The sequence below is a fragment of the Octopus sinensis genome, unplaced genomic scaffold (assembly GCF_006345805.1).
Source record: "Octopus sinensis unplaced genomic scaffold, ASM634580v1 Contig10237_ERROPOS200000, whole genome shotgun sequence".
In the NCBI taxonomy this organism is placed as follows: Eukaryota; Metazoa; Mollusca; class Cephalopoda; order Octopoda; family Octopodidae; genus Octopus; species Octopus sinensis.
This window is the reverse complement of record NW_021832035.1, coordinates 31,393-103,481: the sequence shown is the minus strand read 5'-3', so window position 1 is coordinate 103,481 and position 72,089 is coordinate 31,393. Positions and strand designations below refer to the sequence as shown.

Below are 72,089 nucleotides of genomic sequence, written 5' to 3'. Positions count from 1 at the left end.
TTTCAGGGTCGATAAATAAAGTAGCAGTTACGCACTGAGATCGATGTAATTGACATGGCCCCTTTATCTGTCCTTGTTTGTTCCCTCTATGTGGGCAATAAAGAAATATATATCTATAGGATGATGGACTCTCCTTTCGTTAGATGAGGTATTAGGGTTCAGACAATTTGTTACTGAACAACCACACAGATGATTTATTTGTAGTGATCAAATGTTTGTGTAGACATAAGGTCACTCACCTCCATCAGATCGACATTACCTGTACAGGTGCAATGGGTGCCACACTTCAGGTGTAGAAATGATTGCAGAGCAACGTGAAATGAAGTGCTTTGCTCAAGAACAATATAATGCCCTGTCTGGGAATCGAAACCACGACCTCACAATGGTGAGTGCAACACTAACCACTAAGCCGTGCCCCGTAAAAGCACCCACTACACTCTCGGAGTGGTTGGCGTTAGGAAGGGCATCCAGCTGTAGAAACTCTGCCAGATCAAGACTGGAGCCTTGTGCAGCCCTCAGTCAAACCGTCCAACCCATGCTAGCGGGGAAAGCAGACGTTAAATGATGATGATGATATACATATATATATATATATATATATAAGGCTACAAAATGTAATTTTATATATACTATTTTACTTGTTTCAGTCATTTGACTGCAGCCATGCTGGAGCACTGCCTTTAGTTGAGCAAATCAACCCCAGGACTTATTCTTTGGAAGCCTAGTACTTGTTCTATCAGTCTCTTTTGCTGAACCGCTAAGTTACGGGGACGTAAACACACCACTATCGATTGTCAAGCGATGTTGGGGGGGGGGGGAACAAACAGAAACACAAACATATACACACACATACATACATATATATATATATATATATATACATACATATATACAACGGGCTTCTTTCAGTTTCCAGCTTTGGTCGGCCCGAGGCTATAGTAGAAGGCACGTGCCCAAGGTGCCTCGCAGTGGTAATGAAATCGGAATCTTGTGGTTGGTAAGCAAGCTATGCTACATAATGTAGATTATATATACATACGTATGCATAAACATACATATATATATAGTATAATTCTACATAATGTAGAATATATATATATATACATAGTATAATTCTACATAATGTAGAATATATATATATATACATAGTATAATTCTACATAATGTAGTATGTATATATATATACATAGTATAATTCTACATAATGTAGAATATATATATATATACATAGTATAATTCTACATAATGTAGAATATATATATATATACATAGTATAATTCTACATAATGTAGAATATATATATATAGACATAGTATAATTCTACATAATGTAGAATATATATATATTACATAGTATAATTCTACATAATGTAGAATATATATATATACATGTATAATTCTACATAATGTAGAATATATATATATACATAGTATAATTCTACATAATGTAGTATGTATATATATATATATATATAATATATATATATATATATATATATATATATATAAAACAGACATACATATTATATATTACATATATATAGCATGAAACTGCATAAGTAGATAATATACATACATGTATGTGCATGTATAGTATAGAGCTATATAATGTAGCTGATGATGATGATGATGTGCGCGCAAGAGAGAGGCTATGGCTCCAAAGTGTAGTTAAAAAAAGTTTATTTTATTATGAGCACAGGAAAACGATGCATCACCATAGAAGTAATATTTCTTAGCGTTGTACTAAAAGAAGAAGCATGAGGAGGAGGAGGAAGAAGGGGAGGAGGAGGAGGAGATTGGTAGATTTCTGATACGTGAATTTGGTTTTAGAGTTAGAAGGCTGCAGTAGTTGCTGTTGATGAAGTGGTTGCGGTAGTAGTAGTAGTAGAAGTAGTGTTTTGCAATAAGAACCGTCGCCGTCGTTGTGTGCGTGTTAGTGAAGTTAAAAAAAAAAAATAAGAGAAAATATATATATAAAAATATATAAAATGAATCTTTTATTATTTCAAGGTTTCCGAGTGGGATCCTTTCATTCGACAGGATTTTTTTAATTATTAGCGTGAATTGAAGGATATTGTAATAGAATAGTCTTAATTCATTATCAGCCAAGCAAGCTAAAGACAATGTATGTTTAGTAGTTGGTTATTACACAACTTGTTAGAGTGTTACTGAAGAGGTTAGCAGTCGTAGAAAACCAGCAGTAGTAGAAATAAACGGTAGTGGTAGTTGCAGGTGCTTTTCTTACTGTTAGTAAGAAATATTGGTAAATACTTGTTTTTTTTTTTGGTTTTGTTTTGCACAGAAGGGAAGAAAATGGAAATAAAGGCGAGATAGTAAAAAAAAAAAATAAGAGAAAATATATATATAAAAATATATAAAATGAATCTTTTATTATTTCAAGGTTTCCGAGTGGGATCCTTTCATTCGACAGGATTTTTATTATTATTAGCGTGAATTGAAGGATATTGTAATAGAATAGTCTTAATTTATTATCAGCCAAGCAAGCTAAAGACAATGTATGTTTAGTAGTTGGTTATTACACAACTTGTTAGAGTGTTACTGAAGAGGTTAGCAGTCGTAGAAAACCAGCAGTAGTAGAAATAAACGGTAGTGGTAGTTGCAGGTGCTTTTCTTACTGTTAGTAAGAAATATTGGTAAATACTTGTTTTTTTTTTTGGTTTTGTTTTGCACAGAAGGGAAGAAAATGGAAATAAAGGCGAGATAGTAAAAAAAAAAAATGATATATTTCAAACAAAAAAAAGTGTATGTGTGATAAATTTTCACTCGTGATTTAAAAATAGAAAATTTTGTCGTGACTTATGTAGTAGTTAAAATGTATGTATTTAGATAATAATAATAATAAGTAAAAAAAATAATAATAGTAAAAAGACTAACATAAAATCACGTGTCGGAAAGCTTGTGGGAGTAATTGAGAGAAAATGTGTGGGCGCCCCACACGAGGATTTCGACATGTCTTTAACGTAGGAAATTACACGCGCGCTATTAGGTGTGCGAGAGCGTATGTGTACGTATGTGTGTGTATGTATGTACGTATATATTATATTATATATGTTTATATATATATATATATATATTACACGTGATACCTCAAAATATGCGTGGGCGTGCTTCGAGGTGTGTATTTTTGTTTTTTCAAAAAAATTTCGGTTCTTAATATAAAATGAACGTCGCCAAGCGAAGAACTACACGTATGTGTAGGCTGTACTAACATCGTCGCTAGGTGACAGCCGTCTGTTGTGAGGCAAGGAGGATTGCCATGAAATCATTTAAGAGAAAGCTTGAAGAAAATGTTGAACAGGTGTAGCTAATCAATGAATGTTTTACTGATAATCTCGGCACTTCGATAACACTAGAGGGGTTTCCGTTTTCATTTTTTTCTTTTATTTTCTTCTCCCTCTTTTCCAGACTCAACATCAACTAGGAGCAACGAGGATGTTTTGTTCTGCCTTTATTAAGTTCTCACTCTAAAAATATGTAATAATTTCCGTCCTTCTCTCTCACCTGAGAGCGAACCCTCTCTCTCTCTCTCTCCTTCTGCTCAACTCAATATCGAATGTCGTTTGATTGCTTTAATCTCGTTAATAGCTAGAGCAAGGGAAAATAATTAGCTATTTAGAAATGAAAGATAATTATGGTATCGACTCCGATGAGAAAGGTTTCGATGGAGTTAAAATTGAATAAATAATGGTTCCAGGTTAAGTTTACAATGCCCGAAATTTTAAGGGGAAGCAGGTTACCTGGGGCCACCGACTCGGGTGATTGAGGGGTTCTTAATTTTATAATGGTTCCAGGTTAAGATACAATGCCCGAAATTTGAAAGGGAAGCGGGTTACGTGGGGCCACCGACTCTGGTGATTGAGGGGTTCTTAATTTTATAATGGTTCCAGGTTAAGATACAATGCCCGAAATTTGAAAGGGAAGCGGGTTACGTGGGGCCACCGACTCTGGTGATTGAGGGGTTCTTAATTTTATAATGGTTCCAGGTTAAGATACAATGCCCGAAATTTGAAAGGGAAGCGGGTTACGTGGGGCCACCGACTCTGGTGATTGAGGGGTTCTTAATTTTATAATGGTTCCAGGTTAAGATACAATGCCCGAAATTTGAAAGGGAAGCGGGTTACGTGGGGCCACCGACTCTGGTGATTGAGGGGTTCTTAATTTTATCGACCCAGGAGGAATGAAATGCAAAGTTGACCCCGGTAAGATTTGAACTGTAATGATTTCAAATTTTTACACAATGCCAGCAATTTTGGAGGTAAAGTAAGTCGATAAGTACCAGTGTTCAACTAGTACTTATTTTATCGCCCCTGAAAGGATGAAATGCCAAAGCAACATTTTGTCCGACGCACTAACGATTCTGCCTATCTATCGACCTTACTTATTAACATTTGCATGTGCCCAGAAGTTTTGAAGGGAGGCTAAATCGATTATATTGATCCCAGTACTTTGGTATCTTATTTGGTCGACCGATAGGATTACGTTTTGTCCAACATAAGCAATTATGGAAGGATCAGCGGGTGGGTATATATAGGTGGCAGGATTCCCTATTGTCCGGTTAAGCCTTATTTTATCGACCAGAGATATGGAAGATGAAAGTAACTCGTGTATCCACGAGTATTAATAATGGTAGTGGGTTTTTTAGGCGGACACCACCCGTTTTCAGCGTAACCCTAACCCTAAACATCGGATGTGCATATTCTTTACCTTTCCAGAGATGAAATCTTTTCAAGTGATATGCATATATATATATATGTGTGTGTGTGTGTGTGTGTGTGTGTGTGTGTGTGTGTGTGTGTGTGTATAAAGTTAATCCAAACAAGAAAGCACAAAAAAACACAACGCGAGGACGTGGAACAAATATAGTATTATTGGACGCTCAGGAAAGAAGGAGGGTTTAACGTTTCGAGCGGAGCTCTTCGTCGGAAACATAGGAGAAGGAAAGATCCAGAGAAGGGAAGACAGAGGTAAAAAAAATCGCCAACGGTCCACATGAGGTCACATTTTATATATGTGTGTGTGTGTGTGTTTATGTTTTCCAGTTTCAGCTCTTGAGCTGTGGCCATGCTGGGCACCGATTTATATATATCTTCGTGAGTGATTTGATTTTATTACTAATGAAAACGGCGAGGTGGCGTTTCTTCCGGTTATTTACGTTCTGACAGAGTTCGAATCCAGCCGGAGTCAGAGATCGATATAATCGACTAACCCCGACTCCCCTTAAAATTGTTGGCCTTATGCCAAAATTTGAATTAATTATTAATAAAGTGGATTAAACTTCTTAAATGCCAGAGAATTTATAGATGTCTGTCACTTCTTCATTGCGACCCATACTGAAAAATTAACAATCAGGGACGGACAGAAGCCTGAAGCACTTGAAAGATTTTGGTGTCCCCATATATTTGCCATTCTAAATGGTAACGATAATAAACCATAAAATAAATATTTGGGATCTTTTCGGTTTGAACGGCAGTTTTTTTTTAAAATGATTTCCACATAACTAAACACTTTTAAACTTCGTATACTGGTAGAATGTGTTTATAAAACATCTTTTTGTCTTGGCTTTATTGAGAAAATTCTATAGTTTGTAAGATATTTGTTGTTTTTTTCTTCAATTTCTGCAATTTCAACCAATCAATGACGTCCATTGAGGTAAAAAAAACATTCTGTGCCGTATGAATATGTCCCTCGTTTAAGAAACAGATTGGGCTTATTTACATTTCTGAAGAAAAAAAGATACCCTTCCCCCCACCCCTAACCCTAAAACAGATTGAAATGCAATAGATCGATTCTAGGGTTATAATTATGGGTGACAATTTCATATGACACCGAAAAGATCCATAAATATTTGTTTCAAAATGAAACAAAACAGATGGAAAATAATGTTTCTTTCTGTATATAATTCCACTTGATTTATATTTGAAAAGTTTTCTCCTATTTTCCTTTTTTTTTAATTGCAAAGTCTTTGATAAAGATCCTCATTATGACACCATGAACACTTTAAATATTTCCAATAATAATAAACCACTCCGAATATTAATTTAGCAAGTTTAAAGTGATTTTTTTTTTTGTGCCATAAACCATTCACAATTTCTGTGATGTGTGTGTGTATGTCCTGCCACCCCCACGACCACCACCACTTTTGCTTAACGGTTAATCCAGCGCTGGTAACAATTTCTAATCTAAACATGATTTTAAAAGACTAGCAAAATTATGAAACTTCTGCTGTGTACATACACGTGTGCGTAAATAATAGTACCTTAACCTGAACATTGAGTATTCTAGTCACACAGACACACAATTATATATATATATACTTTTATTCTTTTACTTGTTTCAGGCAATTGATTATGGCCATGCTGGAGCACCGCCTTTTAGTCGAAGAAATCGAACCCCGAACATATTCTTTGTAAGCCTAATGCTTATTCTATCGGTCTCTTCTGGCGAACCGCTAAGTTACTTCAGATGTATTTAGTGCAAGAAATAATTAAGTTTCTTCCTCTCGTATTTTACGTAGTTCGATATGTTTCTAACCGCTGAAACATGTTCTAGAGAGCTGTTGCAAACCTACGCAAGCGAAAGTGTGAAATACATATTCATATTGACAAGTAGAGATATGGTCTGTGAAAACTCCATTATATATAGTTCTCTCTCTCTCTTTGTGTGTGTGTTATATACATGCATACACATATACATACATATACTCTATATACGCGCACATATATACATATACATAGGAAGTCTCTATAAAAAACTTGTTTTTAAACACCGACTGGTTATGGGAGATCTACCAAAATAAAATAATAATCCAAGGGGTTCGTAGATGAAAAAAAAAGGTCTAGAACCACTGCTATAGATAGACGTTGGATGTACAGAATCATCAGAACATGGGGCAAAAATGAATCTATTTGTGGCTCTTTTACGTTGAAATCCCTTCGAGATCAACTCCGTCTATCAAATAAATTACCGGTCAAATACTTGATTCGATTTACAATCCTACAATATATCCTAAATATGAGAGAGATTATAAAATAGGTAAGCTCCAGTTTCTATAGACATTGCATTAAATGCCTTTTTCTCTCCGTCTGTGAACTGAAACATTCACCAATACAACACACATACCACTCCTAACGTCATGGACTATGTTGCATAAAATAAGGCTTGTACTGCTTATTCTATCGGTTCTTCTGGCGAACCGCTAAGTTACGAGGATGTAAACACACCAAAACCGGTTGTAAAGCTATGGGTGGTGGGTAAACACAGACACACACACACACATATATTTATATATACTCTTTACTCTTTTATTTGTTTCAGTCATTTGACTGCGGCCATGACTTATTCTTTGTAAGCCCAGTACTTATTCTATCGGTCTCTTTTGCCGAACCGCTAAGTTACGGGAACGTAAACACACCAGCATCGGTTGTCAAGCAATGCTAGGGAGACAAACACACACACATACATATACATATTTACGACAGGCTTCTTGCAGTTTCCGTCTACCAAATCCACTCACAAGGCATTGGTAGGCCCGGGGTTATAGCAGAAGACACTTGCCCAAGATGCCACGCAGTGGGATTGAACCCGGAACCATGTGGTTGGTTAGCAAGCTACTTACCACACAGCCACTCCTGTGCCTATATATATATATAAAACTTACTGGAAAAGGATGCGTGGCGTTCGATCATATAATATATAAATATATGCATATATACATACACATATGTACATATGTGTCGCCATGATAGATCGTTAGCCACTACACACATTTTTTTTCTCTCTGTCCCTTTCTGTAGAAGAGCGTAGGCTCGAAACGTAAAAGACTTATTTCTATTCCTGAGCGTTAAACTAATACATCTGTTTGTTTTGTACACCACCTGTCTTCGTCTTTTGTTTTTTTTTCGTAAACTCTCCCTATTTACATACCAACATATATATGTATATGTACATGCATATATGGGTACAAGATATCAAAAAAAAAAAAAAAACGTTGAACACAATGAGAAACGAAAATATAAAGACATGGAAACGAACCACAGCTAAAAGTACAACTACAAAGTCAAAGAAACTTGTAAAAACTTTAATATGATGGGGATTTACATATATGTGTCTGTATGTAATATAAGGGAAATATCCGCAATAGATATTGCATGCTTCAATCATGCAACCATGGGTTCATCATATTCAAAGCTAATGTTTACATGAATTTCTCATTTTCATCTCCCTATTTCTTCTCTAAAGGTAGAAATCAGAGATCTTTTCGGTTTGAACGGCAGTTTTTTCTAGCGGTGTCATATGAAATTGTCACCCATAATTATGACCCTAGTATCGATCTATTGCATTTCAATCTGTTTTAGGGTTAGGGTTAGGGGGGAAGGGTATCTTTTTTTCTTCACAAATGTAAATAAACCCAATCTGTTTCTTAAACGAGGGACATATTCATAAGGCACAGAATGTTTTCCACCTCAATAGACGTCATTGCTTGGTTGAAATTGCAGAAATTGAAGAATAAAAACAACAAATATCTTTCAAACAAATAGTATTTTCCCAATAAAGCCAAGAGAAAAAGATGTTTTATAAACACATTCTACCAGTATACGAAGTTTAAAATTTTTTAGTTACCTGGAAATTACGTTAAAAACTGCCGTTCAAACCGAAAAGATCCTACAAAGCTAATGTTTACACGAATTTCTCATTTTCATCTCACTCTTTCTTCTCTAAAAGTAGAAATCAGATATTAAATCGTTCATCACTGTCAACAGTGGATGTGTGTGTGTGTGTGTGTGTGTGTGTTACCGTTTCGCTATGTTTAGAGAGGAGGTAATACAAGCATTAATATCAAATTATTACCTGGCGGGCAACAGGCACATCAAATAATGTTGTATGGCCCAGGTCAGGCCAGATCAAAGTCAAGCAGATCTATTATCGATCGAAGGCACTCTTTTAGCGAAGCCTATCCCATATTCGTGTTTCAGACACAGTAGAAAATTCGGCTGTTGTCTCTAGTGGATCGATAGACCACTTAGTACTACCGGGGCTGAAAATAATTGCATAGTGGCCACATCTGTGCTGAGAAACTTAAATCATTGATGGATATGGAAGAGAATTTGCCCGCAGCCCTACCCTGTACAACATCTATTGTTGATTTTATCTGAAATAAGGTTTCAGCATTAGGAAAAAGAAACTCAAGTACTTTCACCGAGAACGAGAAAGGTCGAGATGACCCTTTTTCCGTAATTACAACTCTAAGTATTCTGTAATATAACCCTAAGTATTGCGCACAAGATATGCACATTCATATTGACAGGTAGAGACGTGGTCCGTGAAAACTCCATTATATATAGATCTATGGATGTGTGTGTGTTATACATGCATACACATATATACATACATATACTCATATACGCGCACATATATACATATACACATACGTATATATATATATATACACAGATACACATACATACATATATACATGCATATATATACACGCACGTACATATATATATACACGTACATACATACATGCATATATATACACACACGTACATATATATATACACGTACATACATACATACATACATGCATATATATACACACACGTACATATATATATACACGTACATACATACATGCATATATATACACACGTACATATATATATACACACGTACATACATACATATATATACACAAACACACACATATATATGTATGTATATATATCTATCTATATATATATATATATATATATATATATATACACACACACACATTTATCACCACCTTAAAAGTGGATGTTGTGTCAACAATACACACACGTATATATATATATATATATACACACACACACACGTACACAACAATACACACACACACACGTGTGTGTGCGTGTGTGAAAAAGATCGATAATGGATATTGAAACGCAACACTGGCACATTGCTTACACAAGGTGAATTGTTCTTTCACGCTACGAACATTCGACACTCAAGTCTCTATAAATTATTTTCAGCATTTGAACAGAGTCAATCGAGTCTCACAATAAATGGGACACGTGTTGCTTAGCTCCCGGTCAGTTCTGATCCAGAAAAATCTATGGTTAAATATCTTCTCTGTAAACCGTGGTTCTCAACCATTTGTTTGTCTATGGACTCATTTAATTCCTATTTCACTCAACTGACCCCCTTGTTAATTATATTTTCACAACCAAATATTATAATTGGGATCTTTTCGGTTTGACCGGCAGTTTTTTAAAATAAATTCCACGTAATTAATCACTTTTAAACTTCGTATACCGGTAGAATGTATTTATAAAACATCTTTTTCTCTTGGCTTTATTGAGAAAATTCTATAGTTTGTAACATATTTGTTGTTTTTTTCTTCATTTTCTGCAATTTCAACCAATCAGTGACGTCTATTGAGGTAAAAAAAAACATTCTGTGCCGTATGAATATGTCCCTCGTTTAAGAAACAGATTGGGTTTATTTACATTTGTGAAGAAAAAAAAAGATACTCTTCCTTCACCCCTAACCCTAAAACAGATTGAAATGCAATAGATTGATACTAGGGTCATAATTATGGGTGACAATTTCATATGATACCGCTAGAAAAAACTGCCGTTCAAACCGAAAAGATCCTATAATTGTATATAAAAATATCAATTAAATATTATAATTGTATTTAAAATATTTTGTGTCTTGTAGACGTATAACCAATTCCTTTAACAAAATGTTATAGGACCTCTAGGGGTCATATGGACTCCAGCTGGAGTTCATTATCTAATGTGGTCGATCTTTTAAAGATAGTGTTTGATTTAGATGTTATTTCTAGCAGGTCGAGTTTCTTTTTGCTTTAGATCTGATCAGCCAAATGTAGACTACGTGGCCGCAAGACATGCTTGAAATAAGAGCCAAGTTTCTCTCAAATTACATTACACATACAATAGGACATATTTGTATCGTCTAATCGAACATTAACTTTTGAAAAACAAACACTGTATGATCTCGCCTGGAACACCTCTGACCAGAGATCTGCTGATTCAGCGCTAAGCCGGAGCGAAGCAACAAAGGCGGAATATAATTTATTCTAATCCGAAATACACTATTTGTATAAAAGGTGGAATGGTTACAAGAATGCCTTAGAATGACGACTGGATTAGTCTTGGAAAGCTACACGAGATAATGTAGACTTTAGATACACCATGTTTGAATAACGGAATAGTCGTACTGGAAATAGCTTTGATCAATAATCTACTGGATCATAGATGACCTGGGGTTAAACAACAACCTCGTTGATTATATAAAGGGTGGCCAGATGCAAGTATTTTATACACACACACACACACGTGTGTGTGAAAATGTGAAGGATATATTATCTGGATGGATACCGTATTAGCTCTCAATTAAGTTCCAGTTAACGGCTAACCACAAAGGTCAATATCTAACGTCTGTGACTACAATTAATTGTTAATCACTCCGTGAATTCTCCCGATGGGTAATTCCGTGTGCTCTTCACTGGACGGTAAAAATTGTCTGAAGTACATATTAATTATATATATATATATAAATATATATAAATATATAAAATGGGACAAGAACGCAAAACATTCAAATAGACGATACAAAAAACGGACGGGTCATTCGAATCCTCTAATCTTCAGTCAAGAACCGGATCATCCTCGCAATTTCGGCTGATTAATCTTGAGATTGCTCCGATCTGGCCAGCCCCAAGGAAAAACTAAGCTACGAGCATTAGATTTCTTGGGAAAAGGATCGAATGTATACGAAACAAAGACAGAAAAACGGACGATGTTACACGAATATAAATACAAAAAACAATAATAATAATAATAATAATAATAACAGGACAAAAACAACAGGCGTCTTTCGACTTTAGACAGTTATATATATATATATATATATATATATATATTATATATATATATATATATATATATATATATACGCGCGCGCGCGCACAAAATTAAGAGGAATGACTACTAAAGTGGACACCCTATATGCTAAATATAGACGTGTTCTCAAGAAAAAAAAAAATTCCCAGCAAAACGCCAAAATGTAAAAATTATGGCGTTTTTTTTCTTGAGAACACATTCTTCGTGGTATTTCGTCTGCCGCTACGTTCTGAGTTCAAATTCCGCCGAGGTCGACTTTGCCTTTCATCCTTTCGGGGTCGATAAATTAAGTACCAGTTACGCACTGGGGTCGATATAATCGACTTAATCTGTTTGTCTGTCCTTGTTTGTCCTCTCTGTGTTTAGCCCCTTGTGGGTAGTAAAGAAATAGGTATTTCGTCTGTCTTTACGTTCTGCGTTCAAATTCCGCCGAGGTCGACTCTGCTTTTCAGCCTTTAATTAAGAACCGGTTGTGTACTGGGGGACGTTCTAATCGACTGCCCCCCCTCACCCAAAATTTCGGCCCTTGTACCCAGAGTAGAAAAGAATATTTATTTTATGAACTGTTTTATATATATATGTGTGCGCATATGTGTATTTACATATACATATATATATATATATATATATATATATATACACACACACACACCCACATGACAGGGAAATTCCACCTCGGAAATTTATCGATCTGTTATCTTCGGAAAGACTTGGAAAAGCTGTAAACAAGCTTTTAAAATAATTTGGGGCACACGACCTGTTAGTGGAATCAATTTGATGAATTAATGTGGCGCCAATTACTCTAAAATGTGATGAGAGGATCAATTTATGTAGCTATATTTTCAATTGCTATCTTTTGAACAGTGAATAAACAAACGGCATTTGTGTTTGGAAACAATTTTTTTTTTCCAGTTAATTTTTCGTAAAGGTTTCACTTTCTAAATTTCTTTGTCAATTTTAGCAGTTTTAGTCTTACTGTCTTCTCTGTAATTCGATTCTCCTCGGCGTGAGTACCCCGTTGCAGCATATTTCCGATTCAGCGCTGACCCAACAAACCTATGATCAGAAGCGTTCCAACCACGACCATCCTGTCTTTGTATATCAGAGACAAGACGCGTTTTTGTTGTTATTGTTATTATTATTATTATTTTTGGGGGGGCGATCCTTCGGTATAAGTACACACGTGACTTTGTTTACATTTCTGAAGATAACAGAAATCCTTTTCTCCCACCCCTGACCCTAACACAAACCCTAACCCCCCATATATAAAAAAAAAAAACACTTTCTTGAAATGTATCCGGTACTTCTGGTACTTATACCGAAGTTATGCCGTTTTTTTTTTTTTTGTTTTTTGGTTGCCACATTTTGACTGAGGGGAAGACCATGTAGAGCAAACGTGGGTAATCTTTCTCAAGAAGCGGACCGCATGAGACATGGTTCGCTGCTTTGGCGGGTAACACTACTCAAAAATTCAAAGTAAATTTTCGCTTGGCGTGCCATTCACAAAGTCCTGAGGGCTACAAGTTGCAGAAGCTCATTTAATGAGTGATCGGTGACAGTAGTATGGGTGACTACAGGTGATTCTATGTCAATCAAGTCCTCAAATCATCTTCAACAGACAATAAATATAATCATACTTGAAGCGATCTGGAAATCTTCGAGATTTGTCTTATATATATATCTATATATATATATATACATATATATATATATGTTTATGTATTCATATACGTAAATTATTAACAAGTGAAACTAATTAGTACATAGGTAATCGTTTTTTATTTTGTACTAGCAGTATCGCCCGGCGTTGCTCAGGTTTGTAAGGGAAATAACTATAAAGCATTTTTAGAGAGTTATAGCAAAAAAATAGCAAAAAAAATGGGAAAAAAAATTTTGAGAGTTAAAAAAGGTCGAGTTGCGTCCCCTAGACAGTCTGTGGTTTGTGTTTCTGATTCTCGACCCCATGTCGAATTTATCGATTTTTTTCAGAACTGGGGGAACTTTTCAAAATTTTCGCTGCGTTAGTTTTGAATTATGACATTGGGCTATGTGTGTGTCAAGTTTCATCAGAATCGGTTGAAAGCCGTGCTCAGGGTGAGGGTACAACCAAACAGACACACAGAAACACACACAGACAAACTGCCGTTTATATAGAGAGAGAAGAGATATTTTCATTTGTCTTGCTTATTTTTACACTTTGGTTTTTTGCTGAGTTTTTTCTTGAGAACACATTCTCCGTGTAAAATGGCGATTTTTACGTCTATTTCTAGTATACAGGCTGTCCACTTTTAGTGGTCAATCTTCTAAATTTTGTATATATATATATATATATATATATATAATATATATATATATATATATAGCAAGCAGATACATTTCCAAAGAAATAGTAGACTATAAATATACCCCGAAAGTATTCAGGAAAATCCACAAAGAAAACACCTAAAAAAATTCCCAATAACAATGATAATGTATTGACTTTCAAATATATGTAACTTTTTATTTTTATATCTGTGTATATATATATGTGTGTGTGTGTGTATATATCGAGAGAAAGAGAGAGGGTGGGAAGAGAGATTTGGTTAGACCTATGACTTCAACCTCAGTAGTTCTTCAATGTTAATTCCGAATATGTTATGATGAACCAAGTTAATGGAATTGGTTTTCCATCTAGTTGGCTATCTCTGAGAGAGATAGAGGGAGTGTGTGAGCGTGTGTGTGTGTGTGTATGTGTGCGCGCATGTTTGCGTGTATGCCTGTATGTGTGAGTTGAAAAAGTGGGGCTGTTTTTTTGTTTTGTTTTTTTTTTTGGCCCCCCAACCATTGATTAACCTTGATATTATTTAATCAAGAAACCTGAAATAAATATTCATCTTGAGATTGCTTTTACACAGCACACGTACATATATACACAGTTTTATGTACATATATGGCCCAGCGGTTAGGACAGCGGACTCGCGGTCGTAGGATCGCGGTTTCGATTCCCAGACCGGGCGTTGTGAGTGTTTATTGAGCGAAAACATCTAAAGCTCCACGAGGTCCCGGCAGGGTGGTGGTGGCGATCCCTGCTGTACTCTTTCGCCACAACTTTCACTCTTTCTTCTGTTGGCCTGCTCGCTTAGCCTGCGAGGTGGCATCATTTGAAGGCTAAAACAAGGCAAAGCGCATTGTGACCAGCGATGTGTAGCAACATCTGATAGCCTGGTCGGTCACGGTGATGTGCATATATGTCGACTTTGCCTTTCATCCTTTCGGGGTCGATAAATTAAGTACCAGTTACGCACTGGGGTCGATATAATCGACTTAATCCGTTTGTCTGTCCTTGTTTGTCCCCTCTTGTGAGTAGTAAAGAAATATATATGTATACATACACACATATAAATGCTTCGATGTTGCATACAAGATAAAGAATACTTCTTTAAAATGTAGCGCAGCTTGTTTTTTGGAAACCGATGTTTAAACTCAATATCCTCTCAAATTAGAATGTTCGTCGTTTGTCGACTTGAACGAATGAACAAATAAAATATTGGGAGTGAACTCGAATGGTGACATAATTAATCACCAGTGTTGAAGGTATATGGATGGAATTCATTTTGATGCCCCAGATTCCTAATAACATCGTTAAAAATGTATATTAATTGTTAGCTTTCAAGGATATGGATGGCGACTATCTTGAATTTCTTTTTTTTTTTAACTTTGGAGGTGTGGTTAAGAAGCTTCCTTCCTGACCACACAATTTCAAGTTCAATCTCACAGATACCTAATATAGCTTCGAGTTGACCACTATCTTGTGTGATTTAGGTAGACGGAAACTGTGAGGAATCTCATGTGTGTATGTGTATATATATATATATTTCTTTATTGCCCACAAGGGGCTAAACATAGAGGGGACAAACAAGGACAAACAAACGGATTAAGTCGATTACATCGACCCCAGTGCGTGACTGGTACTTATTTAATCGACCCCGAAAGGATGAAAGGCAAAGTCGACCTCGGCGGAATTTGAACTCAGAACGGCAGACGAAATACAGCTGAGCATTTCGCCCGACTTGCTAACGTTTCTGCCAGCTCGCCGCCCTAATATAGCTTCGAGTTGACCACTATCTTGTGTGATTTGGGTAGACGGAAACTGTGAGGAAGCTCATGTGTGTGTGTGTGTGTATATATATATATATATATATATATATATATATATATATAGAGAGAGAGAGAGAGAGAGAGAGAGAGAGAGAGATGTGTGTGTGTGTGTGTCCCCACACTACCAGACACCCTCTGTTTATGTCCTCGTAACTTAGCGGTTGGACAAAGAGAGACCAGATAGAAAACGAATCAAACTTAAAAACAAAATTAAGAACTGGGCTAGAGTTATTTGATATAATCCTTCAAAACGGTGCCCCAGCATGGCCGCCGTCCACCGACTGAAACATGTAAAAGATATATATATATATATATTATATATATATATATATATATATATATATATACACACACACAGAAATCCAGGATCTGGAATTATCCAGTAAAATTCTTTTGCTAGTTTATTTTGTCTCTCTGTCTACTTTCCTAGTGTTATATGAACATTTAATGTGGCTTTAGGGTCAGGTTTTGACTGCTATTTCAGCGTGGTGGTATCTCTCAGATACCTTAATTTATGATTTAAAATAATTATTACCTGTGTAAGGTTTTTATTCCCATGCTGGCCACTTGATAAGATCGATATTTAAATATCGATCTTAACCTTATGTGTAGTAAGTAGCTTGCTAACCAACCACTTGGTTCCGGGTTCAGTCCCATTGCGTGGCATCTTCTATAGTCCCGGGCAGACCAATGCCTTGTGAGTGGATTTGGTAGACGGAAACTGAAAGAAGCCTGTCGTGTGTATATGTGTGTGTGTGTGTGTGTGTCTGTCCCCCGACCATCGCTTGACAACCGATGCTGGTGTGTTTACGTCCCCGTCACTTAGCGGTTCGGCAAAAGAGACCGATAGAATAAGTACTGGGCTTACAAAGAATAAGTCCCGGGGTCGATTTGCTCGACTAAAGGCGGTACTCCAGCATGGCCGCAGTCAAATGACTGAAACAAGTAAAAAGAAAAAAAAAATATATATATATATATATATAGGCAATCCGAAACTTCGAAGTCACTGTCAGCACTTTTTGGGAAAGAATAATAAAATATGTACTCTACAAAAAGTATTGGATAACCCTTCAGTTTAATCTAAAATTATTTATATTACAAAATAAAGAACAACATTATGTGTGTGTGTGTGTGTGTGTGTGAACAGAAGTCCATACGTTCTTGCCATTCAATAACTTGCTCATAGCACAAAAATCAAAAAATTATGAGAATATCCTGATTGTTATTATTATCAATAAAAAATTGCAAGGTACGATAACAAAATTTCCCGATTTGTATTGTATAATACGCAAAAAAAACACAAAGAAATCTTAAACCTGGAATTCATTTTTTACCGTGCCTTCCAATTTCATGCTGATAAATATCGATCGGAATAATTTCATTTTTTTTTAATTATTTTTAATGTTGTGCAATGATCATGAGCAAGTTATAGCATCTTTTCTCAGTAGAAAGAATAGTAATAATATTAATAATTCTTCTTAATTTGGGCACAAAGCTAGTAACTTCGCGGGAAGGGGTCAAGTCGATTACATCGACCTCCTGTACTTGACTGGTACTCACACCAATTCTTTAAAAGTACAGTAATGCCTTGATATACGAGTTAATATGCTCCCAGAGATCGATCGTAAAGCGAAAACTAGTAAAACAGAGCAACAATTTCCCATAGCAATATTATATATAAATCGTAATTCGTTCCCAGAAAAATATAGTTTATAATACTCGTAAATATCTGGAAATCTCTGTTTGTGATGGATATTTATTATTGCAAAATTTAAAACTGAATAATTGCAACACAATGGCATTTTTATTTCTCATAACTATAATGAATTCCACCCCCATTCTGTCAGTATTATACCTATTTCTTTGCTACCCACAAGGGGCTAAACACAGAGGGAACAAACAAGGACAGACAAACGGATTAAGTCGATTATATCGACCCCAGTGCGCAACTGGTACTTATTTAACCGACCCCGAAAGGATGAAAGGCAAAGTCGACCTCGGCGGAATTTGAACTTAGAACGTAACGGCAGACGAAATTCGGCTACGCATTTCGCCCGGTGTGCTAACGTTTCTGACAGCTCTGTGTTATGAATAAAATGTCATATCTTCCTTACATTTTAGCTATTAAAGGGACTCCAACCTCTGCAACAAGAGATTCATAACACACACAAAAATGAACATTCAATGTTTACCAACAGGTTTGAAAAGTGGCCTACCAAACGAAAAAAAAAATTATTTGCAGTATGAATAACAATTAAATGAATAACAATTAAATCAACACCAAACCTTGACTTAAATGTTGGAGTAGATTTCTGCGAGGCAAAGGAAAGACTATGTTCAACTGAACTCCGACAGAAAAATATTGCATTGAATCAAGTTATTCTAAAGTGTCTGCGTATATATATATAAGCCAATTTCGAATCGTTGTTGTAGAATTAATTAGTGTTTTTGTTTTACAAAATACACAAAATGTATACCACAAATAGAGAACTGTATGGCAGATAGGTTAGCAGGTGATGTGTATGTGTACACGAACACATAAATGCTTATTCGATATATGTCCGTGTTGTTTCTTAGCTTTAAGACGTCTTCGTTTTTAAATAAAACACATCATAATTACGGAATACTTTGGCTTAGATTCTTTTTCAAACAGACGGGTGCCTATATATATATATATATATATATATATATATATATATATATATATATATATATATATCAGGGGCGACTCCAGGTCATCAGCGTCTCTCGGACTCATCACAGATTTCGCATAAGACACATGCCTGCTCGAAGAATTTCTGGTTTTTCCGCTCTATTTCTGGCTCCAAATGGCTTATTTTTTATATCTAGCTCTATGCTAAGGGTAAAAATAAAGCAAAACCTGCAAAACACAGCTGATCTTTACACAACAGAATAACAGCAATCGAATAGTGACATCGGAATGCACAACAACCATCAGCGATCTGGCTGTCGTCTGCACTCTTGAACAAGAGTTGTTAGTTAGCTTCTCAAACCTAGCAGACTCGTTCGTATTATCCCGAGTTGCTGCATAACTTTTCGTTCCTTTAAGAATATTGAATAAAACATAGAACTTGAAATACTTTTAATTTTTACGATTATAGATAACAATTCGGGCTGTAACTTCTGAGCCCGAGTCTGGCGTGTGTAAACGATGTCGAGAGATCGTCTGCTACGAATGATATTTTTTGACACAAGACGATCGCCAGACGTTGAACGAAAATAAATGGTGATCAAACTCAATAAAAAATTAAAAAAAGCTCGAGTTATTGGCTGAAATTACATATTTGAAGTCAGTGTTGGCAGAAATTAAATCAGTTTGCAAATACACGTTCGCTTTACTAAATTTATACTCGGGCGAAGTCCGAGTGCCAGAGTCGCCATTGATTATATAGATATCGTTGCTACCATGTTAAACTGTCGTATGTCCAAACTTGGCCAAATGCGTATTTTTCAATATTTACTTTTGCTCGCAATGGCCGGTTCTTTTTGTCAAACTATCGTATCTCCAGCTGCTTCAGATGTCAAGATATCAAAAATTGTCAGTGTAGAACAACGGTTTTGCTATGGAATGGTGAATCTATTTTTTCGTTTTCTAAAGAAAAAAAGCAACGTTTTGGACTTACGACACTTTTGCACAATAACAACAATATACATTGATCCCTCGACTATCCTAAACCCCACGCGATAGGTGAACATCCAAGAAGTAGAAACAGTGCTGTACTGTATATTATTTATTTTTATAATTTGTAAATATATATCTTTATATATATAAAGCTGAAGTTGTCTGTGTATGGCAGGTTTGGTAGCCTTCAACTAACACTATCTTCTCCAAGACCCTGCGGCTCAAGTTGACTAAAATTGTGAGTATGATAGAAGAAGGCTTTCTCTTCATTCCATAGAAGAAAAAATTCAAATCGGACCATGTTAAGACAAAAAATTCTTTACATAATAAAGGTGCTTTTTTTCTATGAAAATCCCTATTTTTTTACGGTTTTTTGACTGCTGTGTCTCCATTTTTCGGTGTATTTCAACCAGAAAAAATGTTCATTTAAAGAGAATAACAAGCTACATAATGCAAAATTTTTACTTTTCAAAAATTCCAATTCTAAAGGGTCGAAACAAACCCGAGCAACGCCGGGCGATACTTATTATAAATGCATAACAACACGACGGAGGAATAGATGTAAGCTTAAATGATAAACTGCGATATGGCGAGGGATTATTACTCATCTTTCTCTAGATTAAGAAACCATCTAAGGGATAATACTTATCCAATATACTACTGGGTGTGTACCCAATTATATATAGTCAAGTGCTTGTCATGACAATCTCGCAATTGAGTATTAGGTACGGGCGGAGGTAAAAAGTGATTTTCCTATGATTTATACGGCAAATAAGAAAATGGAGAAGATATACAATCGACAGACATCGGCTAATAAACATTCAAATATGTCTATTTGTTAAATTAGATAATTCCACAGCTATGTAAGAGTGATACAGATTAACTGCATAAACAAGAATGTATATACTTACATATATATATAGAACTAAATGAGTAAATATAAATGGGTGTACAGGTACTAATTCCTTACGGTCGTTTCTGCCACGAGGCAACGGAATCTTCCAGGTTATCGCCATTATTTCTTTGATATGCAGGGATGAACAGACAAGGCTTGGATAATGGGTGTGGCCCTAGGCTTCTTCGGAGGGTTCAAGTGCTAGGGAGCTAACATGTATAAAAGTCGGTTAAAGATAGAGGAAGTCTTCTTATTCTTTTCAATAAAGTAGAGCAAGAATAAAATATAATAAAGTACAATAATTTGATGGGCCTAGTAAGGGAAAATAAGGTGAAGACATCCAATAAAATGTTCATTAAAATCCATGGCATTCCATCCAGTGGTGGGCAAGAAGAATTTTGGCAGCCTGTAAATATTCTTCCTGTAAAAATTCGTCCGACGTAAAAATTCCGCCGATGTTAGCTTTGCCTGTTATCCTTTTGGGGGTCGATGTAATTAACTGACCCTCTCCCCAAAATTTTCAAGCCTATAATTGTTGTTTCCTCTTGGAATGGAAAGCTATCATAATTATCTCAATCTTTCAAATGCTTTTGTTTGTTTTTTTAATCTTTAGTTTTTGCCAAGTTAGAAAATATTAATGACATTTGCAGCTCTTCCCAAATCGGTCAGCTTGATATATTCAGAGTGAATATATCAGTAAATCAATGTCTACGAGAGAAAAAATACGTAAGCTGGAATGTAAGAAATGATGGGGAGTCCGGATAAGATGCAGCATTTTGTATAGGTTTGTCCGGGAGACAAGACAATATAGTTGACGAAAAGCGGTGAGATTAGTACATCAAGTAGGCTTGGATGCAGTTAATTAATATCAAGTCATTAAATCAAAGGTACTACTAGCGATCAGTGAACCCGGTGCGCGCATCCGCGCTAGCTAGTCGTAAGTAGTCGATCCTACAACGACTTGCGCGTATGTTTGTATATTTCAAGGCTGAATACATATAAAAGAAAATTAAATAATATTTTTCGAACAAAGTAAATAAAACGCAAAGTAAATAATTTTTTTAAACTAAGTAAATAAATTATTTTTATAAACAAACTAGGGTTAGGTTTAAAAAATTAGGTTTAGGGTTTAAAAAGTCGGTGTAGAATCGGCTACTTACGACTGGCTAGCGCGCACCTGGACCACTGTTCGCTAGTAGTACCAAATCAAGTTACTAGTAACTTTAGTATTAGCATTAAATTCATTTATAGTGTCTGAATTCTTTACAAATTTGCTAGGATTAAACAAACATGTTAGAGGAAAGTCATTCTATCCAGGGGGTAGTCGAACATAAATGACAATGAATGTCAAAATTAAACGTTAAGTAAGAATTAAACTCTGGCGTGAAGGCTGAGACAATCACAAGCGCCACATGAAGTACAGAAATCGCAAAATCGTTCGTACATCGCTTAAAATGCCTTGCTGTATTTAGTAGCAACCTTTTACGCCCACAGCTCATAATCCACCCGGCGTTAAGAATTCAGACAACCTTGTAAACCATTCTGCAAAGTGTACCTAACCATGCCGTGGATTGTTTTTAGATGTAATTTAAGGCTTTAGAAAATTCATTCATCTTGAAAACATATAATTTTGTTATATATAAATATGATTTATTAGTAAGCAAGTTTTCAATATATCTATGAGTGTATATATGTTAAGAAGTTTTAATACAGTTTTTTAAAAACTTTCCGTGGGAAGTTCGCCAATATTTCGTTTCACTTTCTACGCTAAGTGCACCAAAAATGTCTAACTTGATCTCTGTTGCACCACTAAGGTTAAAAGAATAGAAACCGGTAATATATAGACACACATTGAAACTAATCCCTTTGGGATCTTTTCGGTTTGAACGGCAGCTTTTTCTAGCGGTGTCATATGAAATTGTCACCCATAATTATGACCCTACTATCGATTTATTGCATTTCAATCTGTTTTAGGGTTAAGGATAGGGCTGGGGGAAGGGTATCTTTCTTCCTTCACAAATGTAAATAAACCCAATCTGTTTCTTAAACGAGGGACATATTCATACGGCACAGAATGTGGGTTTTTTTTACCTCAATAGACGTCAGTGATAAGGTTGAAATGGAAGAAAAAACAACAACAAATATCTTACAAACTAAAGAATTTTCTCAATAAAGTTAAGAGAAAAAGATGTTTTATAAACACATTCTACCAGTATACGAAGTTTAAAATTTTTTAGTTACCTAGAAATTATGTTAAAAACTGCCATTAAAACCGAAAAGATTCCTACTTTGTAAACATAATTCTATATCGTACCTCTTCCCCTGTCACCCATAATTTCTGTTTCATTTCACCTTATGTTTTAGAGACATCCCCCCCCACCACAATCACCATTATAAATGTACAGGTGTCTAACAAGTTGTTTTACAACTTGTTAGTAATTATTTCTATGAATCTATTGTATTTTATAAAAAGTCAGAATATCAGAAACATGGTTAGGTAGATTAGTCTTGCACGAAGTCCAAACATAAAGAAACAGTCGCCTAAGTGCATTGCTTAAATTATTTAAAAATGCTCTTTTAAAATGACGCACGCTCGTATTAAGCTCACCTCAATTTCAGCAGCGCATATTCAGGGGGGAACTGTTTCTGCACCATGGACCGGTTTCATGCAAAGCAATTTTCCCACGGACAAAGGGAACACAACACAATAAAGTGCATAAAATATAATTTGATTATTACATCTCTTACCGTATACTTGTTTCAGACATTTTAACCGCAGCCATCCGTGTTTGGGACATCGCCTTAAAGGCTTTTAGGTGAACAACAACTCGACTTCAGCACATTTTCTTTTTTGCTTTTATTATTATTATTATTATTATTTAAGCCTGGTACTTATTCTACCGTTTCCTTTTTGCCAAATTGCTTAGATACGGCCACTTAAGCAAACCAGCATTTGGTTGTCAAGAGATAGACGTAATGTAAGCCCAACATCGCATACGAAGGACTCAGTCTTCCTTCCTTCTCTCTCTCTTTCTCTCTCTCTTTTTTTTTTTTTGATAAATGCCTTATATGGCATCAAATACGATTATAAAAGTACTCGTTTTTTCTCTTTCAATTGTCAACTACAGTGTCCAAGTATAGACCCGTGGTGGCCCCATATATTTATATGCAATTCAAAGTATAAGCAATAATAAACCATGAAATAATTTTTTATTTTTCAAGACGAAACAAAACTAACAATAAGATGGAAAATAATGTTTATTCTTGTATACTTCCGCTTTATTTATAGTTGAAAAGTTGTCTCCTACATTTTATAATTGCAAAGATCAGTGATTTTTTATTACCCACAAGGGGCTAACAAAGAGGGGACAACACAATCTGATTTGGGGTCAGATTTACGAATGGTTTTACACAGATGATGAATTTAAAAATTTTAACACATAATTACGAAATACAATAAAATCGAAAAAAGTGGATGATGGGACAGACCAGAAGACATTACGGATGGAGTGGGGGAGGGGCGGGTTTAGTTCGGACCCCACGAGCCCCGCCTCGCCACTGATACCTGGGTTTCATCCTGTTTCACATTTATGCGGTACCTATTTCTTTACTACCCACAAGGGGCTAAACACAGAGGGGACAAACAAGGACAGACAAACGGATTAAGTTGATTACATCGATCTCAGTACGTAACTGGTACTTAATTTATCGACCCCGAAAGGATGAAAGGCAAAGTCGACCTCGGCGGAATTTGAACTCAGAACATAACGGCAGCCGAAATTTCTGCCAGCTCGCCACATTTATGCGGTACCATCCATGCGCAACATCCGTGCTAATAATTGCAAAGATCAGATCCTCACTACGACACCATCCTTAAATCCTTAAAAATGTATTAGCCCGAAGGCCACGGCCATGCTGGGGCACCACCGCTGAATACTTTGAAATTATATTTCCGATCATTTGAGACATCCAGAATATTATTTTATCAAATTTAAAGTGATTTGTTTTGCGGCACAACCCATTTACCATTTCCATGGTGCCTCCTACTTCTCTTGATGGCCTAAGCACGTGCTTATTTGGCTTAATGGTTCATCCAACCCTGACTACAAGGAATGGTTTCCAACAATTTTGAATCTCTTTCAATCTCTTTTTTTTAAATATTGAATATTCCATGTGTCAGGATTTGGTTTGAATTTACATTTTTGCTTTTGATTTATGGTCAAAATAAACATATTGATTATTTTAAAAAATTGATTAATAAAAAAAAATGTGATGTTTATTTGTTCAACTCAGAAATCTTGGAATATTATGGAAGTCGTATCCTAACGACTTTGAAGTCGTGTCCTGACGACTTTGAAGAACACATTCTTTGATATATTTATAAGTGTACTGAAGCCCCCGCCCCCCATGTCTTGTAAATGAATTTACAATGATTAATTATAATGCCTTGCTATACCTATCAAGGCAACCCAACAACATAACCTCAAGGAAGTAGTTTGATCTGGTTAAAAAAATAGCAGTCAAATCGCCTTCAAATCATACCCTACTGTTTTAGAAAAGGCAGAACACATTAAACAATGTATTCCTAGATATACAATGACCAAGAGACCATGGTTATGGCAGGAAAATCTTTGATCATAGGTCTACTAAGTCTGAATTGACCCAGAGCTAAACAACACAGGCCAACAAGAAAACCTGTACAAGGTTGTTCCATTCGCTACAAATAAGAACCAGATCTCCCTTAACCCTTTAGTGTTTAAACCGGCCACATCTGGTCCAGATATTCTACTTGTTTTATATTTGAACTAGCCATATCTAACCTCTCACACCTAACCTACATTGACATTCTAAAAATAAGCAATCACATCATTGAAACCTCAAAGCTGGAAGATAATGCTTGAGCAATTCAAAACAATTTGAGTGAAAAAGTATTACATTTAACAGAGTAAATCTGAACACTAAAGGTTTAAATTATGACCTTAAAAAGTGGATAATATAGTCTTAGATCACTGGTTCCTAATCTTTTATAGCTCAACAGTCGCCTGTCATGAAATTTTACAAATACCCCATCATGAAGCTTTAGAAAAAGATGTAATAATTGTTACAAATTTTGGTCAAAGGACAGCAATTTTAGTGGTAGGGTTTTAGCTAATACCATCAACCCTAGTACTTGGCTGGTACAGTCAAGTTTCAATTCATTGATGATACAATATTTTAATTATGTTTCCATTACATTTCCATTTTTTTAAAAATTGTGTTTAAAGTATTTAAACACAAACACATTTAGATCTGGTTTAAATGTTTATATTTCTAAGAGAAATCATGACCTCCCTAAACATCCAGCGTCACCCACCTCCTCTCCACAATTAATTTGCTGCCTGCTCCCCTTATGAGCTCCCAGAATTCCCTGTTCGAAACATTGTACCAAGAAGACATTAGCTTATCTATTGCTCATATCAATGAAATGAATCTGACATTTCATTAATTCTTTTTTCATACTGTAGTAAACATATTAAGATCATTGAGATATTAAGAAGAAATAAAATTATCAGTTGACATCAAGTTCCACTCTTTAATTTTCCAAATCGTTTGTCTTGTACTCTAGGCCAAAGTTCAGAATCTGAATAAATTGGTGACAGTCTGCACTGGCAACAATTTATCCAAAGTGGAGTCTGTGTGATGTTGATAAATTTGATTGATGTCACAAGAGTGTAAAGTTTAATATTTTGTATTATTGCTCTCCATCAGAGAGTAAAGAAGAACAAAGTTGTTAGTTAGGCTATCAGCAGGGAATCTTTTATCATTCTCTGATGAAGAGCAAGAGACCAATACGTCAGACTATATTCTTTCTACCTGTCAACCTTGAAGAGTAGGTTGATACAATAACATTTATAAAGAAGAATTACCTGTAGAATAGTATTCAACACTGAAGTAATTCTATGAACCACATGGTTCCGGGTTCAGTCCCACTGCGTGACACCTTGGGCAAGTGTCTTCTACTATAGCCTCGGGCCGACCAAAGCCTTGTGAGTGGATTTGGTAGACAGAAACTGAAAGAAGCCTATCGTATATATGTATATGTGTGTGTATGTATGTGTATGTGTGTCTGTATTTGTCCCCCCAACATCGCTTGACAACCGATGCTGGTGTGTTTGCGTTCCCGTAACTTAGCGGTTCGGCAAAAGAGACCAAGAGAATAAGTACTAGGCTTACAAAGAATAAGTCCTGGGGTTGATTTGCTCAACTAAAGGTGGTGCTCCAGCATGGCCGCAGTCAAATGACTGTAACAAGTAAAAGAGTATATATATTGTTGATAGAAATGGTAAGACAACAAAAGAAAGAAAGAGACCTCGATATTATGTAAATAGAGGAATTTATCTGTAAATGTAATATGTGACAATTATTCGGTAGCCATGATAAAACTCCGAGTTTCGGGTGCCGAGGTGGAAATCCATGCTGCCATCTCTTCACATATCCGGCCATCGGAAAAATGCTATGAAAATGATCGTTATACAAAGGGAAATTACTGTGTGATTGATCGTTATTAAGACAAAAGAACTATTAGAATGACCGCTAAGTGAGGGGAGGGAGTGAAAGTATATATAATTATTTTCAGGATCCAATAGAATCGAGTTATTTTAATGATTGCATTGTTCAATGAAATGGTCGTACTGCACTACTACTTGATTTCCTGTTGCTTATTTTGATTTTATTCACCTTACTTTGAGCTGTGCTGATAATACCGGACTGACTTGGTGCTTCAACTTAAGTACCTAATTCTACTGGATCTCAATTATTTTATACACACACACACACACACACATATATATCATCATCATTTAGTGTCCGCTTTCCATGCTAGCATGGGTATATATATATATATGTGTGTGTGTGTGTGTGTGTGTGTAAAATAATTAAGATTCAGTTAAAATGGCAAAAATGAGTAACGCTGCGATGGACTGGTGTCCCATCCAGCTTGGGAACACATACGCTGTGAAAACAGGGAAACCGGGTCCATGAGCCTGGCTAGGCTTTAAAAGGGCGCATTTATTTATTTATTATTATCATCATGATAAATATATATATATGTATACATACACACACACACACAGCTAATCAGCCCTGGTCAAACTGTCCAATCCCTGCCAGCATGGACAACAGACTTTAAATGATGAGGATGATAACGACAACACATACACATTGGACTCCTACAATTTCCACCTCTCAAATTCACACCATAAAGCATTGGTTGACCCAGGGCTATAGCAGAAGACACTTGACCAAAGTTGTGTGCGGTAGAATTGAACCTGAAACTATACGGTTGCAAAGTGAGCTTCTTAACCACACAGCAATACCCGCACCTAATATAATTACACCTGAGCAAAAGTAATATTATGATAAAGATAATTAACACCTGTTGCAATATTGTGTACATCCTGTAGCTTCAACTACTTATAAGATGTTTGTGAATTCTAAAACAATTAACAGGTGTTTTTTTTATATTTTTATTTCTATATCTTTTTATGCATCTATTTATTTATTTTCTAAATTCTTGTTATGCTTCAAAAGACGGAATTGCTTTCGATAACAATCTTTTAATATTTGTATCCACAGGTGATAGATAATTCCATTGCGAGGACACCGTATTTGTTTGTGTTTATGCTTTCTCGTGACATCTCTTTGTAAATACTATGTGTTTGTTTCATATCTGTGACCTGTGTACATCTATGTTCCTTTGCGTGTGTCTGTGTCTGCGTGTGTCTCCCAATTCACTTTGAAATATTCATTAGTGCCTGTTCAAATATTTCTATGGTAATGCACTAAAATGGAAGCAAGAATTATTTTAATCTAATTTGTGAATTTTCTCAAAGATATCAAATGTTTTGCAGTACATGTTCTAGCAGCAACAATGTGGAATAATTTTTCAGATCCATTATTCTGTACTATCAAGAATTTCCTTCCTTTCATTATCTGTTAGATTTTGACCAAACATTTGACAACCAATTCTTTTCTTTTCTGTTTTTTTTCCTCTGCCATTTTTTGATCTTTGTTTCCAAGATTTCAAAGAAATCATTAGCATTACCATTTCTGGTGTTGTCTTGTGTCTTTGATAATAAAAAAAAACAACTTTTTTTTTTTACTTTGGGACTGAAGTCATTTATTAAAGAATTTGGAAGAATATGAACTGTCAAATGAATGCAAACTCACACACAAACACACACACACACACACACACACACACACACACACACATACACACACACACACATACATCTCATGCTTACACATCTTGTGCTTATTGTATTAGCACTGGGAGGATGTCTGCTCCAACAGGATTTGAACACAGAATGTAAAGGTTACAACTACTACTACTACTACTACTACTACCACCACCACCACCACCACCACCACCGGATTGTGACCATCAGCCATCTTTCTTTCTTTCTCTCTGTTGCAGCTGGAACAAGGAAGACATGTTCTTGTTTGTCTCCTGTCCTAGCTTGATTCACACATTCACCACCACAACCTTGTTTAGGTTTAGTAGCCCTTCCTGTTTGTTTTCACTGTCCCGTAAGTGTTACCTATTCTGACCCTCCTCAAAATCCCAAATTTTATTTAATTTGCTTTTGCGGGAGCAACTGTTTTATTGAAAGCATATATTGTTGTTAAATGCTCGAAATACGAGACTAGAAAAACAGCCAACAACTGATGAAGGGTCGTTTTTTATGTTGTTTGTTTTGTTTGCCATGTGTGTCTTTCATTGTTCAAAAGAATAGTTCATGTTCCATGTACTCGTGCTTCAAACTTTTTTGCTGTACACGTTTCATACTGTCCTGTGCCCACATATGCATATATATATATACATATATATATATATATATATATACATATATATATATATATAGCTGTAAGTATATACATATACGTATATATATATGCATATATATGTATTATTCATATTATATATATATATATATAGATGTAAGTATATACATATACGTATATATATATGCATATATATGTATTATTCATATTATATATATATATATATAGATGTAAGTATATACATATACGTATATGTATATATGCATATATATGTATTATTCATATTATATATATATATAATATATATATATATATATATGTAGTTAATCCAAACATGAAAGCACAAAAAAACACAACGCGAGGACGTGGAACAAATATAGTATTATTGGATGCTCAGGAAGGAAGGGAAGAAGGAGGGTTTAACGTTTCGAGCAGAGCTCTTCGTCGGAAACATAGGAGAAGGAAAGATCCAGAGAAGGGAAGACAGAGGAAAAAAAAATCGCCATACACATACATATAAATATTCACACACACACACACACACACACATATAGATGATGGAATTGAATGTGCCAAGAAAATAGGTATTAAAACACTAAGGCAAACAAAACAAATCACCACACCTCATTTTAAAATACCACCTGATATATCGACACACAACCCTAGAAACAATGAGGCTTACAACACCATTGTACAAAATCTACCAATGCTTATTAGGGATCCTAAAATGAACTACATTCTTAAAACACAAAGTCATCAAATCCAAATTGCTGAAAAGATACTGACAAATACAACAATCACAAAACCAATGGTTTTAAAAATGTGGACGTCCAAACTGTGGAACACGCCCTAACCTACTGGAAGGCTCAGAATTCCAGTTCAAACAAAGAGAGAGGTTCACAATTAAGACCAACTTCACTTGTGCATCCAAGAACTTAATTTATGTTATAACTTGTTCAGGTTGTGGACACAGCTATACAGGATAGACAAGTATGTTACTTAGATGGAGAACCACACTGCATAAGGAACAGATCCAGAAAAGATGAAAGGGAAAGTTGACATCAGTGGCATTTGAGCTCATAATTCAAAGAACTATAACTAGATGCTGCCAGTTATGTTGTCCAGTGTTCTGGTGATTTTGCCAGTCCATCCACTATAATAGTTATAAAGAAGAGGAAGAAGTGAGTGCATTAGAAGTAAAGAAGAAAAAGAAAAAGAGGGGCAGGGAGGGGAAGAAAAAGAAAAAGGAAGGAGTTGGAGGAGGAGTTGGAGAAGAATGCAAAAATAGATAGCAATTATTTGTAAGGTAATTACCTAACATCTGTTTTAAAAAAATCAAATATCCAATTAAAATATTTCTCAATGTACATGGAATTTCATTCAATCATTTTTCATAATTCTCACTTTAATCCTATAAATAACTCAAGAGTTTGTTGTTCAATGGTGAAAAATAGATCTAATTTGCATAATGGTTCTATTATTTCTTATTATTTCTTCTTATATGTCTGACTACCTTAGGGTATTTCAGTTATGTAGAAAACAATTCTTCGTTGCTTCATTCTAGTATATGCATGTCACATAGCATCATAGTTATGTATTTATGAATGTATGATTCATTCAGTTTCTTATTAAAATTCTATTCAAGCATATCACAGGATAGGAGACAGTTAAATGAGAAATAAAAACACGACTACAATTATATACTTTACAATTACATAATTCCATCCATCAATCCATCTTTTCCACTCACAATTCCTTGAAGGAGTCATGGAGATAGATGGGTAAATTGTCACCATTTTATATCTTTAATTTCGCACATGCACATTGTTTGTTTTTCCTTTTGTTGATGACACAGTATAGTAGGGTCAGCTGGGTACCATCTCAGAGAAAAACAGCATCGTGACACAATTTACTCTGCCAGAAATTTGAAAACGATATGCTGTACTGCTTGGCATTCACACTGGAAGCTTCAATACAAACATTTCATCTGTCCACCTAACTCTCCAAACTGTAACCCCCTTGATTATTATGTTGTGGGACCCAGTTGAGTGAGAGACCAACAAAACTCCTTGTAGCACCAAAGATGAACTGAAGGCAAGGATTATGGCAGCATTCACCAACTTAAACAAGAAGGCCATCCAGAAGAGTTGCAGGAGGTTCCGAAGTTGTCTGGAGGCTGTGATTGAAGCCAATGGCGATTTTATTGAATAAATTTACTCTTTAATATTTCAAGATATTTCTATGTAATTTTAGTAAATATATCTGTTAAAATGAGATGTGAGTGTTATTTTTTTGTGTAATTTAGACGACAGTTTATTCACCGCACCCTGAGTATATATGTATGTATGTGTATATGTGCATGTGTGTGTATATGTCTTTATATATATATGTACAGATTTATATATATATATACATATACATAAATATATATATATTGTGTATATGAACAGGCATATATATATGTACAGATGTATATATATATATATATTCATGCTAGCATGGAACACAGACGTTAAATGATGATGATACACATACATATATGTAAATACTTATGTACTTATATATATGTGTATGTAAGCATACAGATATAAATGAATATATAGATATATACATAGATACATACATATTGACACACACTCACATACACACACACACACATGTGTAGGTCAAAATAAAATTTAATATTTTCGTTTCTATAAATAAATTAGAGCATATGTTTGTGTATATGTATATATATATATACATGTGTATACACACACATTCATATGTAAGTATGTATGTGTGTGTGTATATATGGGTGTTTGTGGCCCTCTATTATCTGTCTGCCGCACCCCCTAATTGTGACCTTTCGCATAACCATCCACCCAACCAGGTAGCCGTCTCTTCTCCCCCCCACACACACACTCCCTCTCTCAAGTTATATACTTTATATTCATATCACACACCCACCACCTCGCTGCTCCTGACAGCCACCATCTTTGCCAGGACCATCTACTTTAGATTCCTTGCAGTTTTCTGGCAACGTTCACATCAGAAAATACACTTGATTCATATTCAAAAGTGTATAAACAAAGATATGTGTGTGAGCGTGTGTGTGTGTGTATACACGTTTATATATGTGTATATATGTATATGTGTGAATATGTATATGTGTAAGTATTCATATTTGCATATATATGTGTGTGTGTGTGTATGTATCTAAATATGCATATATATACACACACACACACATATATGTAGATATGTGTAAGTATGCATATTTGCATATATGTGTGTGTATATATATGTATCTAAATATGCATATATATATATATATATACACACACACGTATATGTAGATATGTGTAGGTGCATATATGTATGTTGGCACTCACACACACTCATATACATCACACACACTTATATACATCACACACACTCATATACATCACACACACTCCAAGACAAACTCATTCACACACACACATATACATATTGTGACACATACTCAGACTTGTATTTACACTCAAATTCACACTTAACTCACACACCTTATGGTATTTACCTGGCATTTTTCAGTAGAAAACAAAAACTTTTTCCAATTTTCTGATTTTCATTTTATGGTGATTTTTTGTACTTTTTGTGTTTGAAAATCCAATAATAAAAATATCTCCAGCAATTAGCAATTTCTTCCCCTCTGTAATCCAACCAGTTGTCACATTTCCAGAATTAATATACACACACATATATATATATTTGCATATATATGTGTGTGAATAAATGTATCTAAATATGCATATATATATACACACACACACGTATATGTAGATATGTGTAGGTCCATATATGTATGTTGGCACTCACACACACTCATATACATCACACACACTCCAAGACAAACTCCAAGACAAACACACACGAACACATTTTTTAAAACTTGTTTACTTTTTAGACTGTGGCCATGCTGTAGCACCACCTTGAGGGGTTTCCGTTGATGACATCACAACTCCCCCTCATAGTATACTTTTCCTTTTAAGTCTAGAATAGGGATTTCCAACCAGTGGGGTCATATATACTGGATATACTTCTTCAATGTTCAATGAAACAACACCAGCCATATTTTTCCTCTTACTCTTTTACTTATTTCAGTCATTTAATTGTGGCCATGCTAGAGCACCGCCTTTAGTCGAGCAAATCGACCCCAGGACTTATTCTTTGTAAGCCTAGTACTTATTCTATCCTTACCTGTTGCCGAATTGCTAAGTTACAAGGACGTAGACACACCAGCATCGGTTGTCAAGCGATGTTGGGGGGACAAACACAGACACACAAACATATACACACACACATACATATATACTCTTTACCCTTTTACTCATTTACGTGTTTCAGTCATTTGACTGTGGCCATGCTGGAGCACCACCTTTAGTCGAGCAAATCGACCCCAGGACTTATTCTTTGTAAGCCTAGTACTTATTCTATCGGTCTCTTTTGGCAAATCGCTAAGTTACGGGGATGTAGACACACCAGCATCGGTTGTCAAGCGATGTTGGGGGGGACAAACACAGACACACAAACATATACACACATACATACATGAGACCAAGACCGTTTGCAATATGCTGTGCTGAGAAGATTTGTTAAGCAAGTGAAACTGGTCGTGGTTGTTGCTGGTTAAGCCAAGTGAAGTTATATATTTGTGGCCATTGCCAATGTCATGTAAATGACACCCATGAAATTCTAGTTGTGGCCATTGGAGTGGTTGGCATTAAGAAGGGCATCCAGCGTTAGAAACCATTCCAGCATGGAAAGCAGACGTTAAATGATGATAATGATGATGATGTCAATGATATATATTATAACAATAACAACAATAACAATAATAACGACAACCAACTACCTTCCTTTATTTATCTACTCATGAAGTCATTCACTTGTGAATTTCATCACACACAACATGGAAAAAATTTCTTCTTAAAAAAAAAATATATATTCAAATAAGTAAAACATAATATCATGAATAGCGATAGCGAAACCGTCGATATATTAAAAATTATATTAAAACTATGTAAGTGTATTTTCCTTTTTTAATTTCTTATATATATATATATATATCTATAAATATGCATGTATATATATATATATAATATATATATATATTATATATATATATATATATATATATATAATATATATATATCAATATGTGTGTGTGTGCATGTGTATATTTGCGTGTGTTTGTTCCCCACTACAACTTGACAACCAGTGCGGGTGGTTAATCTGTTTGACTGAAACCCTTCTAGGCAGCACCCCCAGAAACCGCAGTTCAATGACTGAAACAAGTAAAAGTCAAAAGGAAACTTCCATCTTTAACATCACAAACTCTTCAACTATATTATGTTACAATATTTATCATATTTTCGTATTTTAGTTCCAAATAAGCTTATTTTTTCATCATGTCTGTACCAAACCACCCAACAGCTCTGAAATTGTTAAGATACTATAACCACTGATCAAGTGCCTATGAACAGAAACTAACTTGAGACATAATTCAGTTTTACTACAGTCTGTTGGGCTGACAAATGGGTTCCACTTCTCTTTGACAAGAAAAGCACATCAGTTATTACAGTAGCTGCCCCAACATGATATCTATTTCTTTACTACCCACAAGAGGCTAAACACAGAGGGGACAAACAAGGACAGACAAACAGATCAAGTCGATTACACTGACCCCAGTGCGTAACTGGTACTTAATTTATCGACCCCGAAAGGATGAAAGGCAAAGTCGACCTCGGTGGAATTTGAACTCAGAACGTAACGGCAGACGAAATACAGCTACGCATTTTGCCCGGCATGCTAACGATTCTGCCATGCCCTGACATGATATCTTTAAAAGAAACTTCATATCGCACTGTGAAGTGATATCTTCACATCATACTGTAGAGACACAGTTTTAAAAATATCTGTACATATTACATTTTTAAGAGCTATCGTTAAAAATCTTTTCATATCTTACTAATAAAATTTTTCATTTCAGACAGTTGAAAAATAACTTTAAAATAGATATCCGCATTGCATATTTTTAACAAGAATATTTAACAAGAATACATTCTGCCCTTGGTGTATTAATTTTCAAAATAATCTTGACTTACAAGAAGTTTAGCAAATAATACATTTTTTATATACAGGAATTTTATATTATCTTTCATCTGATAATGATATTAGTCAGAAATTTGAATCTAAATTTCAATACTTTCACTGAGTTAGTTTTAGGTGCATTGGTGTTGAATGAGTTAAAAAGAGTTATATAATGAATTCTTTTTAACTTGTTTAACATTGTTAAAAGCTGCCTTTAAAGAGATATTCCAAAATGTTTTATATTACAGTAAAGTAACAGCAGAGAAAAACCAGGTGGATATGTAGAAATAGAAGAAAGTTTTGTGACAGAGGTTCAATTCTTGCTTCTTATTTCACTCACATTTAGGTGGCAAGCTGGCAGAATTGTCAGCATGCCAGGTGAAATGCTTAGTGGTATTTCGTCGGCCACTACGTTCTGAGTTCAAATTCCGCCGAGGTCGACTTTGCTTTCATTCTTTCGGAGTCGATTAAATAAGTACCAGTTATGCACTGGGGTCGATGTAATAGACTTAATCCATTTGTCTGTCCTTGTTTGTACCCGCTATGCTTAGCCCCTTCTGGATAATCAAGAAATAGGTATTTGGTCAGCTGTTACGTTCTGAGTTCAAATTCCGCCGAGCTCGACTTTGTCTTTCATCCTTTCGGTGTCGATTAAATAAGTACCAGTTACGCACTGGGGTCGATGTAATCGACTTAATCCGTTTGTCTGTCCTTGTTTGTCGCCTCTGTGTTTATCACCTTGTGGGTAGTAAAGAAATAGGTATTTCGTCTGTCATTACATTCTGACTTCAAATTTCACTGAAGTCGACTTTGCCTTTCATCCTTATCTGGATCGATAAATTAAGTACCAGTTATGCACTGGGGTTGATGTAATCAACTTGATCCCTTTGTCTGTCCTTGTCTGTTCCCTCTATGTTTAGCCCCTTGTGGGCAATAAAGAAATAAGAATTGTTAGCATGCTGGGAAAAATGTTTCGTGGCATTCAAAATGTTTCATTAACATTCAAAAATTAAAGAAGGAAGCACTGAAGTATGTAGCTTTACATTTATATATATATATATAATATATATATATATATATATTATATATATATATATATATAGGCGCAGGGGTGGCTGTGTGGTAAGTAGCTTGCTAACCAACCCCATGGTTCCGGGTTCAGTCCCACTGCGTGGCATCTTGGGCAAATGTCTTCTGCTATAGCGCTGGGCCGACCAATGCCTTGTGAGTGGATTTGGTAGACGGAAGCTGAAAGAAGCCTGTCATTTATATGTATATGTATATATATGTATGTGTGTGTTTGTCCCCCTAGCATTGCTTGACAACCGATGCTGGTGTGTTTACGTCCCCGTCACTTAGAATAAGTACTGGGCTTACAAAGAATAAGTCCCGGGGTCGATTTGCTCGACTAAAGGCGGTGCTCCAGCATGGCTGCAGTCAAAGAGTAAAAGAGTATATATATATATATATATATATATACTCATTACAGATATAGGGTGAAAGATAATTAATTTAATAAAATCAACAAATTTCACCTAGTAGTTTTTCGGTATGGAAAAGGACCATATTCGGTAAAAACTTATATAAAAAGTCTTTTTTATATATAATTATAACAATAAGGGTTTTGCAACAAGTTGCTTGACCACATACCAAAAATTTTAGAAATAGCAGCCAAAAGACTACTATTACCTTTTTCTACAAAAATATGTCTCCACAGACAACAATATTTGTAACTCACACATGAGAAAAAAAAAAGAAAAATAATGAAATCAAATAGTCTTCCATAATTAATCGAAGACTGTTTGATTTCATTATTTTTCTTCTTTTTTTTATTTTGCCATTTGTGAGTTACAAATATTGTTGTCTGTGGAGACATATTTTTGTAGAAAAAGGTAATAGTAATCCTTTGGCTGCTATTTCTAAAATTTTCAGTATGTGGTCAAGCAACTTGTTGCAAAACCCTTATTGTTATAATTATATATATATATATATATATATATAATTATAACAATAAGGGTTATATACTTCTTCAATATTCAATGAAAAAAATCTAGCCATACTTTTCCTTTTACTCTTTTACTCATTTACTTGTTTCAGTCATTTGACTGTGGGCATGCTGGAGTACCGCCTTTAGTCGAGCAAATCGCCCCCAGGAATTACTTTGTAAGCCTAGTACTTATTCTATCGGTCTATTTTGCCGAACTGCTAAGTTACGGGGACGTAGACACACCAGCATATATATATTATATATATATATATATATATATATATACATATATTTATATGTATGTATGTATGTATAAAAGATGATAAAGTCATAAATGAGAGTAATAGGATAATGGGAAAGAAAGAGAGAAAGAGATGGACAGACTGACAGACAGACAGACCGATATATGATAGTTGGTGTTAAGGAGATTCAGCAGAAACAGCAAATGTGAGGGAAATTTAAGATTAAATATTAAAAATTTCCAACAAATATGTGTTAGATTCAGAATTTGCTAAGGTGCATTGCAAGGGGAGAAGGATTGACAGTTGAGAGACTGAGTGACAGAAGAGAAAGAAATGGAAGAGCTAAAGGGAGAGAGGGAGAGGCAGAGAGAGAGAGAGAGAGAGGGGGAGTGAGAATGGTAGGGAATGGTGGGAGTGTCGTGGATGTTAGTGATGAGTGAGGGAAAGAGAGTAGTAGAAGAGTGGGTGAGAGAATGATTAGGAAGGGAGAGTGAGTGATGGGTGTCAGTAATGAGAGATAGAAGAGAGAATAATGGAAGAGGGGTGAGAGAATGATTAGGAAGGGAGAATGAGTGATGGATGTCAGTAATGAGAGAGAGAGAGAGAGAGAGAGAGCAATGTGCAAGAAGACTAACGGATAGCAACATAGATAGGTGGCTTTGAAGGAGAATCAATGATAAGAGAGTACGTAATGGATACCTGTGAGAGATTGGAAGAAGTATCAAGAGAGAAAATGGTGACAGGGTGGTTTGATATGAACATAGTGGGTAGGAGGGACCCAAATGCAAGAATTACGCATCTCACCTGCATTAATACCATTTCCATCATTTCTGCATCTTATTTTCCATACTTGCACAGAAAAAAACCCCAAAAAAACAATGTTATACAAAATAGAGAAAAATCAATTTTTGGATTGAAATATCGTTATTATATGATCACTACTTCTCCATCACAATGTCTAACCACTTATCACAATCCATTGTCATCTCTTTCGTGAGGCTTAGCCACTTGAGATGAGTCTTCACCACTTTACTCCGCGATTTTCTCTTCTACAGGTTCTATGCATGCAGGCGTGGGTGTGTGGTAAAAAAGTTTGCTTTCTAACAACATGATTTCAGATTCAGTCCCACTGCATGGCACATTGGATAAGTGCCTTACGAAAAAACAAGACGAAGACAGGTGGTGTACAAAACAAACAAATGTATTAGTATAACGCTCAGGAATAAAAAAAATGTCCTTTATGTTTCGAGCCTACGCTCTTCTGCAGAAAGGGACACAGAAAAAACAAGGAGAGAAACAAGGAGAGAAAAAAATATGTGTAGTGGCTAACGATCTATCATGGCAACTGATATGCTAGTGATGCATAACTGGTACCTATGCTGATGGTAAGTAAAAAGCACCATTCAAATGTTGGGCCTCGTGGAAGCAGTGTCAAGCAACCAAGAAGCTTTGCGATATACTGAGCTTGAGAAGGCTAAGAGGGATCATAATTATGGCTGATGTTACATAACTGGAACCCATGCCAGTGGCACGTAAAAAGCACCCACTACACTTTTGGAGTGGTTGACATAAGGAAGGACATCAGCTGTAGAAACCATATCAAATCAGACAGGAACCTGGTGTAGCACCCCAGTTTACCAGCTTTTTGTCAAACGTTCTTGCCCATCCCAGCATGGAAAATGGACGTTAAAAGATGATGATGATGATGATGTATGTATGTATGTATGGATGTATATGTGTGTTTGTGTCTATGTGTATATGTTTTTATGTTTGTTCCTCACCACTGCTGATAACTGGTGTTGGTTGGTTTATATCCCTATGACTTAGCAGTTTGACAAAACAGATAATAGAATAAAATACATGACTTTAAAAAGAAGAAATAAGAACTATGATTGGTTTGTTTGGGTAAAGATATCAAGGTAATGCCCCAGCATGGTCGCTGTACAAATAACTGAAAAAAGTAAATGAAGATAAAATAAAATATGCTGTTTATTCTTATCTTAAATTGTCGGACAAGTCTAAAAAGTTTAAAACATCATTATTTTATGAAAACAGGTGATTTCTCCCCCCCCTTTTCAATTTCCACAGTATGAGAAATACTGCACCTGTCTACAAAATAATGATTTTGAAGATCTAGGGGCTGTAAATTCAGTCTTAACCGAAGGGAAAATAACAGCTGTGTAAAAAAAAAAAAAAATTACACCTGAGGGCAGCTGGAGAATATTCCAGCAGAAAAGTTATATAAAACAATTTTTAAAAATTATCAAAATATAAAGATGGCATTACTAGAGTCATCAGTAGGAGTAAATTATGAATCATAAAAGTTATTTATTTATTCAAAAATAAAAAAACTAATTCAATAACGAAATTTGATAAAATATATTTACGTTCACTCTTCCATGTAATGGCTATCAGTTGCCTCATCAGTAACAAACAGTACTGTCTCCTATATTTCAGAAATATTGGTGTTGATGTTGGTGTTGGTGGTGGTGCTACTGCTGTTGGTGGTGACAATGGCGGTGTTTGTGATGATGGGTGTTGTATGTGGTAGTGATAGTGGTGGTGGTGGTGGTGGCAGAGGCAGTGATGTTGTGGTGCGGGTTGTTATTATATGTGGTGATGGTGGCAGTGGTGTTGGTGTTGGTGGTGGTGTTGGTGGTGTTGGTGTTGGTGTTGGTAGTGGTGGTGGTGTTGGTGGTGATTTGGGTGGTGAGGGCTGTTATTATATGTGGTGATGGTAGCAGTGGTGTTGGTGTTGGTGGTGATGTTGATGTTGGTGGTGATGTTGGTGGTGGTTATTATATGTGGTGATGGTGGCAGTGGTGTTGGTGTTGGTGGTGGTGTTGGTGTTGGTGGTGGTGGTGATGTTGGTGGTGGTGGTGGTGGTTGTTATTATATGTGGTGATGGTGGCAGTGGTGGTGGTGGTGTTGGTGTTGGTGATGATGTCGGTGGTGGTGGTGGTGGTGGCTGGTGTTGCTTCTACTAAATATTGATTTCAAATGTTTGGCACATGGCCAGATATTTCCAGGGAAGGACTAAGATGTTTACATCAAACTCAATGCTCAACTGGTACTTATTCTATCAACCCCGGAAAGATGAAAGACAAAAGTCGACCTCGGCAGAATTTGAACTCAGAACATAACAACAGACCAAATACCACTACTCACACAGACCTGTGCGCACGCACATATCCACATAAACACACACATACCTCCTTCTCTTGCACTCTCCTGTCCTTGAAATAACTTTTTCTTCACCCCTTCCCTTCCTTGGACCTTTCCTTTTTCTGTGTTTCTGACGAAGAGCTCTACTCGAAATGTTAAATCCTCCTTCTTTCCTTTCCTGAGCGTCCAATAACACTATACTTGTTCCACATCCTCGCGTTGTTGTGCTTTCTCTTGTTGTTCATGTTTGTGAGTAACATAACTATCACCACACACACACATATACACATGCTGAGCTTCTTTCAGTTTTCAGCTACCAAAGCCACCCACAAGGCTTTGGTTAGCCCAAGAGTATTATAGAAGACTGAACCTGGAACCATGTGGTTCGAAAGCAAACTTCTTACCATACAGCTATGCTTGCACCTATCATCATCATACATATACAGAATACAAATATAAACACACACCACCACACACACACACACACACATGATGAGCTTCTTTCAGTTTTCAGCTACCAAAGCCACTCACAAGGCTTTGGTTAGCCCAAGGGTATTTTAGAAGACTGAACCTGGAACCATGTGGTTGGAAAGCAAACTTCTTACCACAAGCTATGCATGTATGTATCATCATCATACATGTACATAAACATATATAATACACACACATATATGTATGTACATATATTATATAATTATAATAAGGTGCTGAATGGTTACAACACCAGGATGCTAGAGATAGACCCTAATTACATATATGTATATATCCATATATATATAAAGTCACTTTGATCCGTGTAGGAGAGGTGCAGCCAGAGGGTAGGTGCCCTTAGAGGTAAAAAAATCCAATGGAGAGGTAATATATATTTATATATATATTATTAAATAAGGAGTGTATTTTTCCCTTGTTATAGGCTTCTTCTGACGTTATATCATATTATATATTTTTGAAACAATATTAATAGTGTTCAGTAAATCACTATACACATCCATAATTTTCTGTTAAAATGTCTTATTGACGAGTTTCCTTTCTTCACTTCCCTGAAGAGAAGATGACATTGTTTTACACCATTTATTCCTTTCAAATAATATTAGTGAAATCTTCGAAACATGTGTCGGAAGTAAAAGTATTTGAATTATACCTGCGTTAAACTCCATTTATTTATTTTTATATACATATACATGCACACACACACCACACACACATAATATATATGTATATATATATATATATATATATATATATATATATAGATATATATATATATATATATTGATATATATGTATTATATATATATATATATATATATATAATATATATATATATTAAACAAGTCAAGGCATCATCACATCTACAAAGAGCAAAGTCTGTAAAACCTTATATGGTACTAAAAATAAAACTATGTTGAATTTCAAGTGCAAAACTGTAATTTTTACTTTATCAGGATATATGTAGCCCCACAAAGTCTTATGAACTTGTATAATTCACACCCACCCCCTACAACAACATCTCATGTGCTTATATGCATAACCACCAAAGGGCCTTATATACCTATTTCTTTACTACCCAGAACAGGCAACACACAAAGGGGACAAACAAGGACAGACAAATGGATTAAGTCGATTATATTGAACCCAGTGCGTAACTGGTACTTACTTAATTGACCCCGAAAGGATGAAAGGCAAAGTCGACCTTGGCGGAATCTGAACTCAGAGCATAGCAGCAGATGAAATACTGCTCAGCATTTCGCCCGGCGTGCTAACGATTCTGCCAGCTCACTGCCTTATATACCTGTAGAATTCAACCCCACAGCTTCTTATGTACTTATAAGTTTACCCTAACACGAAGCCTTGCACCCCAAAGCTTGTAATGTACTTATAAGCCTACCCGATCACAGAATCTTATATGCTAGTACAACTCACCCCCACAACATCATCGTCACCATCATCATTTAACACCTGTTGTCCATGCTGCCATGGGTTGGATGGTGTGACAAGAGCTAGTATGGTTAGGAGCTGCGCCCCAGCTTATGTACTAACCCCACCAAAGGAGTTATGTACTTTTACTGCAATTCCCTCCTGGAACTGGAAAGTCTCTCCACCCCTAGCATCGAAGACCCTCCCTTGTTGGCTTGAGCTGTTCCTTCGTTAGTGGTACCACCGCCATGAAGACAATGGTGTTGATAGGGATAGTGGGGATAGTAATGATGATGATGGGAAATAATGAGAAGATGGGAAATATTGTGAGTGAGTGGAGTGACAGACACAATTTGGCACACAGGAACTTTTCTAATGAACTATTTTCCTTCTCGTTTACTAGAGCAGACATTGTTTATATGTCATTCCATGATGATTGATTTATCAATACATTACTTGGCTTCCACTTAGTTTCTTTCTAAAAACACCAACAACAACAACAACAATAATAATTATAATAATAATAATAAAAATAATACTAATAACAACAATTGTTATTATTTTATTTATATTTATTTTTTTTTTTTATTTCTATTTTTTTAATGCCCACATAGGGATAAACATAGAGGGGACAAACAAGGACAGACAAAGGGATTTAGTCGATTACATTGACCCCAGTGCATAACTGGTACTTAACATATCGATCCCAAAAGGATGAAAGGCAAAGTCGACCTCGGTGGAATTTGAACACAGAATCTAACAGCAGACGAAATACCTATTTCTTTACTACCCACAAGGGGCTAAACACAGAGGGGACAAACAAGGACAAACAAAGGGATTTAGTCGATTACATCGATCCCTGTGCGTAACAGGTACTTATTTAATCGACCCTGAAAGGATGAAAGGCAAAGTCGACCTCGGTGGAATTTGAACTCAGAACGTAACAGCAGACGAAATACTGCTACGCATTTCGCCCGGCGTGCTAACGTTTCTGCCAGCTCCCCACCTTTATTATTATTATTATTATTATTATTATTATTATTAAGGAGGCGAGCTGAAAGAATCATTGGCATGCTGGGCAAAAATGCTTAGTGGTATTTCGTCAATCTTTGCATTCTGAGTTCAAATTCCACCAGGGCTGACTTTGCCTTTCATCATTTCAGGGTCGATAAATTAAGTACCAGTTGCATACTGGAGTCAATCTAATCGACTAGCCTCCTCTCCCAAAATTTCAGGCCTTGCACCTTGAGTAAACGAGAATAAAATAAGTACTAGCTGCACACTGGAATCGATATAATTGAGTTAGCCCTCTGGTACTTATTCTATAGGTCTCTTTTGCCGAACCGCTAAATTACAGGGACGTAAACATACCAGCATCGGTTGTCAAACGATGTTGGGGGTCAAACACAGACACACAAACATATACACACACACATACATATATACTCTTTACCCTTTTACTCATTTACGTGTTTCAGTCATTTGACTGTGGCCATGCTGGAGCACCACCTTTAGTCGAGCAAATCGACTCCAGGACTTATTCTTTGTAAGCCTAGTACTTATTCTATCACGCACACACACACACACACAACACACGCCCACACACACACATCACACACACATATATATATACATATATATGACGGGCTTCTTTTAGTTTCCGCCTACCAAATCCATTCACAAGGCTTTGGTTGGCCTGAAGACACTTGCCCAAGGTGTCACGCAGTGGGACTGAACCCAGAACCATGTGGTTCGTAAGCAAGCTACTTACCACACAGCCACTCCTACGCCTAGTAAAAGAATAAAAGTTAGATGTGATAGTTTGCAAAAGCAACTTTCAAAGGGTGTGGGGAAAGCTTACTACAACACCAGCCTTTCAATTTGAACAAGATACTTTTGTACAAGGACTGGATCTTAAGGGTACTTATAAACATCTAGGTATAAATGAGGGTAATGGAATCCACCATATTCAAATGAAGGAAAAGATTAAATAAAAGGGCACCATTCGAGCGTGATCGTTACCAACGTTGCTTCACTGGCACCTGTGCCAGTGGCACGTGTAAAAAGATTCGAGCGAGGTCATTGCCAGTACCGCTTGACTGGCTCCTGTGCCGGTGGCACGTAAAAAGCACCCACAACACTCTCGGAGTGGTTGGCATTAGGAAGGGCATCCAGCTGTAGAAACTCTGCCAGATCCAGATTGGAGCCTGGTGCAACCATCTGGTTCGCCAGCCCTCTGTCAAAATCGTCCAACCCAAGCTAGCATGGAAAGCGGATGTTAAACGATGATGATGATGATGATGAAAAATATATTACAAGGAATAAGGCTGGTCCTGAAAACTACTCAACTCTAAAAGTCATAGCAAAGCTATCAACACCCTACATGTATCTATAGTGCAATAAGGTTTCAATTGGATTAACTGGGCCGTGAGTGGCCTTTAGAGAAAGGATGGGAAAACATGGAAACTTCTCAACACCAACAAGGTGAATAAGTCATCTCTATTTGTCAAGATAAGATGATGAAATGGGACTCACCCAGCTTGAATTATCTTATAAAACAGCCAGGAATGGACTGCAAACATATTTGAATAAAAGTAGAAGTCAGGTGATGATATTAGTAAAAGACCATGGAAACAAGAAGAGACACCACTTTGTAGTGAAAGGGGCAGATAAATACATAAGGGAACCAAGAATCAGTAACATCATTATCATCATCATCATCATCATCATCATCATCATCGTTTAACGTCCGTTTTCCATGCTAGCATGGGTTGGATGGTTCAACCAGGGTCTTGGAAGCCAGGAGGCTGCACCAGGCTCCAGTCTGATCTGGCAGTGTTTCTACAGCTGGATGCTCTTCCTAACGCCAACCACTCCATGAGTGTAGTGGGGGCTTTTTACATGCCACCGGCACAGGTGCCAAGCGAGGCTAGCAATGGCCACGATCGGTTGGTGCTTTTTACGTGCCACCAGCACGGAGGCCAGTCGAGGTGGCGCTGGCAACGGCCTGGTAATTGCAAACAAGGCCAACCTACAACCAGCCAAGGTAGTTAGAATTGAAACAAGAACTGAAACGTAGAATTGAAACCAAGTCTGTGGGCCTTAAAAATCTGAATGATGGATAGCAACAAAATCCTCTGCAGGGAAATTACTGACTTTGCACCCAAGAAACTGATATTGACCACCCAGAAACCTATCAGTGGTTGTGAAACTCAGGGTTAAAAACCAAATTGGAAGGATCTATCCTTGCTGCCCTAAACCAAAGCTTTTGAGCCTATGTATTCTATTATCTCCTAAATGATGTTTTATATTCCTAAATTCATATACTTTGGTAAGAGGCTGTCTGTTCTAATATCCCCTAACTAGGATTTTCTTCATTTTCCTTAACCCTTTCAATACCAACCCGGCTGAAACCGCCTCTGTAGTACAAATATCTTGTTTACAAAAGTTTTTGAATTAAATTCTTCCACCAAACCTTAATCACAATTTATGTTCCTAACACTAGCTTAATGATAACTAAGTTATTTTATTAAATTCTTTGTTAATTTAAAATTAATTGAAAGAAACACAGAGCATCTCAAAATAAATACGGTAACGAAAGGGTTAACTCATGTATTATGGTAAGAACCTGTCTTTTCTGTTATCTCCTAACTAGGATTGTCTTTATTTTCCTTAACCCTTCCAGTACCAACCCAGCTGAAACTACCTCTGTAGTACAAATATCTTGTTTCCAAAAGCTTTTGAATTAAAATCTTCCACCAAACTTTAATCACAATTTATGTTCCTAACACTAGCTTAATGATAATTAAGTTATTTTACTAAATTCTTTATTATATTTAACCCTTCTGATATCAACCCGGCTGAAACCAGCTCTGGCTCTGTAGTACAAATGTCTTGTTTTCAAAAGTTTTTGAATTAAAATCTTCCACCAACCCTTAATCACAATTTATGTTCCTAACACTAGCTTAATGATAACTAAGTTATTTTACTAAATTCTTTGTTAATTTAAAATTAATTGAAAGAAACACAGAGCAGCTCAAAATAAATACGGTAACAAAAGGGTTAACTCATGTATAATGGTAAGAACCTGTCTTTTCTGTTATCTCCTAACTACGATTTTCTTTATTTTCCTTAACCCTTTCAGTACCAACCCGGCTGAAACTACCTCTGTAGTACAAATATTTTGTTTTCAAAAGTTTTTGAATTAAAATCTTCCACCAAACCTTAATCACAATTTATGTTCCTAACACTAGCTTAATGATAACTAAGTTATTTTACTAAATTCTTTGTTAATTCAAAATTAATTGAAAGAAACACAGAGCATCTCAAAATAAATACGGTAATGAAAGGGGTTAACTCATGTATAATGGTAAGAACCTGTCTTTTCTGTTATCTCCTAACTACAATTTTCTTTATTTTAATCCTTGTATTCGGTTAAGAGACTGTGGGCAAACATGCAACAGAGCGGCTTTCATTCAGTGCCGGTTTATTTCAAGTTGTTCACTGATTCAATAATGAAATGCAGCTGGGTAAGCACTATAGAAGGAAGAGATTATAAATATTATTTACAGACTTGTAAAAATTTCAAAATTCAAACCAGGAACATATATTTACTCAGAAATTGCCTGTTTAGTTGGAAAGTAGCCACTACTTGACTATTTGCTTAGTCAACCAATATTTCTATTAAATTACTGACTGTATTGCTCTCTATTCTACTGCAAACTGATTCTTGTGAGCCATTTCAATCATAACTAAGCTATTATCATATTCATTGGTACTTATTCTGACGCTAAAAATATACTGATAACATGTAGAGTAGACGCTGTGAAATATATGTAAATATTCTGAAGAAATGTTAAGACTAAAAAAATATATATATATATATAAAAATACAAATTAGATACTACAGAAAGTGTATGGCAGGAACTCTAATTCTATATTACCAATTCCATAACCTTTCACTCTGTGTATGCATGTATGTGTTTGTGTGCCAGTATGTGTGTGTGCATGTGTGTTCCTGTATGTGTGTGACTGTATGTGGATGCCTCTATGTGTGTGTGCTTGTATGTGCGTGCATGTGTATGTGTGCTTGTATGTGTGTGTGCATGTGTGTGTGAGTGTGTGTGCTTGTATGTGTGTGCATGTGTGTGTGTGTGTGCTTGTATGTGTGTGTGTGCTTGTATGTGTGTGCATGTGTGTGTGTGTGTGTGTGTGTGTGTGTGTGTTACTTGATTGCAGGAGTTGATTTATTGATTGAGACATAAAGGGAGAAAGGGTGATGATTATAAAGCTAAAACCTTTCCTAATATATTGTAGTAATCTATATACTTGACCACAGGAGTCCTTCAGAACATCATCTGTTACGCTGTATATTAAAAGACATTGATAAGGAAGCACCCACAATTTCATGTGGTTCATTTTGCATAGGAGAACCTTCTCATAATTCATCAGTATTTTCAACAACCAAGTAACTGATGGGACAACTTACATACAATTATCAATCCTCCTTGAACCATTTTTACCTCTACCATCTCGCCCCCTGTCCATACTAGTATTTCTCCGTCACAGGCGGCAAGCTGGCAGAAATGTTAGCATGCCGGGCGAAATGCGTAGCCGTATTTCGTCTGCCGTTACGTTCTGAGTTCAAATTCCGCCAAGGTCGACTTTGCCTTTCATCCTTTTGGGGTCGAGAAATTAAGTACCAGTTACGCACTGGGGTCGATGTAATCGACTTGATTCGTTTGTCTGTCCTTGTATGTCTTCTCTGTGTTTAGCCCCTTGTGGGTAGTAAAGAAATAGGTATTTTGCCTGCCGTTACGTTCTGAGTTCAAATTCCGCCAAGGTTGACTTTGCCTTTCATCCTTTCGGGGTTGATTAAATAAGTACCAGTTATGCACTGGGGTCGATGTAATCGACTTGATTCGTTTGTCTGTCCTTGTATGTCTTCTCTGTGTTTAGCCCCTTGTGGGTAGTAAAGAAATAGGTATTTCTCCATCACCCATATCTCCACATTTGTTCATCATTTACAACGTTCATCTCTGAAGTGACGATACACACAAAACAGACTCACTGAAGAGCTTTAAGATCAGCCCCTGACCCCTGGAAAATGCAAGCACAAGGCTGCTCTGCTTGATGAAGCTGAACCGGCAGAGGTGCCCCCTCCTACAAACAGAACAGAGGCACAAAGAAAATGTGAGCTGCACAAGCCGAGAGCCAACTGCTCACCGTCAATCTCAGCAGACTACTAACGTCTGACCTGTGGTAGAGCCTTCTGAGCATGCATCAAACTAGTTGGCCACAGCTAGACTCAGTGTGCCCTCGTCGTCTCTCATGTAATATCTTTGGTCATCGTTGATCCTGATGGACAAACTATTAATAATAATAACATTTAATTCTGCCCCGTCTCCAACCACCTTTCACTCTCCACTCACACTTCTATGAAACTACCTACCCCTCCTTTTTCCCTCATTCACTGTCCACATCCTACCCCTCCCTTCCTGTATATATATATATATATATATATATATATATATATTTCTTTACTACCCACAAGGGGCTAAACATAGAGGGGACAAACAAGGATAGACAAAGGGATTAAGTCGATTACATCGACCCCAATGCGTAACTGGTACTTAATTTATCGACCCCGAAAAGATGAAAGGCAAAGTCGACCTCGGCGGAATTTGAACTCGGAACGTAACGGCAGACGAAATATCTCTAAGCATTTTGCCTGGCGTGCTAATGTTTCTGCCAGCTCACCGCTTTTATATATATATATATATATATATGATGCACACACACACACACATATATATGTATATATATATATATATATACAAAGTGCAATGGGTATTTCAGGATACTTAATCATTTAATCATCAGTATATTACTCTCTTCAAACTGATTGAAAAGCTTGTATTTTCAGATTCCTCATTACAGATAAAATGCTAATAATAAGAAATGGAAAGTCAAGCTGCCATAGTTGCCTTGTGCATGGAAAACAACAGTTCAGAAATTGCCAATTTTCTAAATAATTGCAATCTCTTTTGTATCTAAAATTTGGACGAATTTGGAAGCCTTTGGTGTGAGTGTTTCAAATGTATTAGAGAGAGAGAAAAGTATTCTAAATGTCCAAACACTATAAGGGCATCACAATTTATCCAACAGGTTGAAAACATCCTAGAAAATTAACAGGGGTCATCATCAAAGAACTTCAGGTGTCAGAGTAGATTATCAAAACTGGTGCACAAGGATATTTGATACAAGCTGCATATATTGAGGAGAGGTAAATTCATGGCTGCAAAGACACGGGAAAACCATTTGATCCATGCTGAGTGGTTACTTAACCTCACAAGCAGCAAGCTTTGATTTTTTTTCTGAGAAAACTTTGACCAGGACCAAAAGTCTAACAGGAGAAATACCATGTTATGTGCAAATTCTTCTGATACCCACAGGAGTTGTGAGTTACAAAGGTCATGTCTTGCTACCTCACATTTTTCAACAGGGTCTTAGAAGTAACACTGATGGATACATTGAGGTGCTGGAAAAAGATGATGATGTTAAACCCGGGATGGATGGAGTATGCAGTGAAAGGCCATATGTATTTTAACCCTTTTGTTACTAACCCGGCTGAAACCGGCTCTGGCTCCGAGTACAAATGTCTTGTTTTCATAAGTTTTGAATTAAAATCTTCCATCAAACCTTAGCCACAATTTATGTTCCTAACACTAGCTTAATGATAACTAAGTTATTTTACTAAGTTCTTTGTTATATTTAAAATTAATTGAAAGAAACACAGAGAATCTCAAAATAAATGCAGTAATGAAAGGGTTAAAAAGACTCAACTCTGATGGATACATTGAGATACTGAAAAAAGATGATGGATGGATGGATGGATGGATGGGTGGAGTATGCAGTGAAAGACCACATGTATTTTGGAAAGACTCAAAACCTTTTCACAAAGTCCTTGTAACCCAAAATGGATGACAGGTGATCTTTATGGTCATGTAACAACAAGGTTGTGAGGTTGTGAGTTTGATTCCTTGACCAGGATGTGTGTTGTGTTCTTGAGCAAGACACTTTATTTCCCATTGCCCCAGTTCACTCAGCTGTAGAAATGAGTTGCAACATCACTGGTGCCAAGCTGTATCAGCCCCTTTGCCTTCCTCTTGGATAACACATCAGTGGTGTGGAGAGAGAGGAGGCTGGTATGCATGGGTGACTGCAGGTCTTCTATGAACAATCTTGCCCAGACATGTGCCTATATGAATACACATGCACACACACACACACACATACACACACACACGATCTTCTTTTTATGTTTTACTTGTTTCAGTTGTAGGACTGTAGATATGTTGGAGCACCACCATAAACAAGTCTAATACTCATTCTATCAATTTCTTTTGCTAAACTGCTAACTTCTGTGCAACAGTTTACCATGCATACATACATGCATACATATACACACACACATACATACATACACACACACACATATATACATACATACATACATACATACATACATACATACATACATGCATGCATACATACATACATGCATGCATACATGCATGCATACATACATAGATACATAGATACATACATACATATACACACACACGCATACATACATACATACATATATACACACATACATACATACAAACATACATACATATATACATACATACATATATACATACATGCATACATACATACATGCATACATACATACATGCATGCATACATACATACATGCATGCATACATACATACATGCATGCATACATACATACATACATACATACAAACATACATACATACATCTAAATACCAATCTTGAGAAATTAGGCTTCTGCTGAAAGCAGACAGCTAATTCAAAGACTACAGATCCAAGTCATCACTGGAAATGTAAAAATCCGTAAAACTTTCCAGAAGTTTATCATTTAAATATATATGAGCATGTATAGATATGCAACTATATGCATGAGAATACATACATAAGCCATACAAATCTGCACATATATACATACATACATACATATATACATACATACATACATACATACATACATACATACATACATACATACATACATACATACAAACATACATACATACATACATACATACATACAAAAATAACCTGTTGTTGATGTTGAAATTCCAATGAAGGAGTCTTGGATCTAGGTTAGAAACCAGTTCTTTCTCTATTGGCAAGAAATCTTGGAACAAAACTGAATAAGGACATGCATACATACATATATACACACATACATACATACATACATACATACAAAAATAATGTTGTTGATGTTGAAATTCCAATAAAGGAGTCTTGGATCTAGGTTAGAAACCGGTTCTTTCTCTATTGGCAAGAAATCTTGAAATAAACTGAATAATGACATGCATACATACATACATACATACATACATACAAAAAAATAACCTGTTGTTGATGTTGAAATTCCAATGAAGGAGTCTTGGATCTAGGTTAGAAACCGGTTCTTTCTCTATTGGCAAGAAATCTTGGAACAAAACTGAATAAGGAAATGCCTACATACATATATACACACATACATACATACATACATGCATACATACATACATATATACACACATTCATACATACATACATACATACAAACATACATACATATATACATACATATATACATACATGCATACATACATACATGCATACATACATACACACATGCATACATACATACATGCATACATACATACACACATGCATACATACATACACACATGCATACATACATACATACATACATACATACATACATATATACATACATACATACATACATGTATATAATTACAAATAAATGAGTTAAGGGAAATATCTCATGTGGGCCAACAGTATGAATTAAAAAATAAATTAAGATTTAACTCATGGAAATTGTACCGCACCGAATGATTGCCAACAAATCTAAATGAACTGAAGTTTGCCTTTTAATTGGAGGAAATGATAAAAGCCTGGTGGTAATCGTTAGTAGCCCTCAAAGAAAAGAGGAGATAATTTCAAGAAAAAATATTTAGTTTAACAGGAAATTGAATTCTGTATAATTAACAGTTAACAGTAAAAATATAAATTATATAAAATGTTTAGAAATATTAGAGTTGGCAAAAATAGGGGGGAAAAAAAAAGGAGAAAATGAATGAAAATGAATGAAAATGAAGGAGCAAAGACTGCAACAGGATTGAAATCTCATTTCTGTCATATCATCACAACAGCAGCTACTGTCATCATCAACATCGTAATCGTCATCATCATCATCATCATCATCATCATCATCAGCAGCAGCAGCAGCAGCCCAGCCATCACCTCTACCATCACCACTACTACTAACAACGCTGTCATCATCCTCATCATCATCATGACCACCACCACTTCTACAACTATCATCATCATCATCATCATCATCACTATCATTATCATCATCACTACCACCACCACCACCACCACCACCATCAGTATCACTACTATCATTGTCATAATATTTATTATCATTACAACCACCACTGCAATTATCACTATCATCATCATCATCATCACCATCACCATCACCCTCACCATCATCATCATCATCATCATCCTCATCCTCATCATCATCATCATCATCATCGTCATCATCATCATCATCACCATCATCGTCATCAACATCGTCATCATCATCATCATCATCATCACCCCTATAATCACAGTGTTGTCAATCCCACCAACAACCCCATCACACAAATGTCCCAATCACCACAATCACCACCATCATCATCACGATTACCATCCCCACTACTATTATCACCATCACCACCACCACCACCACCGCCACATTACTTCCATCACCATCGTCAGCACCACTGCCACCACCACCACCAACACTACAAACATCATTACCATTGTCGTCATCATCATCATCATCATCATCATCATTAATGCAAATCCCTTGTCCAAGTCTTTTCTTCTTTAATTCCATCCACTCTCTTCCATTTCTAATCCGAGAATTTCCAATATTTATTTGTCCGCTTCTAATTCTTTATCAACCAAATTCCTCCATCACCTGTTCTTTCTCTAATTCTTCACATTAAACATATTTTGTCAATAGCATCATATTTCCTTAACCAAAATGATGCATGTAAAGGAAAAAGTGTTTTAGATTAGCATCCGTTAATCCAACATACGTCTAAGTATATAAGCACACACAACACTTGTGTATGTATGCATATACACAAGTGTGTGTGTACATATATATACATACACACACGCATATATAAATATATCTATTTGTACATATATGTATATATACTTGTACATATATAAGTGTGTGTGTGTATATGTATATATGTATAAATATATATGTACATATATATAAATATATACATATATATATATATATAATATATATATATATATAAAATATTATTAGAGACAAAACCACTATTTTGCAAAACAACAAGGAAAGATTTAATCAATACATAAAATTTTAATAATAGTCAAAAAAACCGCCACTACAATCGTTTCTTGTCTTGATCGACAATCTTCAGGTGGACAAATTTGTAACTGAATTATTGGAAGTCCACCTGAAGATTGTCGATCAAGACAAGAAATGATTGTAGTGGCGGTTTTTTTGACTATTATTAAAATTTTATGTATTGATTAAATCTTTCCTTGTTTGTTTTGCAAAATAGTGGTTTTGTCTCTAATAATATTTTATAATATTTTACTATAAAATTGGATTAATCCTAAATCTGATTTTTTCCTGTAAATTTGGATTTATTCCCTAATATTTATTATTATATATATATATATATATATATATATATATAGAGAGAGAGAGAGAGAGAGATATATATATATATACACATATGTATATGTATATATATAATAGATAGATAGATATAAGTATGTATGTATGTGTGTATATATGTATATATATGTATATATAAACTCAGACATGCACTTATGCTTAAACATAGTTACAAAGGTATGTTTGCAGACACATACACACACATACTTTTATATATCCAGACATACACACACACATATATATGTTAAATAATGATGATGTATATATATATATACATATATATGTAAATATATAACAAATGAAAGACATAGTGTCAAGTATCTTTGTCTATATACACACGCGCACACACACACACCATTTATACAACCACTTTTCTTTGCTTGTATTGGTTGGGTCTTAGCAGTATTTTCTCTGCCACTAAGTTCTGAGCTCAAATTCCACCGAGGTTGACTTTGCCTTTCATCTTTTCAGGCTTGATTAAATAAGTACCAATTATGCCCGGTGTCGATGTAATCGATTTAATCCGTAAGTCTGTCCTTGTTTGTCCCCCTCTATGTTTAGCCCCCTGTAGGCAATAAAGAAATAAATATTGGTTTCAAATTTTTAGCACAAAGCCAGCAGCTTTTGGGAATGGGCTAAGTCAATGAAATCAACTTCAGAGTTCAACTGGTACTTTTTTTATTGACCTCAAGAGGATGAAAGATGAAGTTGACCTCGGTGGAATTTGAACTTGGAGCTTAAAAGCGGGATGAAATGCTGCTAAGCATTTTGCCTGGCATGCAAACAATTCTGCCAGCTCACTACCTTAGTAATCCTTTCTACTAAAGACAAGGCCTGAAATCTTGGGAATGGGGCTTAGTTGATTACATCGACTCCATTGTTTCACTGGTACTTAATTTATTGACCCTGAAAAGATGAAAAGCAAAGTTGACCTTGGTGGAATTTGAACTCGGAATGTAAGGACAGACAAAATGCCACTAAGCATTTCACCCAGCATGCTAATGATTCTGCCAGCTCGCAGACTTTAGCTACATTAATAAAAATAATAATAATGGTTTCAAGTTTTGGCACACGGCCAGGAATTATGGGGAATGAGGCAAGTCAGTCACATCGGCCCCAGTGCACAGCTGGTACTTATTTTATCAACCCCAGAAGGATGAACAACAAAGTTGACCTCGGTGAAATTTGAACTCAGAACGTGTGGCTGGATAAGATGTTGCTAAGCAATCTGCATAGCATTCTAACAATTCTGCCAGTTCACCGCCTTTATAATAATAATAATAATAATAATAATAATAATAATTATAATTATAATAATAATAATAATTGTGGGTAATAGGGATAGCAGGGGTCAAAGGAAAATTACCTTTATTGAAATATCTCAATGGATCTTTGCAGACAATTTCTTGTCACATTCTGCCAAGTTTCCATTAACTCCTACTTTGTCTCCAACAAACCTGACCACATCTTGTTCGTCAATCCAGATGTTTTCAAATGCGAGGGTGCGGATAATACCACATAATAATGATAATAATGACATGATCATCTTCATCATCATCATCATCGTTTAATGTCCGTTTTCCATGCTAGCATGGGTTGGACGGTTCGACCGGGGTCTGGGAAGCCATGGAGGCTGCACCAGTTCCCAGTCTGATCTGGCAGTGTTTCCACAGCTGGATGCCCTTCCTAATGCCAACCACTCCGTGAGTGTAGTGGGTGCTTTTTACGTGCCACCGGCACAGGGGCCAGAGGAGGCTGGCAAACGGCCATCATCATCATCATTATGATGATGATGATGAAAATGATGATGTTGATGATGATGACGATGTGCTGACCCCCTTCCCCCGCCAGAATTTGAACTCAGAACGTACACATATTACGTAATGATATCTGCCAGTGAAGTCTTCCTCTGCATGTTAGATCAGATTTCTGTTACACCTAGTTTTACTCTCAGCTGACTTGTGCTGTCATTTACGCACATTAGAATTATTAATCCTGTCAAATACGATAACTTCATTTCATTTTCAACCTTTCTACATCCCTAGTATTCAGCATCCATGTTTCACAGCTATGTGATGTTACACTTCACACAAAAAACATTGTACAATCTTCTTTTCACTCAGTAAAGTGCTCTTTCTGTGGACAGCAGAGGTAGTGGAGGCGCAATGGCCCAGTGGTTAGGGCAGCGGACTCGCGGTCGAAGGATCGCGGTTTTGATTCCCAGACCGGGCGTTGTGTGTGTTTATTGAGCGAAAAACACCTAAAGCTCCACGAGGCTCCAGCAGGGGGTGGTGGCAACGCCTGTTGTACTCTTTCCCTCCAACTTTCTCTCACTCTTTCTTCCTGTTTCTTGTCCCCGACTTCCTACGCAACTGCTGAGCCTGGATGCGCATTCATCCATCCGTCGATGCTCTTGGTGTCGGGGGTTGACCTGCTTTTGCTTCTGCGGGTCTTACGAATAGCAAAGGACCACGTTTTGGACTTCTCCCATCTTGCAAGTTCTGGGACGAAGACCGTTCGCTCAACAGCAACAGCAACAGCAGAGGTAATAAGCCACTGAAATTTATGTTCTGACTTTCTTCTTTTTCTCGTGAGCATACTTGCAATTAGGAGGTTAATGATTAAACTGGTATCTTTACCCAGCTAGCCTGGGAAGAAGGGTTACAAGAAGAAGGGGTACTTGAGCAAAAACAAGCTCCGCCCTGAAGCCAGATAAACCCAGCACAGGATCAGCAGCTAATGTCTGGTGCCAGCATGATTGGGTGGTTAATAATCTCACTTTACGATTACATGGTTACAGGTTCAGTCCCACTGCATGGTACCTTGGGCAAGTGTCTTCCACTATAGCTCTGTATAGCCATGAGGTGACCAACACCTCATTAGTGAATCTAGTAGATGGAAACTGTATGGAAACCTGCCATATGTGTGTGTGTGTGTACATGTGTGAGTGCATGTGAGTATATATATGTAAATATATGTGTGTCTTTGGAATTATGGTTGCCCCACCACTATTTGACAACTGGTGTTGATTTGTTTAGCCAAGTGTCTTCCACTATAGCCTTGCGAATGGATTTGGTAGACAGAAACTGAAAGCCCATTGTATGTATATATGTATTTATTTATGTGTGTGTGTGTGTGTGTGTGTGTTTTTCCCTCCTGCCACCACTTGACAACCGGTGTCGGTTTGTTTACGTCCTTGTAACTTAGCATTTCAGCAAAAGAAACTGATAGAATAAATACCACTTCTCCAGTTCTTTTCTACACTCTTCTGTAGCTGTAGTTATAGCTGCAAGTAGTTCTCTTCCCAACCTCATGGTTGTCTACAACTGAAATACAAAGACTGTCCTTCTGATGAACTTTCACACACTGTTCATCTGCGCCAATTTCACCCAAAAGATTTTGGTTAATCCAAAACTAAGGTAGATGGAAACTAGATTCAATCTGAAACAAGGATATCAACCAGTCAGACCTCACTTAGCACCGCATACGCCTTTTATGATGACGAGAAAACCATCCTAGAAATCATCATCATCAATTAACGTCCATTTTCCATGCTAGCATGGGTTGGACGGTTCAACTGGGGTCTGGTAAGCCATGGAAGCTGCACCAGGTTTCAGTCTGGTTTGGCAGTGTTTCTACAGCTGGATGCCCTTCCTTACGCCAACCTCTCCATGAGTGTAGTGGGTGTTTTTTACGTGCCTCCGGCACAGGGGCCAGGGAGGGCTGGCAAATGGCCACAACCGGTTGGTGCTTTTATGTGTCACCGACACAGACACCAGCCAGGCGGTGCTGGCATCTGCCACGTTCGGACAGTGCTTTTTACGTGTCACTGGCACAGGTATCTTAACTACAATTTCCATTTGATTTTTATTTTGATGTTGGTGTTGACGTACTTGACTTAATAGGTACAAAATAAATAACGCAAACAATATCATCCAATCTGGAACCATGTGACTACAAAAGAAACAGCAGTTGAATTTTCAAATTTCTCTTTCAAACCAAATCTCTACAACAGTGGTTCCCAAACTATGAGTCGCGACCCACAGATGGGTCGCGAACGGAATCTTAGTGGGTCGCAAAAAGTTATAAAATTACGCATTAGCTTTGATTAACTGCTGTCTATCGAGATACTCAGTAGAGTTAAGTGGGTCTCGACTCTAAAAAGTTTGGGAACCACTGCTCTACAATATTTATAATTTATTCCTAAGTATACTATGACAGAATAAAAAACGAGGAAGTCAAGGCTGGACTACTCCAAATCATAGATCTGCTGAAGCCATGTTGCCTGACGCTACACAACAACAAGGAAGAATGTATTTTATTCCTGGATATTCTATGTCCAGAATAAAAATGAGTAAGCGATGATTAGAATATTAAACATGACCGCTGGAGCCAAGCTGACCAGAGGCTAAACAACAACAGCAATAACAAGAACAACAACACAGGTACTGTAGCTGTATATATGCTTTGTCTGAATAATATATGAGACTGATGATAATTCGTTAGCTGGATCTGAATTAACTTGGGACCAGACAACATCAACAGATAATGGAGGTGCAATGGCTTAGTGGTTAGGGCAGCAGACTTGCGGTTGTAAGAATGCAGTTTCGATTCCCAGACCGGGCATTGTGAGTGCTTATTAAGCAAAAACACCTAAGCTCCACGAGGCTCTGGCAGGGGTGATGGTGAACCCTGCTGTGCTCTTTCACCTCTATCCGCCTTTAACGTTAACAACAGCATCAGTGGAGGTGCAATGGCCCAGTGGTTAGGGCAGTGGACTCGCAGTCGTAAGAATGCGGTTTCGATTCCCAGATCAGGCATTGTGAGTGCTTATTGAGCAAAAACACCTAAGCTCCACGAGGCTCCAGTGGAGGTAGGTGGCGAATGCTGCTGTACTCTTTCACTACAACTTTCTCTCACTCTTTCTTCCTACTTCTGCCACAAAGCAGAGGAGCCATGGTGTGACCCACTATGGTGTGGTAAACTTTCAGACCCTAGTCTAGATTGCAAATCCTCTGTACCGCAGGATGGTTCAGCTCTCCACCCGTTAAAAGCCACCATTTACGGAATGAGGATAACAACGTAGCTTTCGCGCCTGTGCAACCGCCAGTCTATCGCATCTTTGATGGGTGGATCTTCAAGTTGCTGCATGCATTCTTAGTGGCTTAGAGTAGGCTCAAATTAGATATTATTCTTTGTGGTTAATGGCGTGAGTCCTGATTGGAAGAAGAAGAAGAAGACAGCAACAGCTAAAAAACATATTTTCATCCTCATCATCAACAGCAACAGCAGCAGTAGCATCGTCATCATCGTCATCATTTTAACGTCCATTTTTCATGCTTGTATGGGTCAGATGACTTTATTGAGGTGAATTTTTTCTATTACCAGATGCCCTTCTTGTTGCAAAACCTCACCAGTTTCTAAGCAAAGTAATGTTTTCCCATGACCAGACATGTTTTTATGGAAGATTGAAAATAAACAATATTTCTGGCATGACAGTTCTTATCTTATGTGCCCTTCTCAAGCCTAGTCAGGCTCATGGGACCGGTTTACCGGTTTCTGTGGTGTATGTGTTTCTCCCAGCTGGACGGGATGCCAGTCCATCACAGTGTTACTCAAGAAACAGGAAGAAAGACTGAGAGAAAGTTGTTGGGGTGAAAGAATACAACAGGGGTCACCTGCCGGAGCCTCATAGCACTTTAGGTGTTTTCGCTCAATAAACACACACAACGCCCGGTCTGGGAATCGAAACCGTGATCCTCCAACAGTGAGTCCGCTACCCTAAACATTGGGCCATTACGTCACCACTTTCACCCTTTTAAAGCCTAGCCAAGCTCATGGGCCTGGTTTCCCGGTTTCCATGGCATATATGTTCCCCAGCTGGATGGGACGCCAGTCCATCGAAGCGTTACTCATTTTTGCCAGCTGAATGGAATGGAACAACGTGAAATGAAGTGTTTTGCTCAAGAACACAACGCATTACCCAGCCGGTCCAGGAATCGAAACCACAATCTTACAATCATGATGCTGACACCCTAACCCCTAAGCCACGTGCCTCCACTCTGACATGACAGTGACACTCATTTAAAAATTTACAATCATTTTTGATCATATATTTGTTTGATCAAGGCTGACCTGGGGCTAAATAATAACATCAACCAATTAAATATCATTTGGTACCACATATGTCTCATATGATGACTAGAAAACCATCCAAGAAATATGCAACACCAGCTAACCATAGTCTGTACTTTGTAGAATTGACTGCTTCTTGACTGTTTACTTCTGATGGTGTGTCTTTGTGCTTTAAATGCATAAAAGTTATTAAACTTTTTCTTTTTCACAGTGTAAGAAGCTCTCCATCTTCACAATTTTTGTTATTTTGAATCAATAAAAGCAAGATGTTGTTACTACAGAAGATCTTTGTATCATTAGGAAGTCTTTGTATCATTAGGATGATGATCTTTATATCATTTGGAAACAGCTGGTATTGCCCACCTCTTGCCAGGGTTCAAAGTCAATATTCAGAGGCTTTGCAAGACAGCAGTTTGAATTTCTTTAATCTTACGTTTGAAAACAGTTTCGTTGAACTAATTTTCTATCAGCCTCTTGGCTTTTTACATGACTTAACAAGAAAAATATATAAGATAATGATATGATACAGTTAGGGCGGCGAGCTGGCAGAATCGTTAGCATGTAGGGCGAAATGCTTAGCGGTATTTCAGCTGCTGTTACGTTGTGAGTTCAAATTCCACCGAGATCGACTTTGCCTTTCATCCTTTCGGGGTTGATAAATTAAGTACCAGTTATGCACTGAGGTCGATGTAATCGACTTAATACCTATGTCTGTCCTTGTTTGTCCCTTCTATGTTTAGCCCTTTGTGGGCAATAAAGAGAAGAGAATCGTTAGCACGTCGGGCAAAATGCTTAGTGGTATTTTGGCTGCCGCTACGTTGTGAGTTCAAATTCTGCCGAGGTCGACTTTGCCTTTCATCCTTTCGGGGTCGATAAATTAAGTACCAGTTACGCACTGGGGGTCGATGTAATTGACTTAATACCTATGTCTGTCCTTGTTTGTCCCCTCTATGTTTAGCCCCTTGTGGGTAATAAAGAAATAGGTATGATACAGATTTCAAATTTTGGCACAAAGCCAGTAATTTCAGGGAGGGAGTAAGTCAATTACACCGGCCCCAGTGCTCAACTGGTACTGAATTTATCACCCCCACAAGAGGATGAAAGGCAAAGTCGGCAGAATTTTTGCACTCAGAGCATAAAGGCAGATGAAATGCTGCTAAGCATCTTACCTAGCATATAAGTGATTTTTCCAGTTTGCTGCCCTAGATAATGAGATAATATGGACAAGCAAAACACATTAGATCATAGAAGGTTTATATATCATACGACATATCATACCATTATGACATAACACAAGACTGATATATCACAAAATCTTGAGACCCCCTTCGGCCATGACTGACCGTGGGATTGCACCTAGAAAGTTACCCTCCCAGGCACAAGTCCGGGCAAGGTTGTTTATGGAAGACCAGCAGCCGCCCATGCATACCGGCCTCCCCTCTCCACGCCACCAGTGTTATCCAAGAGAAAGGCAAAGGGGCCGATACAGCTTGGTACTTGTGATGTCGCAACTCATTTCTACATTTCAGTGAACTGGAGCAACGTGAAATAAAGTGTCTTGCTCAAGAACACAACACGCAGCCCGGTCTAGGATTTGAACTCACAACCTCACGATCATAAGCTCGATGCTCTAACCAGTGAGCCATGCACCTTCACTATCACAAAATAACAAGCATAAATTCAAAGAAAGAAGGGAGTTTGATAATTAGCTATATATGTGCAAGGGTCTTAAGATAAAATTTAAGGATATGTGAACTGGAAACTTATCTAGTGACCAATACAAGAAACTGTATTCAAACAGGTAATGGTGATATTGATAAGACTAATTTTTGGGGTGGAAAGTTGGTTACACTCACTCTAGTGCTCAACTGGTCATTACTTTATCAACCCCGAAAGGATGACAGGCAAAGTAGACCCCGGAATGTAAAGATGCATTTGTAACTAAAGATTCTGTCCAGTATGTTAATGACTCAGCCAGCTCACTGCCCTATTGATAATTCTAATGACCCTTTTAACTAATTGGCACAATGCCTGAAATTTGGGGGAGGTGGATAGTTAATTACATCAACCCCAGTACTCAACTAGTACTTAATCTATCGAACCCCGAAAGGCTGAAAGGTAAAGTCGACCTCGTTGGAATTTGAACTCAGAACGTAGTGACAGGCAAAATACTGCTAAGCATTTAGTCCAGTGTGCTAAAGGTTCTGTCAGCTTGCTGCCTTAACAACAACGACGACGACGACGACGACAACAACAACAACAACAACAACAACAACAAAAACAACAACAACACCAACAACAATAATAATAACAATGATAATAATAACAATGATAATAAAAACCCTTTCTACAATGGCACAAAGTCTGGATTTTGTGAAGAGGGGGACAATCAATCACATTGACCCCAGTACTCAACTGGTACTTAATTTATCGACCTCGAAGGGATGGAAGGTAAAGTCAACCTTAGTGGAATTTGAACTCAGGACGTAGTGACAGACAAAATACCACTAAGCATTTCATCCAGCATGCTAACGATTCTGCCATCTCACCACCTTCTCTATTCTAGGCACAAGGCCCGAAATTTTTCTGGAGGGTCCAGTCAATTAGATCGACCCTAGTACGCAACTGCTGAGACCCCCTTCAGTCATGACTGACCATGGGATTTCACCTAGAAAGTTACCCTCCCAGGCACAAGTCCAGGCAAGGTTGTTTATGGAAGACCAACAATCACCCATGCATACCGGCCTCCCCTCTCCACACCACCAGTGTTATCCAAGGGAAAGGCAAGGGGGCTGATACAGCTTGGCACCAGTGACGTTGCAACTCATTTCTACAGCTGGGTGAACTGGAGCAACATGAAGTAAAGTGTCTTGTTCAAGAACACAATATGCAGCACAGTCCGGGATTCAAGCTCACAACCTCACGATCGTAAGCTCGACGCTCTAACCACTGAGCCATATGCAACAGGTACTTAATTTATTGACCCTGAAAGGATGAAAGACAAAGTCAACCTTGGCAGAATTTGAACTCAGAATGCAAAGACAGACGAAATATCGCTAAGCATTTTCGCGCGGCATGCTAACATTTCTGCCAGCTCGTCACCATGTTGATAATACTAATAACAATGAAAATAATAGTGTTTTTTTATTTCTAATATATATTTTGGAATCAAAAGGCATAAGTATAATTTTGTGAGAAATGAATTGGTCTGAGATATAATGAAAGTATGGATTATATAGTTGAATGAATAATGGCTCGAAATTCTTGGCGCAAGGCTAGTTATTTTGGGGTAGAGGCTAGTCAATTATATTGACCCTACTGCTCAAACGGTACTTATTTTATCAACCTCAAAAGGATGAAAGGGAACGGTTTCAAGTTTGGTCACAAGGCCAGCAATTTTAGAGGATGCAGTAAGTCAGTTGTATTGACCCAGGACTTTATTTTATCAACCCCCAAAATGATGAAAAGCAAAATGGACCTCAGCAGAATTTGAACTCAGAATGGAAAAACCAGAAGAAATGCCACAAAGAATTTTTTCTATCATGCTTCTGATTCTGCTAGCTTGCTACCTTAGGTGAAAGAATAATTCTCTGTCTACTGTGGGTACAAGGATGGAAATTTTGGAGGAGGGGGTGTACTCAATTATTTTGACTTGGTGCTTGATTGGAACTCTATTTTATCGACCTTGAAAGGATGAACAATAAAATGAACCTCAACAGAATTTGAACTTGGAATAGAAAATATCAGAAAAAATACCTATTTCTTTACTACCCAGAAGGGGCTAAACACAGAGAGGACAAACAAGGACAGCGAAATGGATTAAGTCAATTATATCAACCCCAGTGCATAATTTGTACTTATTTAATCGACCCCGAAAGGATGAAAGGCAAAGTCGACCTAGGCGGAATTTGAACTCAGAATGTAACGGTAAATGAAATATCTATTTCTTTACTACCCACAAGGGGCTAAACACAGAGAGAGCAAACAAGGACAGACAAACGGATTAAGTCAATTATATCAACCGCGGTGCGTAACTGGTACTTATTTAATCGACCCTGAAAGGGTGAAAGGCAAAGTCGATCTTGGCGGAATTTGAACTCAGAACGTAGCAGCAGACGAAATACCGCTAAGCATTTCGCCCGGCATGCTAACGTTTCTGCCATTAAGCATTTTTTTATAATGCACATATGCGATTATGATTTTGTCATCTTGCTATCATAGATGGATGAATAACAAAGCAAATATGGTGATGGTTGGGTTATGTGCTTTGCCATCAGCCTGAAATCCATCTAAATTGACCTAGCAATCTAATGCATTGTTACAAAGTACCAAAATAATAATAAAAAAACAGATAAGAAAACCTGGTTAACTGAGAATTATCTAAAGAGATAAAGGCTGAAACAAAAGCACCTAGAAGCAAAGATTGGTGTGAATAGGTCAAGACATTTTGCATCAAACAGCATTAGAAACAGTAACAGTAAGATGAATGAATCCAAGTTCTGTGGAAATTAAAGCCTTGAGCAGAGGAACCTGAAATTTCACAGGTCAGCCAGCAAGCCATTTGGTATTGCCAACATGAGCTTCAAGAGAAGGGGTACTCAATTATATTGGTACTTGATTGGTACTCCTAAAGCTGTTTTATAGTATTGGTCAGTGCTCCCCAATCATTTCTTGCCTATGGGCCCTTTGATTCTTATTTTACCAAGATGAACACTCCTAGCCATTTGGTGACTAAAATGTCAAATGTTTTATAATTAATCATTATTAGTCTTTGTATGAAAAAAAAAAACAAAAAAACAATTGCTAAAATATTTTTTGTAGTGTAGATGTATAACCAATTTATCGTGCATGAATTTTAAAAAATCTTATATGGAACCGCAAGGGGGCATACAGATCCCAGTTGAGAGAACCATTAGTATAGGTGGTGATGATGATGATGACGGTTTCTTATATCAACATGAGATCACAAAATTCATTGAAGAGGTGTGCAGTTAACGGAATCAACTTCAGCAAGATTGGAGTTCAAAAGCAAAGCCAAGTGAAAGAGTTAAGGCAAAGCATTTCATTTATAGTACTTCAACATTATTAGACAAGAGAATTATAGATCATAAATGGAAAGGTGAGTGATAAATACACACATATATATACATACATATATATATAATGATTATATATATATTTTTTTTTAATATATATATATATATATGATTATATATATATATATATTTTTTATATATATATATATATATATATTATATATATATATATATATATATGCTCATTACAGATATAGGGTGAAAGATAATTAATTTAATAAAATCAACAAATTTCACCTAGTAGTATTTCGGTATGGAAAAGGACCATATTCGGTAAAAACTTATACAGAAACTTTTTTTTTATATATAATTATAACAATAAGGGTTTTGCAACAACTTGCTTGACCACATACAGAAAACTTTAGAAATTTGGCTGCTATTTTCTAAAATATATGGTCAAGCAGCTTGTTGCAAAACCCTTATTGTTATAATATATGATTATATATCTATATATATATGCATATAAGGTGTATGTGTACATTTATGCCTCTCTGTGTCTGTGTGCAGTGTAATACTTCCAGATTGCCCTTCACAGTATACCTTTGCCCATAAATAATGGTAAGGTGAAGGCACATTACTCACAAGTAACAGCATACCATAAACTGTAAAATGGAAGTTTAACTCTATAGGTTTACTTCATGAAGATACTGCATACTATTTTACCAAGTGCATATATGTTTATATATATATATATATATATAAATGATGTTCCAAATGCACTACTAGCTATATATATATGTTTTATAATACAATTGACATTATTCACTAAAAGTGCTTTCTTGAGTTTTATTCACTGGGTGTACAAACAATCTATGTTTTAATACTATAATAAACTTTGCCAACATGACAGTTTTCTTATATACATGTCTGTTTGTGTGTGTGTGTGAGTGTATGCATATATATATATATATATTTATGTACATATATATATATATATTATATATATATATATATGATTATATATCTATATATATACATATATAAATATATATATATACATGTATGTATATGAAAATATATATGAATATGCAAGATGCAAGTACATATGTGTATTATATATACATACATACATATATATGTATATGTATATATATGCATGTATATATATATATATATATATATATATATATATATATATATATATATATATATATATATATATATGTGTGTATGTATATGTATATTTATATGAATAAATATATTTGTATATGTATATAAATATGAGTGTATTTGTGTATGTATATATATATATATACATACATATATATATGTGTATATATGTGTATGCATATCCATGAGTGTGTGTATGTAATGATAGAATAAGCGCAAGAATAGCAAAAGGAAAATCAATAATAATAATAATAATAATAATGATAATAGTAATAATAATAATAGTAATAACTATATAATGAAGTAGAAATAAAGTGAATATATATATATATATAAAAGGAAAGAATGGAATAACTTGTCAAACCTCATGGAATATCCATAGTTGTGGCACATCTCAAAGATAAGTTGGAAAGTCAGAAAAAGAATCAGTTGTGTTCTTTGAGTATTATGAGTGACACACCGAATCAAAAGAGTTTACATTAATATACAGAAGGAATTGGTAAACAGCAGAACTTGATACTTACGGTATACTCCTGACTTGTCGTCATTGCGTGATCTTGTTTGCTGATATTTCCTACTTCCTTTCCGTGATTGGAACCCAGTTTGTACAGACCCTTTTCTGTCCAATGGATGATCACAAAAATCCTTTGAAAGTTCGCAGCATGTGGATTCTGTGAAATTCGAAGTACTCTCAAATCCACTGGCAGGAAAGACATTTGGTTGTAAGAATCGTTGAATGAATTTACTTGGGTAACCGTTAAGGGCTACTTGCTGGCTTGGCCCATTGTGTTTGACATTGCCGAACCTCTTTCTTTCTGAAGAGTTTGCAACGGAAGCTAAATTTTCGGATGCATGATGATGGTGGTGGCTACTAGTGTGATGGTTGTTGTGCTGATGTGAATCTTTCTGTTGTTGGTTGTGGTGATGATGATGATGATGGTGATGCTGATGGGATGCACCATCACCATGACCGGCTGCTGATGTTGATGATGATGATGACGTGTGATGATGTGATGGAATGTGTGTGGGTACACCCCTCGGAGACACTTCCCCGTGAGGCGTTGCTGGCCTTGTTGATGGTGACGGTAAGCTTCCTGCGCTGAAGGAAGCGTTCCTTAACAGTTCGTACTCCATGTATTCGATGAGGGCTCGACGTTTCTGTTGGAACTTTCTGTGATGTCGCATAAAAGATATACAGAGGAACACAGTCATAGAGATTGCAACGCTAACCGCTGGCCACCAGGGGTGGCGGAGTCCATAACCAGCGTCAGAATTTGACATAGTAGAAGTTGGTTCTCCAGATTGGACAATACCTGTTGCAGGTACTCCCTCTCCGTTCAACGGAACCCGAGTGTCTCGGGAATTGTCCATGAGCAAACTATTATTACGCACCGTCGACAACAGGAGGGGGTGCGTTGTTGTTGTTGCAATCGCAGCCGAAGTAATCGTGGTTGTTGTAGTAGTAGTAGTTGTTGTTGTTATTGTTGATGTTGTTGTTGTGACAGCAGCAACTACAGCAGCAACTACGGCAGCCGCTGTGACAGCGCTGCTACCATTGAAAGCCATCACGGTAGAAGTGATGGCAATTTCACACGGTTCATATAAGCATACTCAAAGCTTAGCACAGACACACTGAGATCACAGGGAAATGATGAGTATAAATATATAGCGTATATATACATAAAATATCTAGCAGAAATATATATATATATATATATATCAATTCATATATATCAATCTATCTCTTTATATATAAATATGCATATACATATATATATATATAAATATAAATATAAATATATATATATATGTATATGTGTATATATATATATGTATATTTATATATGCATGTATATATGTATATATATATATATATAAATATATGTGGGTGTGTATGTACACAAATGTACACTAGAGTACACAGGTGTGTGTTCTTCAGAAAGTAAAATTTATGAAATATCAACACGGCATTTGAATCAAGAAGCGATATTAATTAGCATTAAAATAGTCAGTTTCTCTCAGGTGTTCGTTGTCTGTTTGAGGCAGTCGAGCAAAACGGTCAGTGTTACTGGACCATTTGCTATGGCTGTAGAGTTACTGGTTTACAACAATGGAAATTCTTCCTTTGTCTATTTTTTTTCCTTTTATTTGCTTGTTTGTTTGTTGTTGTTGTTGTTTTTTTCCCCCCTTTTTTTTTTCACAATGGTTTGCCAGTTCTTTGTAGATACATCTGCCAGTTGTTACCCAGCCTTGGTATCATTCATATGTACGCCTATAATGCAACACTTACGTATGCATACAGATATATATAAATATATACATATGTTTTTTGCATATGTGAATTGCAGGGTTATGTCGTATGTGGAACCCCACTTGTAGAAAATAGAAATAAACAGTCTCCGACTGCGGCTAAGCAACCTTTTGCCTGCCCCTTCTATTTATATACATATATAAATATATATGTATATTTATGTATAAATAACAATTGCAGATGTATCTAAATATGCATTTACAGCAGTATATGCGTGTATTTGTGTGTGTATCTTTGAGTGCCTGAGTGATATATATATATATATATATGTAGATATATGTATATAAATATATTTATATATATGTATGCATGTGTGTGTATTTGTATGTATGTGTATGTTAATTATAGCACATGGAGTCAGGCATTGGCTATCACAAGTATAGAAAGTTTTGTGTTGGCTTTGAAAAACAACAATAACAGTAATAGCAACAACAACAAGGAAAGACAAATGGCTTATCACAAACACTTATATTTGTGTGTATGTGTGTATATATGTGTGTATATGTATATATATATTTGTATGTGTGGGGGTGTATATGGGTGTATATATATATATGCACAAAAATATAAATATTTGTCAACAAATACTGTGTACAAATAAACTGCAATAATGATAATATAACAACAGTAACAGCAATAATAATAATAATAATAATAATAACAACAACAATAATAATACTAAGTTATAATTATATTAATAATAATATTTTATAATAATAAGTTATAATAACATTTATAATAATAACAATGATAATACTACTAAGTTATAATATTAACAATAAGTTAATATAAATAAGTTATAATAGTGATAATAATAATAATAATAATAATAATAATAATAACAACAACATAATAATACTAAGTTATAATTATATTAATAATAATATTTTATAATAATAAGTTATAATAACATTTATAATAATAACAATGATAATACTACTAAGTTATAATATTAACAATAAGTTAATATAAATAAGTTATAATAGTGATAATAATAATAATAATAATAATAATAATAATAACAACAACAATAATAATACTAAGTTATAATTATAATATTAATGATATTTTATAAGTTATGATAATATCAATAATAATAAGAACGATAATAATATACTAAGTTATAATATTAATAATAAGTTATAATAGTGTTAATAATAATAATAATAACAACAACAATAATAATACTAAGTTATAATTATAATATTAGTAATATTTTATAAGTTATAATAATATCAATAATAATATACTGAGTTATAATATTAATAATAACTTAATACAAATAATAAGTTATAATAGTGTTAATAATAATAATAATAATAATAATAATAATAATAGTAATAGTAGTGGGTGTAATTTCTATCTTCTTTTGTTGGTGTGTTGGTTTACATGGTTTCTGGTTCTCTCGCTTCGCTTCTATTCTAACTTATTCCTGAGACACCTTGCAACATAAGTACCAGATGTGGACCTCTGATAATTTTTTTGAAGAGATTCAGCGAAACGAGCACCGTTAGTTGCGACAATATCAGTAATAATAACAATAGTAACAATAAAGACAACAATAGCAACAGCAACAGCATCAACAATATTGACAACATAACAATAACATCGAAAGACCTCAAGTCATTCACAATTTTTGAATATTACAACTAAATTTCCCGTTACACTCCGCTGCTGGCAATTTTCATGATGTCGTTAGAAATTATTACTTCTTTTATTATTATTATTATTATTATTATGAACGAATTATTATTATTATTTAATTATTATTGTTGTTGTTGTTGTTGTTGTTGTTATTTTGCAGGAAAAAATTAAGGGGATAGTTGTTGCAGTTGTTGGCTTTGTATAATATTTACATTCTCTTTAAAGAAATTTCTCCGATGTTTAACACACACACACATATATATATATATATATGCATGTAAAAATATATATATATATGTATGTATGTATGTATGTATATATATATGTATGTTTGTATGTATGTATATATGTATGTATGTGTATATTTATGTATGTATATTACATATAAATGTATGGCTATGTATGGTAGGTATATTTCATTATATATTTTACACACTTTTATATTTTTATATACTTATGTGTATTATATTTCACAGTATTTTTTTAAAAAATTATTATTTTACAAATCATCTTTTCCCATGTTGCTGTTGTCGTTGTTGCTGCTGTCACCCGTTATTGGTGTATATGTTGTTATTTGTGATGTTGTTGTTGTTGTTGTTGTTATTCCCACAATTATGGTAATCCTTCGCAATTGTAATTATCCACTGTATGGTTAATTGTGTCTGTTCTTTTTCCTCTTCTTTTTCTTCTTCTTCTTCTCCTCAATGTTCATGTTATTCCATAACGCTTCAAAACACTTTTCTTCTCAGAAACCTTCTTTTTTCTTTCTCTTTCTAGCTTTTTCCGGCGTCAATTTTTAGCTTTTTTTTTTTGTATTTTATCAATGTTACAATTAATTATTATCTAATCACCTGATATATTTAATCACCATTTTTTAAATTATTGTTATTGTTGTTAATACACTAACAATAGTTAGCACAATTTTTTATTTTGCTATATATATATATATACATATATATACATACATAAAATTAATATATATTTGTGTGTGGTATCTCACAGTGCTAAAATTTTCTCTGCAATTTATAATTTTTTTATTTTTATTATTTTTTTAGTTGTTGTAAATATTAAAATTTTTTTTTTCAATATTGCATTGTAC

General features: G+C 35.9%; 1 protein-coding gene across 1 annotated transcript; it reads right to left on the bottom strand.

Moving 5' to 3' along the window:
• Window positions 1-30,012: 30,012 nt before the first annotated feature.
• LOC118761183 (protein roadkill-like) lies at window positions 30,013-68,778 on the bottom strand. Its single transcript, XM_036498908.1, has 2 exons — window positions 67,560-68,778; window positions 30,013-30,583 (listed from the first exon to the last, which is right to left on the bottom strand). Exons 1-2 carry the CDS (start codon window positions 68,599-68,601, stop codon window positions 30,543-30,545), a joined length of 1,083 nt encoding a protein of 360 aa, XP_036354801.1. The 5' UTR covers window positions 68,602-68,778; the 3' UTR covers window positions 30,013-30,542.
• Between the last annotated feature and the right edge of the window lie 3,311 nt (window positions 68,779-72,089).

Excerpts from the sequence above, each read along its gene's own strand:
- LOC118761183 (XM_036498908.1), bottom strand. The coding sequence starts at position 68,601 with ATGGCTTTCAATGGTAGCAGCGCTGTCACAGCGGCTGCCGTAGTTGCT. Across the intron at positions 30,584-67,559 it reads CGACAAGTCAGGAGTATACC|TGGATGGACTGGCAAAATCA; the intron begins GTAAGTATCAAG and ends TAACTATTATAG.